Source organism: Mauremys mutica, chromosome 13 (genome assembly GCF_020497125.1).
Source record: "Mauremys mutica isolate MM-2020 ecotype Southern chromosome 13, ASM2049712v1, whole genome shotgun sequence".
NCBI classification, from domain to species: Eukaryota; Metazoa; Chordata; order Testudines; family Geoemydidae; genus Mauremys; species Mauremys mutica.
This window is the reverse complement of record NC_059084.1, coordinates 47,205,485-47,277,097: the sequence shown is the minus strand read 5'-3', so window position 1 is coordinate 47,277,097 and position 71,613 is coordinate 47,205,485. Positions and strand designations below refer to the sequence as shown.

The window sequence follows — 71,613 nt, the reverse complement described above, 5'->3', positions numbered from 1 at the left end:
GAATATGAACAACCAGCACACTAATAGCTTTTAAATGCCTCCAGCTGCCACCCAGTTTCTCTGGACACCATTTACCTTTCCGCTGCTACCGGAAGCTTTGCGAAGCTACTGAGAAATGTGACATTTGTTACGTTACATTTATTATAGTAACAGGCAGAGAAAGATTCATGGCAACACAGTTACACAAAAATGACTGAGGACTCCTGTGTCTGTCTGTCTGCCTGTGTGTGTGTGAGTCTCATTCTGTCCAGCAGAGGGCAGCGGGTTTCCTCTCACACCCTCCACCCCCAAAGCAGTTCTTCAATAGGAAGCGCCTAAAGATGCGGCATTTCCCCCGTGTGGCCACGCACCAGTTCCCCCCGCAGCTCCGCTCCCACGTGTTGCTGTGAGAGTGGAGGGGGTGGTGGGAGGCTGATACAATCAGTCCTGTTCACATTGGCAGCTCATGAAATACAGCGTGATCAGCCCCTGTGTTCATAGCCCTTAGCCCGGAATGCAGAGCGGGGCTGGAGCCAGGAGTTCAGGCAGAGATGGCGGGTGCCCAGTTTGCATCCGAAGAAGTGGGTATTCACCCACGAAAGCTCATGCTGCAAAACGTCTGTTAGTCTATAAGGTGCCACAGGACTCTTTGCTGCTTTTACAGAACCAGACTAACACGGCTCCCCTCTGACAGTTTACAGGGGTTGTTTAAAAACGGCACAAAACATAGACAGAAGCCCATGGAGTGATGGGAGAGAAAAAACTCTGAGCCCGTACCCATGGTGCACTGTGATCCATTCCCCATTCCCGCAGTTCCCAGCAGCAGCAGGGGGTGAGTTGCAGTAGGATAGTTACCCATGATGCACTGCGATCCATTCCCCATTCCCACAGTTCCAGCAGCAGCAGCAGGGGGTCAGTTGCACAGTGGGATAGCCAGGGGCGGCTCTACAAATTTGGCCGCCCCAAGCAGTCATGCCCGGGAGGCGCCCCCGAGCCGCGGGAGCATGACTGCGGAGGGTCCGCTGGTCGCGCGGCTTGGCTGGACCTCCCGCAGCTGCGGGCGGTTCGCTGGTCCGGCGGCTCCGCTGGAGCTGCCGCAGGCATGCCTGCGGGAGGTCCAGCCGAGCCGCAGGACCAGCGAACCGTCCGCAGTCATGCCTGCGGGAGGTCCACTGGAGCCGCGGGACGAGCGCCCCCTCCGCAGTCATGCCTGCGGCAGGTCCGGTCGTCCCGAGGCTCCGGTGGACCTCCCGCAGGCATGACTGCGGCAGGTCCGCCGGCCCAGCCTGCCGCCCCCCCGGGAAAGGGCCGCCCCACGCGGGTGCTTGCCCCGCTGGGCTCTGGAGCCGGCCCTGGGGATAGCTACGCATGGTGCACTGCTCTCTCTGTCAGTGCTAGAGAACCAACACTATACAACATAAACACTAACCCAGGAACCCATCCTTGCAACAAAGCCCGATGTCAGCTCTGTCCAAATATCTATTCAAGTGACACCATCATAGGACCTAATCACATCAGCCACATCATCAGGGGCTCGTTCACCTGCACATCTACCAACATGATGAATGCCATCATGTGCCAGCAATGCCCCTCTGCCATGTACATTGGCCAAACCGGACAGTCTCTGTGCAAAAGAATAAATGGATACAAATCTGACATCAGGAATCATAACATTCAAAAACCAGTGGGAGAAAACTTCAACCTCTCTAACCACTCAGTGACAGACTTGAAGGTGGCAATTTTGCAACAAAAAAAATTCAAAAACAGACTCCAAAGAGAGACTGCTGAACTCGAATTAATATGCAAACTAGATACAATTAACTCAGGCCTAAACAGAGACTGGGAATGGTTGGGTCATTACACTAATTGAATCTATTTCCCTATGTTAAGTTCTCCTCACACCTTCTATAGATCATCTTAATTATCACTTCAAAAGTTTTTTTTCTCCTGCTGATGATAGCTCATCTCAATTGATTAGACTCTTCCTGTTGGTATGCATACTTCCACCTTTTCATGTTCTCTGTATGTATAAATATCTCCTGTCTGTGTGTTCCATTTTATGCATCCGAAGAACTGAGCTGTAGCTCATGAAAGCTCATGCTGAAATAAATGTGTTAGTCTCTAAGGTGCCACAAGTACTCCTGTTCTTTTTTTAGAGAACCAACTGTGGACCTGCTCTGCCGACATAGGGAGCGGTGTGTGATCATCAGCATAACTAGCCTCAACTTAACTCTGTAGTCAGGGGCGGCTCTACAAATTTGGCCGCCCCAAGCAGTCATGCCCGGGAGGCGCCCCCAAACCGCGGGAGCAGCAGACCTCCCGCAGGCATGACTGCGGAGGGTCCGCTGGTCGCGCGGCTTCGCTGGACCTCCCGCAGCTGCGGGCGGTTCGCAGGTCCGGCGGCTCCGGTTGAGCTGCCGCAGTCATGCCTGCGGGAGGTCCACTGGAGCTGCCGGCCGAGCGTCCCCTCCGCAGGTCCGCCGGCTCAGCCTGCCGCCCCCCCGGGAAAGGGCTGCCCCACGTGGGGGCTTGCCCCGCTGGGCTCTGGAGCCGGCCCTGTCTGTAGTGTAGACATGGCTTTAGGGAAAGCAGATTCAACACAGAGGTTCCGGCCTCTCTGGTGCTGTAATTTACCATTTCCATTGTTGCCTGCAGGGAACAAGACACTGGCCCTGTCTCACTTGAGATGGTGGCGCCTACAGATAAATCTGTTCCATCCCCCTCTGTTGTGCATCTCCCTTCAGGGCTGCTGCAGCCCCAGCTCTCAGGCTGAGACACCCCAGAAGAGGCATCGTCTCTCCATGCCCAGTTCCTCCCCTTTCGATAAAGCTGTTTGTCAGTCTCTGCTGCCTGAAACCAGCCTCTCCCTCCCACTGCAGCTGTGACTTCTTCCCCTCAGATGTTCCCAGGAGCTCCATTTCTATTGGCAGAGTCTGTATGTACCTTGTACTGATTCTGTTTCCCCAGCACAGTCTGCAGTAGCCACGGTTCCAATGGAGAGAAACCCACTGACTGCCCCGGCCTGTGGGTCACACCCTAAGGGATGAAGGGGGCTGTGTCTCTCCTACCCACCAGACATCCCAGCCTAGCTAGAGGTCTCCCCAGTAGTTTATAGTCTCTGGGTGAAATCTGCATGGAAATGCCTTGCCTAGGGGGTTCTCCTGAGTCCAGGTTCCGGTAACCAATCTTCCTACCCTCAGCCAGCCATCACTAGTCCATGTGCTGAGCTGAGCGCCCGGTCTCTCCTGGTGTATAGGGGCACGTGTCCCTGAGGGGACATCGCCATGTACCGAGCGCCTGCCCCAGGGGATTCCTATTTCAATACAAACTCTGGGAGCCTCAGTCTCTCCCCAGACACAGAACTGCCCAGTCCTGCCCGCTGGGGAATTCCTCTCATTGCATGAAAACGAGACTGGAATCTCTGTTGCTTTTTCTTTGCCCATTCTACGCCCTCATCTGTGAGTGTCTATGGGGCAGTGGGGGGATCCGGGACAGATCCGTAGATTTCTTTGGTTGCTAATTCTCTCTTTGCTCTGCTTTGCTTTTCCCAGGTGCAGCCAGTCCAGTCCAGCCCGGGACCAGCGAAGGCAGAGAGACCCTCACAGTGACCTGCGCTGTCTAGGGGTTCTCCATCACGACTCCGCAGTACGAGCTGGACTGGATCCGGCAGCGTGCTGGAGTGGGTGGCTTATGTGGTTGCAGGTAGTGATGTGAGCACAGGCTGTGCCCCGTCTTTCCAACGCTAAACCACCAACCGGGGAGACACTTCCAAGAACCAGCTCTCCCCTGGCTCAGCTCACTGACAGCTGAAGACACCACCACCTATTCCTGAGCCAGGCAGACATGGACAGTGACACGGAGCAGAGCGGGACTGGTGCAAACGGCAAGTGTCTGATAAACTGCAAAGTGAGGCCAGAGTAACAAGGGTACTTTGAGCCCCCACCCTCCACCCTGCCCAGCAACACACAGTGGCTAGAACAGGACAAACATCCCCAGAAATATTGTTAAAACTGCCCCCAGAAGTCCCCAGTTTCTCAGTGCCCAATTGACCTGTCAGCTGCCCCAGGAATCCTGGCCAGCTACTGCCAGAATACAGTGAGATGTTTGAATTTCATAGACTCTAGCAAGAGACAGGGAACAATTCATGGATGTACAGAGTTGGGTGCAGACAGGGACCAGGGGAGGTGTCGATCTGTTTGCCTGTGAGTGTCTCTGCGTGTTTGTGTAGACTAAGAGGTCTATTTCCAGCACAACCCCCCAACACACACATCCCCCCAATCCTCCTTCCCTCCATTAGGGGACAGCAGTCTCTCTCTCTCTCTCTCTCTCTCTCTCTCTCTCTCTCACACACACACACACACACACACACACACACACACACACACACACACACGGCTTTTCTATACGGCAAGCACTTAACACGGAGCTGCTGCATTTCTCTCCAGGGTTTGGTCCAGATTCTCCCCCTGTCCCAGCCATCGCAGCCCCTGTTCTCACAAAGCCCAGACCCTGCAGCATCTCTCCCTGCCCAGTCCCCTCCCACTCTCAGCGCAGGAAAACCCAGGAGAAATCCACATATTCTTGTGCCTCAATCTCCCCCCAGAACCCAAACTGCTCATTCTTGGCTGGAGGTTTCCTGCCAGTCTCCAACCCGACCAGGAACTCTCTGTGGCTATTCCTTCCCCTGGAGCCCCAAACATCCCCCAGGCCTCATCCCAACCCTCAGTGTGCCCACCCTCACACACAGGTACATAAGTACATAAGAAGGGCCAGACTGGGTCAGACCAAAGGTCCATCCAGCCCAGTGTCCTGTCTATGACAGTGGCCAATGCCAGGTGCCCCAGAAGGAATTAACAGAACAGGGAATCATCAAGTGATCCATCCCCTTTCACTCACTCCCTTCCTCTGGCAGTTGGAAGTTGAGGTGCCCCCAGAGCATGGAGTTGGTCCCTGACCTTATTGGCTAATAGCCCTTGATAGACCTTTCCTCCTCCAATTCTTTTTTTTTAACCTAGTTATACATTTTGCCTTCACAGCATCCTCTGGCAAGGAGTTCCACAGGTTGACTGTGCATTGTGTGTCTGTTGAAAAAGCCCCCACACAACACGTTCCATTTCCCACGCTCCTCATTCCTGTCACTGCAACCCCAGCCCAGAAACTGCATCTTCTACTGGGGCCTGGTTCCCTCCCCTTTCCCCAAAGCTCTTTGTGAGCCCGTGCTCCTAAACCCGGCCTTTCCTCCCCCATTAGATACTCCTAAGAGAGTCTCAGCATCGGGACATCCATTCTCTGTATTGTCGGTGCAGTTTGCAGTATCCTCTGCTGCGATGTTCATTTTACAATCCCAGCCAGAAATGGGGGGGTGGGGTCTGATTTTCCCATTCCCCACACTGCGCTCCAGCCTCCCGGGAAGTTTATCCCCACTTGGAGATACCCACATGCCAGTCCCTGTGTGGGGGAGATGCTCACAATTCCCTTGTGTCCTGTGGTGTCATTCCCATGTTTCCTGGGGGGAGTGGGGCGGTGGTGAAGGAACTTTTAAATGTGAGCAGAGGGGAAAGAATCTGAGCCCTCCCTGCCTAAACAAACCCTCTGTTATCACCTTGATTGGAGCTCAAAACAATCCCCAACTTTATACTCGCAGACACACACTGCCAAGACACCACGGTGATGGGCGCTAGTCTCAGACCCCGGACAGAGGGAACCAGGGCAGTGATTAGGAGGCGCTCGCTAATGCTCTGCTCATGTCCCGGCCTGTCACACAGCTAATGGGGGGAGACTGGCCAATGGGCACTGGAAATCACACCTTGTTCCAGCTCCTTTTCAAGAGGGGTGGGGGAGGTTGCGGTGTTTTATGCAAATCTCAGGCCCCCGTTCCCCGTTTAAAGAGCAGCTCCTGGGTTCTCACCGGGACCCTCCTGCTCAGGGTCTGACCTGCATCTTCACTGGTTTGTGTTTCACTTGAAGACCAACATGAAATCTTTACTCCTCCTCGTGCTGTCTCTGGCCGCTGGCCCATGTGAGTGTCCAGGGGAGATTTGGGAGACGGGATCGATGCCTTGAAGCAGAATTGGGGCCTTAACGCTCTGTTTTCCTTTCCCCAGGTGTCCTCTGCCAGGTGCAGCTGGTCCAGTCTGGCCCGGGAGCGGTGAAGCCCGGGGAGACCCTCACCCTGAGCTGCGCTGTCTCCGGGGTCTCCATCACTACCAGCGGTTATGCTTGGCACTGGGTCCGGCAGCCCCCCGGCGAAGGCTTGGAGTGGCTCGGGTATATAAACTCTGCTGGGAGCACAGGCTACACCCCGTCTCTCCAGAGCCGCCTGAACTTCTCCAGAGACACGGCTAAAAACACGCTCTCCATGCAGCTGCGCTCGCTGACAGCTGCGGACACCGCCACCTATTACTGCGCCAGGGACACACAGTGACACGGAGCAGAGCGGGACTGGGACAAAAACAGGAAGCGGCTGATAAAGAGGAAAGTGAGGCCAGAGTGACAGGGGGAATATGAGCCCCCACCCCCCACCCTGCCCAGAAACACACAGTGGCTAGAACAGGACAAACATCCCCAGAGATATTATCCAAACTGCCCCCAGAGCTGCCCAGTCTCTCAGCGCCCAATTGACCTGTCAGCTCAGCTGCCCCAGGAATCAGGTCCAGCTACTGCCAAAATACAAAAAACCCACGAATTTATTTGAGCAAAAGCTTTCGGCATGCAGCCGATGAAGTGGGCTGTAGCCCACGAAAGCTTATGCTCTGTCACAGACTCACAGATGGTGCCCACTCTTGGCCCCGTGCAGTCCATGGGGGGTGCCCCTTTCAGTGAGACAGACCTTCTCGGGGGTCCGCTCTCTCTCGGGGTCAGGCCCCTCCACCTCCTGGAGCCACACCTCTCTGAGCCTTAACATGTCTGTCTCTCACCATGGGCCCCCTCAAGAAGTCCACACGCTCTGGGCCCCATGGGCCTCCTCACCCACGAAGGGGTTGATGCAACCCTATTCCCTAGCCCAGAGTGACTCTCAGCCAGCATAAACAGGAGAGTTTATTGAGAGTTGAACACAGCACAGGAAACTCTCAGGGCCTCAGGCCTGGCCTCCCTCAGCACCGCACATCCCAGTCTCCCTGCAGCCAGGGGGGCTCTGCCTGCTCCCCCTCTCCAGCCCCGAGCCTCCCTGCTTCCCAGCTGGGCCTCTGATATCCCCGGCCCCAAGCCCCACCTCTGTGCATTGTCTTCTCTCCAGGTAAACAGAGGGCCGCCCAGAGGATTCCGGGGGCCCGGGGTCTTCGGTGGCGGGGAGCCCTTCCGTTCCGGGACCCGCCACCGAAGTGCCCCCGAAGACCAGCGGCGGGACCCCCGCCGCCGAATTACCGCTGAAGCGGGACCCGCCGCCGAAGCGCAGCCCGGTCTTCGGCAGTAATTCGGAGGAGGGGGGCTCCCGCCGCGGGTCTTCGGGGCACTTCGGCGGCGGGTCCCGGAAGGGAAGGGCCCCCCGCCGCCGAATTACCGCTGAAGACCGAGCTGCACTTCGGCGGCGGGTCCCGCTCCGTCTTCGGCGGTAATTCGCCGGCGGGGGGTCCTGCCGCCCCGGAGAGGAAGGACCCGTCGCCGGTGAAGACCAGGAGCGAAGAAGCTTCTGTGCCTGGCCCCGCAAGAGTTTGCTGGGCCCCCCGGAGCGAGTAAGGGACCCCGCTCCAGGGGCCTCGAAAAACTCTGGTGGGGGCCCCCGGGGGGCTCGGGGCCTGGGGCAAATTGCCCCTCTTGCCCCCCCTCTGGGCGGCCCTGGGTAAACAGGGTCGTAAACAGGAAGGCCTGGGTCTCCTCTCCACTCAGCCCTCCTCTGGCTGGAACCGGCTGGTCAGGTCACCGGGGTCCTCTCTCTGCAGCCCATTGTCCTCCCACTGGCCAGAACCGGCTGTGTCTCCAGGGCACCAGGTCACCAGTCGCTGGGGTCTCCATCCTCCAGGCCATCGGCCGGGGTCCCAAGTTCCCTCTCTGGTCCTCTGTAACAACAAACTCCCTCTCCCGTCACCTTGTTAAACCAGTAACACCCGGAGACACTGAGTCTCCCTCCCTCTGCATGCAACCCACTGGAAAACACAAAAAAAATAAGAAACCTCCCCACTTCGTCACATGCTCACATAAATTTGTTCCTCTCTAAGGTGCCACAAGTTCCCCTGTTCTTTTTGCTGATACAGACTAACACGGCTGATGGTCTGAAACCTGCCAAAATACAGTGAGTTGTTTGTATTTCAGTGGCTCTAGGAACAGGCAGGGACTGATTCAGGGATGTACAGAGTTGGGTGCAGACAGGGACCAGTGGAGGTGTCCATCTGTTTGCCTGTGAGGGCCTCTGCATGTTTGAGTGCACAAAGGTCTTTTCCCAGCACAAACCTGACCGCCAACACACACACACACACACACACACACACACACCCCTTTTCCATAGGGAACGTACCTGACCATCAGCTGCTGCATTTCTATCCAGGGCTTGGTACAGACTCTCCCCCCTGTCCCAGCCATTGCAGCCCCTGTTCTGACAAAGCCCAGACCCTGCAGCGTCTCCCCATACCCAGACCCCCTCCCACTCTCAGCACAGCACAAGGAAGCCCAGCGGAAATCCACAGATTCTGGTGCCTCAGTCTCTGCCCAGCACCCAAACTGCTGCTTCTTCGCTGGACGTTTCCCTGCCTGCCTCCAACTCCCCCCAGGAACTCCCTGTCCTTTTCCTTCCCCTGGGGCCCCAAACGTCACCAGGGTCTCATCCCACCCTGCCAGGAGCAGTGTGCCCACCCCACACACTTTTACATAAGAACAGCCAGACTGGGTCAGACCAAAGGTCCATCTAGCCCGGTGTCCAGGTTGTCACAGAGTCCCCGGGAGATGCTCTGGAACTGCTCCCTACAAAGCCAGTCAGGACCCTGGTGAAGTCTCCTCTCTGTGAGTAACACAGAGGTTTATTCAATGACAGGAACAGGGTCTAATACAGAGCTTGTAGGTACAGAGAACGGGACCCCTCAGCCGGCTCCATTCTGGGGGGCAGTGAGCCAGACCCCCACGTCTGCACTTCACTCCTCATCCCCAGCCAGCTTCAAAATTAAACTCTCCAGACCCTCCTCCCCATGCCTTTGTCCCTTTCCTGGGCCAGGGGGTCACCTGACCTCTTTGTTCTCTAACACCTTCAGCTGGCACCTTTGTAGAGGAGGGGCCCAGGTCATTAGTTGCCAGGAGACAGGGTGTCTCTAAGGTGCCACAAGTGCTCCTGTTCTTTTTGCAGATACAGACTAACACGGCTGCTGCTCTGAAACAACAGAAACAGGGCTTCTTTCTTCAATTTGCAACTCTGAATAAGACACAATTGTTCAATTATTGCTCCAACATCTGGCAGTGTTGCTGACCAGTCTTATCTTAGCAAAGGCAAGGTGATCTTTTGGTTATTCTGCTTTCTCTTGGCTAATCACTATTTGCTAGGCCTCTGGTCTCTTGACCAAACGCTGGACTTTGGCCCTGGAAAAGAGCTGGCACAATCCATATACCAAGTTCTTAGCTAAGCTGCACATGGATTTTAACCCTTTATCTCTCCACACCTGCACCACTTTCCCCGTTGGATATATCTGCAATGTCAGTTATTAACTAATCCAGATCACACAGAGGAATCACCTTCCCCTTTGCTCATCCCCCCTGACTGCTTCTGTGGACTGTTTATGCTTCTCAGAGATGCCCACTGCATTTCTTAGTAGCCCCTGTTAGAGGATGGGATTCACTGAGCCAGTTAACTTCTTTCCTAAGACATATTACACTGAGTGGAAAGTGTGTCATAAATTTCAGTGACCTCCGCATCCCAGCCCAGGCATGATGGAGATCTGTTTCTGTCCACTCCACCAGCCAATACTCCCTACCTACACGGCTCCCTGTTGCCTTATACCCTCTGGGTGCAACCCGCATGCAAATCTCTCCCCACAGGATTGCTAGTTAAATACAAACCCCTGATTACAGCAGCCTCAGTCTCTCCCCAGACACAGAACTGCCCGGTCCTGCCTGCTGGGGAGTTTCCCTCCTTGCATGAAAACGAGAATGAAATCTCTGTTGCTTTTCCTTTCCCTGTTCTCTGCCCCCATCGGTGAGTGTCAGTCTATGGGGCAGTGGGGGGAATTGGTGACAGATCTATGGAATCTCTGTGGCTAATGCCTTTCTTGCTTTCTTTCCCCTTTCCCAGGTGTCCTCTCCCAGGTGCAGCTGGTCCAGTCCGGACCGGGAATGGCGAAGCCCGGAGAGACCCTCGCACTGACCTGTGCTGTCTCCGGGTTCTCCATCACTACTCGGTATTACTACTGGAACTGGATCCGGCAGCCCCCGGGAAAAGGGCTGGAGTGGATGGGGTACGTGTACCCGTATAGTAGCGGGAGCACAAGCTACGCCCCGTCTCTCCAAGGCCGAATCACCATCTCTGCAGACACCGCCAAGAACCAGTTCTCCCTGCAGCTCCGCTCGCTGACAGCTGCAGACACCGGCACCTATTACTGCGCCAGGAGAGACACAGTGACACAGAGCAGAGCCGGGACTGGCACAAAAAGGGGAAGCGGTTTCTAAATAGCCTAATGAGGCCGGAGTTACAGGGACAGTGGAGCCCTGCAGAGAAAGAGACACACACGGCGAACTCACTATGAAAAACATACAGCCAAGTCGTTGGGATTTTTTTTATACTCTGCAGAATTTACCCAGTTTCTCCGGACATGCCTCGCCCTTGAGCTGCCACAGAAATCCTGGGAAACCCACTGATAAAACTCAGGTGTTTCCTTCCTTCCGAATGGCCATGGGAGCGGGCAGGGAAAGCATCCCGGAATTAAGAGCTACAAAATAATCGCACCGCGTGTCTGTGTCGCAGTGCGTGTTAGGTGTGCAGCGGGAAGGTCGCGGGCTTTGCCCTCGGCAGAGAGTGGCGGGCGGCACCACACTCACAGAACAAGTCTGATTTTCTCCAGTAGGGGGCAGCAGTCCGACACACCCACACAGAGAGCGAGCGCAAATCCCATTCTCTCCGGTAGGGGGCAGCAGTCCGACCCACGGGCGCGGCTGCTCGGTAGGAAAAGCGCCGGACCAGGAGGTGCCGGTTTCCTCCCCAGCCTGGGCTGCAGCCGCTGCCCTGTGTCCCGCCAGCACCGCCCTTGCTGTGACACAGCCCGGAAGCTGCTTCCCTCCCCGTCCATACAGCTGTTTGTCGGTCTCTGCGGGGAAACCAGCCTCCCTCCCCTGCAGCAGCGGCTCCTTCCTCATCTGACCCTCCCGGGAGAGCCCCCCGCCTCAGGACATCTCCGGCGCGTGGTCTGTGCCGATGGCAGGCGGCCGGCACGTTTTGGAGCAGGGAGAGACACGCCTTGATTTCAAGGGGCTTTCACCTCAGACATGGGGGAGGGGGGGCAGTGTCTGACTCTCCCATCCACCGCACAGCGCCCCTGCGTAGCGGTCCCTCCCCCGGGTAGTTTATCCCAACTGGGTGGGACCCGCATGCAAATCCCTGCCCGGGGGGGGGGGCTGTTAGATACCAACCCCTGGTTCTAGGAGCCCCAGTCCCTCCCCAGGCACAGAACTGCCCCGTCCTGCCCGCCGGGGAGGTTCCCTCACTGCATGAAAACGAGAATGAAATTTCTGCGGCTTTTCCTTTCCCTGCTCTCCTCCCCCAGGAGCGAGCGTCTCTGGGGCAGCGGGGAAACACACACACACACACACACACACACACACACACACACACACACACACACACTCTCTCTCTCTCTCTCTCTCTCTCTCTCTCTCTCTCTCTCTCTCTCTCTCGGCTGGTCAATTCTCTCCTTGCTCTATTTTTCTTTTTCCAGGTGTCCTGTGTCAGGTGCAGCTGGTCCAGTGCGGGGAGACCCTCACGCTGACCTGCGCTGGCTCCGGGGAATCCATCACTGACAGCACTTACTGCTGGGACCTGGTCCGGCACCCCCCCCCCCCCCGCTCCCCCGGAAAGGGCTGGAGTGGAGGGGACGCATGTATCCGTATAGCAGCAGCAGCAGCGCACACTGCTCCCCGTCTCTCCAGGGCCGAGTCACCGTCGCTGCAGACACCGCCAAGAACCAGGTCTCCCTGCAGCGCCGCTCGCTGACAGCCGCAGACACCGCCGCGTGTTACTGCGCCCGGAGAGCCCCACAGCAGGGACCGGTACACGAAGGGGGAGCGGTTTCCATGCAGGGCGTTTACTGTCTCACAACTTGCACTGTCTGGAGGCTTGGACGGGTCGGATTTTTACTGGTAAATGCCAGTAAAGGTGAATGTCAGTAAACACACCCACAGCCCCGGCCCCTGCCCCCCAAGACAAATTTCCATCCATCATCACAGACATTTACAAATGTTCAAAGTAAAGAAAAGCTTAAAACTCAGAATTTTGTGCAACTAGGTAACACTTCAAAATGTTTTCAACTAAACCTCCACATTGGCTGTCCCAAGAATGATTTTTAAGAACCCAAATTCTGCCAACTCGAATTATCTCCCATTTCAGGTGGCTACAGGCCAGTAATTTCCACAGGCTCCAGGATGTTACTTCCAGCCCAAACACACGTCACAGACAGTCCTTCCGTCAGCTCACCGTGGGTGGAGCCGCTCCGGCTGCTAACCCAAGGGGTGGGTCCCAAAGGGACACGTGGGGCAGGAATTATCAAAGAGCTCGAAGCACCAACAATCTGGGGGAGACACTCACAAAAACGGAGGCACCGGAAGTTATATTTATCCTCCTGGCACAAAATCCCGCCGTCCTGGGCATTGCAGCAACCCAGAGCGAGCTGTGCAGGGGCCGAACTGGTGATTCCTGGGTGCTGGTATATGGTAGGTGTTAAGTGAAAGGGATTAAGGGTACAGTTCAGGTCAGGTTAAAGAACAATGACGGATTGGGGTTAGCGGATAAATATATCTTTATGGTTCTGGAGAGGGCTCGGGATCCTAATTCAAATCAGAGCAGGGAGTAGAGCTGGAGATAGAGAACGGAGCTAGCATTAGGGGTACGATTAGAAAAAAATGTAGGGTTAGGTTATGGTTATGGTTAAGATTAGGGGAAGGGTATAATCAAAATAAAAGGATGGTTTTGGACAGCAGAGTTAAAGTTATTCTTATCTTGATAGGAGGAAAGTCAACAATATGGAATCAAAACAAGTAGAACTCGAATGCAATTAGGACTAGATTCGTAACGTAATTTAATTGCCAATCTCGCACTGAAATGAATGGGGAGGTAGGAGCTTCAACGCCTTTACAAACCCTCTGGCCCATTCAAACTAAGTTAGAAACAACCTCGCCCATGTTCCCATGTCACCCAACACCTCCCCCAGCTATACAGGATGTTCCCTGGTACCCACAGGGACACACCAACAGGAATTCTCTCCAGCTTGATGACGTTGGGGTGAACTGAGGCCATTTTTTGACACTTTCTATGAGTCAACCGGTTCAAAGGCCTCCTCGGAGCGCGAACCGACAGGTAACTCAGGGGTTTATGAAGAAACTTCCCCTCTGAGCGGGATATTCCACCATATCCCACTAGGGGGCAGCCTGGCACCATCCCCTGAAGCATCTGTCACTGGCCGCGGCCAAAGACAGCTGGGCTCTGGGTCAGCTCAGCCCCTGCAATTCCAGTGTCTCCTTTCGTGCTGGGAGGGGAAATACCCAGCGAGCCGGGGGAGGGGGAGATGGGCTCCCACCCTGACCCTGCTTTATATCCCGGGGCGCTGTGGCTCCCTCCCATGCCAGGTTTCACTGCACGAGAGAAGCCTTTGGGGCCAGCTCCGAACCCCCTGCCAGTGAAGGCAGCGATGGTCTCTGGGTGAGGCCCTCGGAGCGCTGCCCTGTCTCACCCACACTCCCCGGGGGAACGTGCAGAGAGGGAGAGAGCTGGATTCTGCCTCTCGCCGCGTCAGATACAGGCACATCTCCATCCAATCAGAGCCCGTCCTGCTCCCTTCATCTCCATCCCCCTAATTGAAACCCGCATGCAAACCCCTGCCCCGGGGGGTTCCTGGTGAAATACAAACCCCTGGTTTTAGGAGCCTCAGTCTCTCCCCAGACACAGAACTGCCCGGTCCTGCCCGCTGGCGAGTTTCCCAGGAGCGGTGAAGCCCGGAGAGACCCTCACGCTGACCTGCGCTGTCTCGGGTTCTCCATCGCTGACCGCAGTTACGGCTGGCGCTGGCACCGGCAGCCCCCGGGGCAGGGCTGGAGCGGGTGCGATATGTGTATGAACCCCCTATGTTAGTGTATAGCAATGGGGGACAACCTCTGCCCCATCTCTCCCGGGCCGAGTCGCCATCTCTGCGGAGTCCTCCAAAAACCAGGTCTCCCTGCAGCTCCGCTCCCTGACAGCCGCAGATACCGCCACGTGTTACTGCGCCCAGAGACACACACAGTGACACAGAGCACAGCGGGGACTGGTAGAAAAGGGGATGCGGTTTCCATGCAGACATGCAGGGCATTTAATGCCTCACAACATCCATTAGTATTCTCCCTTTGTTCGCCAGGGACCCATCACACCTCTCTGGAGTGCCTTCTGTCTGTGACAGTCAGTAGAGTTTCCCCTGAGTGTTAGCTAGTTAAGCAGCTTATAATGGCTGGCAACCATTAGGGGAAATTGGACACCTCAGGGACACAGTAGCTTGAACTTTTGCACTGTCTTCCCTTATCTGTCTTGAGGCAGATGAAACTAGTCCTGAACTGGTTTTTGCTGAGCAGATTGCAGGAGTGCAGGGTTTGCTAACCACCAATCAAATACTAACACGACCGAAGCCTGTGTGTGAATCTGTATAAAAATTCTTATTTTTTGTATGAAATTAGAGTTTTTGTATCTTGGTGCAAAGTTCTCCTTTCTTCTGCAGAATAAAGCAACCTTTCCTTATCCCTGTCTGGCTGCCATTGGCTCTCAGCTAGGTGGACCCGACATTTCGGTAACATGTCTGTCTGTCTGTCTGTCTTTCTATCCCCATACACCCCATCTATCTATCTATCCCCGTACACCCCCTCTCTATCAGTGTCACTCAGGGCAGGGACGTGTATCACACTCATCTCTACAGGGCCACCCAGAGGATTCCGGGGGTCTGGGGTCTTAGGCGGCAGGGGGCCCTTCTGTTCCGGGACCCAACGCTGAAGTGCCCCGAAGACCTGTGACGGGGGCCCCCGCCTCTGAATTACCACCGAAGTGGGATCCACCGCGGAAGTGCAGCCAGGTCTTCAGCGGTAATTCGGTGGCGGCCCCGCTGTGGGTCCTCGGGGCACTTCCGCGGCGGGTCCCGGAACGGAAGGGCCCCCTGTTGCCGAATTACCGCTGAAGACCGGGCTGAACTTCGGTGGCGGGTCCTGCTTCGGCGGTAATTCGCCGGCAGGCGGGGCTGAAGGATCCTGGGCTGGCCAAGGCCGGGAGCAGAAGAAGCTCCGGTGGCCCAGGACCCGCGAGAGTTTTCTGGGGCCCCCGAAACGAGTGAAGGACCCGGCTCCAGGGGCCTCAAAAAACTCTCATGGGGGCCTCTGTGGGCCCAGAGACTGGGGCAAATTGCCATGCTTCCCCCCCCCCCCCGGGTGGCCCTGCATCTCTATGGGTTCTTTCTTTGCTATCTAGAATTGTCAATGCCTAACTGTCAATCAGCAATGGCTGGGATGTTGTTAGTGTCTGTGGTTCCAAGAAATTCCTGTGATATTGCGGCTGAGCTGTTTCAAGGAGAGGAATAAGAGGATCGGAGAGACTCATGTGGGTCTGTCCCTGGGGAGTGAGATGAATGGTGTTTTCATTGCTGGGAAAATAATACCTATAAAACCGAAGAGAGAGACAGAAAAAGGCAGAGACTACTCCTTTTGCTGGAAAACAATGCACATTCCCAGCTGGAAAGGCAATATGCAGTGTAAGAGACGGGGAACATCTGTGAATATATTCGTAAGTAGGTAGATTAAGGGGTTATGGAGAACTTGGAGCACAGATCCCCTAGGCACCTTTTGAAAACTCACCCTTTTATTTCCAAGGACAAGAAAGTGAGTTTCTGGAGAGTTTTGGCCTCCTCTTTTCCATAGCAACACTTTGGTAAGAGGGTTTGCGTGACTCTGAAGGGGCTCAGAGATGTTTAAGTGCAGAGTTAGAGATGGCTGATTGGGGGCAGGGAGTCAGGGGTGTATGTGAGAAATCACTTGGAGAATAAACCTCAAACCAGCCTGACAATCACTACTCCAACCTCTGAACTGACACATCAGGTTTCAGGCTCACCTGAGTCTCTATGAAGATTTTAGCCTGGATTTATAATTCCGCTTGGGCTAGATGGACCTTTGGTATGACCCAGTATAGCCATTCTTATGTTCTTATGAAGCTCTTGTTCACACAATTTGCACAGGCAGCCTCTGGAATTCATTGCCAGGGGATGCTGTGAAGGCCAAAACTCTAAAGGAAGTTAAAAAAAGAAATGGATAAGTTCATGGAGGACAGGTCTCTCAATGGCTAATAGACAAGGTGGGCAGCGATGCGACCCCATGCTCTGGGTGCTCTTAAAACTCTGACTGCAAGAAACTGGGACTGGACAAGGGGGGATGGATCACTCGGTGGTTGCCTGCTCTGTTCATTCCCTTTGAAGCACCTGGCACTGGTCACTGTCCGCAGACAGGATACTGGGCTAGATGGACCTTTGGTCTGACCCAGTGTGGCCGTTCTTATGTTCTCATGAGGAGAATCTCGCACTGATCTGTGATGTGTCTGATTCCTCCAGGTCTACAGTCCTTAGTGGGTGTTTCCATTGGCCAGGGATCCAGCAGGGCAAGAGTGGGTGGGACAGGCTGCCAAAAACAGACACCCACAACTCTGGAGGATAGAGTTAGGATTAGGACTAGGGCTAGAAATACATGCAGGGTTACGGTTTGGGGAAGGATATAATGAAAACATAAAATGGTGGTTTTGGACAGCTGAAGTAAAGTGATTCTTTACCTTGATAGGAAGAAAATCGACAATATAGATCAAAATAAGTGGAACTGCAATGCACTTAGGACGAGATTTTTAATATTATTTAATTATCTAACTCCCAAAAAAGGGGGCAGACGATTCTATGCAGTGCAATGAGACCAGTTTTAGGTGGAGTATTGGATCCTGGCTGTGACACACGCATTCACATGGACACAAAGTCATGCACAGCGATCCCCCTTCGCACGCACAGACAGAGCGAGAGAGAGAGGCAGTAAATCGAATATGAGCACCAGATACCCAAAATAAAAATCTTCTCTCTCTCTCTCTGTCTCTCTCTCTCTCTCTCTCTCTCTGTCTTTCTGACACACACACACACACACAGACACACACTCCCTTGTAGACTCACCCAAAGTGAATCGAATATGAACACAATACATACAAAGTTGTATTAAACGAAGCAGACTCCGTGATTTCTTTCTACCGGGTGCCCTATCCAGAGCAACGACTGTCTAATGTCCCACAATACACTGCCCCAAGGTTCTGTTGTAATACACAAATTCAGTGAAAATGTCAGTTGGCATAATCCAACATACCACAGGAATTATGTGAAACAGAAATAAGTTAATATAAGGGCACAGCAGACATGGAAAGATGAACAGTTTAGTGACCTCTCCATCCCAGCCCAGACGTGCTGCAGACGTGTTTCTGTTGACTCCACCAGACAATCCTCCTTACCTAGGCGGCTCCCTGTCGCTTTATATGCGCTGGGTGCAACCCGCATGCAAATCCCTCCCCGGGGGTTGCTGTTTAAATACAAACCCCTGATTCTAGGAGCTTCAGTCTCTCCCCAGACACAGAACTGCCCGGTCCAGCCCGCTGGGGAGTTTCCCTCACTGCATGAAAACGAGAATGAAATCTCTGTGGCTTTTCCTTTCCCTAGTCTCCGTCCCCACCTGTAAGTGTTTATGGGGAGCAGGGGAATTAGGGGCAGAACCCTAGATTTGTTCGGTGCTAATACTTTCCTCACTTTGTTTCCTTTCCCCAGGTGTCCTCTCTCAGGTGCAGCTGGTCCAGTCGGGCCTGGGAACGGTGAAGCCCGGAGAGACCCTCGCACTGACCTGCACTGTCTCCGGGGTCTCCATCACTGACAGCAGCTACAGCTGGCACTGGATCCGGCAGCCCCCCGCGTTAGGGCTGGAGTGGATGGGTTACGTGTACCCGTCTAATAGCGGGCAGACAAGCTACGCCTCGTCTCTCCAAGGCCGAATCACCATCTCTGGAGACACCGCCAAGAACCAGTTCTCCCTGCAGCTCCGCTCGCTGACAGCTGCAGACACCAGCACCTATTACTGCGCCAGAGACACAGTGACACAGAGCAGAGCAGGGACTGGTACAAAAAGGGGAAGCTGGTTCTAAGCAGCCGAGTGAGGCCAGAGAAGCAGGGAGAGCTGAGCCCCTCAGACATAAACACACACACAGTTGACCAAATATGAACAACCAGCACACTAACAGGTAGCTTTTAAAATGCCTCCAGCTGCCACCCAGTTTCTCTGGACACCATTTACCTTTCCGCTGCTACAGGAAGCTTTGCAAATCTACTGAGAATTGTGACATTTGTTACATTACATAGAATCACAGAATCTCAGGGTTGGAAGGGACCTCAGGAGGTATCTAGTCCCACCCCCTGCTCAAAGTAACAGGCAGAGAAAGATTCATGGCAACACAGTTACACAAAAATTACTGAGGACTCCTGTGTCTGTCTGCCTATGTGTGTGGGAGAGTCTCATTCTGTCCAGCAGAGGGCAGCGGGTTTCCTCTCACCCCCTTCACCCCCAAAGCGGTTCTTCAATAGGAAGCACCTAAAGATGCTGCATTTCCCCCATGTGGCCAGGCACCAGTTCCCCCCGCAGCTCCGCTCCCACGTGTTGCTGTGCCAGGGACAGAGAGTGGAGGGGGTGGGAGGAGGCTGATACAATCAGTCCTGTTCACATTCGCAGCTCATGAAATACAGCGTGATCAGCCCCTGTGTTCATAGCCCTTATCCCCGGACTGCAGAGCTGGGCTGCAGCCAGGATTTCAGGCAGAGATGGCGGGTGCCCAGTTTACAGGGGCTGCTGAAAAAAGGGCACCAAATGTAGTGGGAAGCCCACGGAATGATGGACAGAAAAAAACTGCATCATGGGACAGTGAGCCCGCGCCCATGATGCACTGCGACCCATTCCCCATTCCCACAGCTCCTAGCAGCAGGACACACCAAGTTGCATGCTGGGATAGCTACCCAGGGCAGGGTCGGCTCTAGGAATTGCACCGCCCCAAGCACAGCGGCACGCCGCGGGGGGCGCTCTGGCAGTCGCTGGTCCCATGGCTCTGGGGGACCTCCCGCAGGCGTGCCTGCCGATGCTCCACCGAAGCCGCGGGACCAGCGGACCCTCCGAAGGTACGTCTGTGGGAGGTCCACCGGAGCCACCTGCCGACCTCCCAGCAACAGGCAGAGCGCCCCCTGCAGCATGCCACCCCAAGCACGTGCTTGGCGCTCTGGGATCTGGAGCCGGCCCTGACCCAGGGTGCACTGCTCTCTCTGTCGATGCTCCAGCACCGACCATGGCCGTGCTCCGCCTATGCAGGGAGTGTTGTGTGAACATGCACAAGCGATGCAACTATTCCCGTTTGTGATCGGGACTGAACTCGGTAGTGTCGACACGGCCATGGGGGAAGCGGATTCTACACAGACAGTCAGGCTCTCGGGTGCTGGAATTTACCATTCCCATTGTAGGGAACAAGAGTGACACACACACACTGGGCCACGTCTCACTCGAGTTGGTGGCACCTACAAACTAAGCTGTTCCGTCCCCCTCTGTTGTGCATCTCCCTTCAGGGCTGCTGCAGCCCCCACTCCCAGGCTGAGACACCCCAGAAGAGGCATCGTCTCTCCATGCCCAGTTCCCAGGGCCGGCTCCAGACCCCAGCGCGCCAAGCAGGCGCGTGGGGCGGCCCTTTCCCTGGGGGGCTGCATTTGGCTCCGGTGGACCTTCCGCAGGCATGCCTGCGGGAGGTCCACCGGAGCCCGGGAGGAGCGGACCTGCCGTAGTCATGCCTGCGGCAGGTCCGCTTGTCCCGCGGCTCCGGTTGAGCTCCCGCAGGCATGCCTGCGGCAGCTCAAGCGGAGCCGCGGGACCAGGGCACCTGCCGCGGGACCGGGGCAGGGCGGCGCAGCGCGCCGCGCTGCTTGGGGCGGCCTATTTTATAGAGCCGCCCCTGCCAGTTTCTCCCCTTTCGATAAAGCTGTTTGTCAGTCTCTGGTGCCTGAAACCAGCCTCTCCCTCCCACTGCAGCTGTGACTCCTTCCCCTCAGATGTTCCCAGGAGCTTCGTTCCTATTGGCAGAGTCTGAACACGCCTTGTACTGATTCCGTTTCCCCAGCCAGGGCCGCCCAGAGGATTCCGGGGGCCCGGAGTCTTCGGCGGCGGGGGGCCCTTCCGTTCCGGGACCCGCCACCGAAGTGCCCCGAAGACCCGCGGCGGAGGCCCCCCCCGCCGCCGAATTACCGCCGAGCCGGACCCGCCGCCGAAGGGCAGCCCGGGCGTCGGCGGTAATTCAGCAGAGGGGGGCCCCCGCCGCAGGTCTTTGGGGCACTTCGGCGGCGGGTCCCGGAACGGCGGGGGCCCCCCCCCCCCCCCGCCGAATTACCGCCAAAGACCGGGCTGAACTTCGGCGGCGGGTCCCGCTCAGTCTTCGGCGGTAATTCGCCAGCGGGGGGTCCTTCCGCCCCGGAGCGGAAGGACCCCCCGCCGGCAAAGACCGGGAGCAGAAGAAGCTCCTGCACCCGGCCCCGCAAGAGTTTTCCAGGCCCCCCCGGAGCGAGTGAAGGACCCGCTCCAGGGGCCCCGAAAAACTCTGGTGGGGGCCCCTGTGGGACTCGGGGCCTGGGGCAAGTTGCCCCTCTTGCCCCCCCCTCTGGGCGGCCCTGCCCCAGCACAGTCTGCAGTAGCCACGGTTCCAATGGAGAGAAACCCACTGACTGCCCCGGCCTGTGGGTCACACCCTAAGGGATGAAGGGGGCTGTGAATCTCTTACCCACCAGACAGCGCTGCCTAGCTAGAGATCTCCCAGGTAGCTTATACTCACTGGGTGAAACCCGCATGCAAATAAATGCCTGGCCCAGGGGGTTCTCCTGGGCATCAGCGTTAGCGAGTGTCCTCCAGACCCTCCTTCCTACCCTCACACGGGCATCACTTGTCAATACACGGGTGCTGAGCTGAGCACCTGGTCTCTCTGGGCTGTAAAGGAGATACCTGTCCCCAGGGGACATCACCATGTACTGAGCGCTCACCCCCTGGCATCTCTTACACCCACCCCGGGAACCCGCATGCAAATCCCTGCCTGCAGGGTTCCTGTTTAAATACCAGCCCCAGGTCCTGGGTGCCTCAGTCTCCCCCCAGACACTGAACTGCCCGGTCCTGCCTGCTGGGGAGTTTCCCTCCTTGCATGAAAACCAGAATGAAATCGCTGCTGCTTTTCCTGTCCCTGCTCTCTGCCCCCACCCGTAAGTGTCTATGTGGGAGCAGGGGAATCCGGGACAGACCCTTAGGTTTATTCTGCGATTAATTGATTCCTTGCTCTGTTTTTCTTTCCCCAGGTGTCCTCTGCCAGGTGCAGCTGGTCCAGTCCGGCCCGGGAGCGGTGAAGCCCGGGGAGACCCTCACCCTGACCTGCGCTGTCTCCGGGTTCTCCATCACTGAGAGCGGCTACGTCTGGGACTGGGTCCGGCAGCCCCCCGGGAAAGGGCTGGAGTGGATGGGGTACGTGTACATGTATAGTGGCGGGGGTACAAACTACGCCGCGTCTCTCCAAGGCCGAATCACCATCTCTGGAGACAGCGCCAAGAACCAGTTCTCCCTGCAGCTCCGCTCGCTGACAGCTGCGGACACCGGCACCTATTACTGCGCCAGACACACAGTGACACAGAGCAGAGCGGGACTGGCACAAAAAGAGGAAGCAGTTTCTAAGCAGCCAAATGAGGCCAGAGAAGGGGGATACCTGTGCCCCTCAGAGATAAAGACACGCACTAGATTGAACACTGATGAGCTCCCAAAATCCTAATAACCGGTTCCCTACCGGGTCCTCGCTGCCACTTTGGTGGTGGTGGGTCTCCACTCGCTCCAGGTTTTCAGCGGCATTTCAGCGGCGGGTCCTTCATCCGGAGCTAGTGAAGGACCCGCTGCCAAAGTGCTGCCAAAGACCCAGTAGGGAACCACGTGGTGAGTACAAGCTCCACGTGCCTGTCTCGCCTGCAACATCTGACTCCAACCCATGTCCTGCCCCTGACTGCCCCGCTCAGAACCCACAACCCATCAACCCTCCCCTGCTCCCTGTCCCCTACCACCTCCTCCCAAGACCCCCCACCCTAACTCCCCCTCAGGACCCCAATCCCTACCCAACTCACCCCACTCCCTGTCCCCTGATTGCCCCGACCCCATCCACCACCCCGAGAGACCCCCGGAACTTCCACACCTACCTAACCCCCCCCCCGTTCCCCGTCCCCTGACCACCACCCCAAAACCTTCGCCCCCTCCAACCGCTCCCTGCCCCTTATCCCACCCCCCTTCCCATCCCCAGCCTGGCCCCCTTACCATGCTGCTCCGGGCAGCATGTATGAATGCCACGTGGCCCACTGGAGCTCACAGCCCCCCCACCCCTTACCTTGCTGCTCAAAGCTGCCCAGACCGCTGGCGCCAGCAGCCCAGACCGCTGCATCTCTGCAAGGGGGGAGGGGCCGGGGGAGCCTTCCCAGATGAGAGCTCAGGCAGGCCGGGCAGGATCCGGCCCATAGACCGGAGTTTGCCCACCCGCTGGCCCCTTTAACAATCGGTTCTATACCGGCTTCTAAATTTAACAACCGGTTCTTGCGAACCGGTGCAAACCGGCTCCAGCTCACCGCTGAGACTGAATATGAACAACCTGCTTACTAATAGAGATCAGTTTAAAATGCCTCCAGCTGCCAGCCAGTTTCTCTGGACACCATTTACCTTTCCGCTGCTGGAGGAATCTTTGCAAACTTACTGGGGAATGTGTCATTTGTGTACTCAGGGTTGGAATGAATGAGTGAATGTTTCCCTGACAGCGAGCTGGGAGCGGGAAAGAGACCAGGGGTGTGTTTATATAAATACAGTTTACTCCTGCTTTGCTTAGATTTGCCCGATATTCAGCTGATGGAGTGGTGGTTTGCTCATTGTAATCAGCTTGGCTGGTGTTGGGTCACAAATGATGTTAGTGCTGAATGTAAGGGTGGTGAAATATGGTTACTAATGTTTGTAATTACTGTGGGCATACAGAAAAGAAGGACTGTGCTGAATCTGTCCCAAAGGAGGGAACTGTGCTGAAACTGTCCCTCACTGAAAATAACCTTGGTAAAACAAGGACTCAAATGTCCCAACCCTGTGAAAGTAAGGGGGGGGGGGCGGTAGATTTCTATTTCTATTTCTCCAGTCATGGGGGCTGTACAGTCTGAGCCAGGGTCCTCTGTAAGACTATTTCAACCTGTTTTTCCCCACTGGTCAAAGAATAGAGCTAACTGGTTTCATTAGCAGCTGCTTTTGTTGCGTTAAATGGCTCCCTGAAAGTTGAAATCAGTGGTGGGCAGATTGTGTTTCTGCCCAGAGCTGAAATCACTAAGGGACTGATGAGCAGGGGGGAGGGATAGCTCAGTGGGTTGAACATTGGCTTGCTAAACCCAGGGTTGTGAGTTCAATCCTTGAGGGGGCCACTTAGGGATCTGGAGCAAAAATTGGTCCTGCTAGTGAAGGCAGGGGCTGGACTCAATGACCTTTTGAGGTCCCTTCCAGTTCTAGGAGATTGGTATATCTCCAATTATTACCTTATTATTGGGTAGCTGGTGATAAGTGGCCAGCAGGGAGGCAGTGGAGATGTGTGTGAGCAGCCAGCAGGGTGGTGGCAGAGAGGTGTGATAAGCAGCCAGCAGAGCAGCAGTGGACAGGCGTGGTGAGCGAATAAGTTGCCTCTTACCAGGGTGGGAGGTGAACTCTGCAGCTGCACCTCTGAACTCTGGGTCTGCACTGACCCAGGACAGTAACTGTGAGTGGGGAGCACAGAAGGGTCGGGCATGTGAAGGGGACTTTTGGGTTGCTGGACCTAAGACCCTGGGGGAAAAGGACAGTGCCCAATTTACTTGGGGTGGGTCTTTTGCTCATGGTTTATGTTTATGAGCCTGTTTGTGTTTTCCCAAATTAATGCCGAGTTACTTCCCCCACTTCAGTAAAAGTTTCTTTTCTGCATTCACACTCTGTGCTTGCGAGAGGGGAAGTATTGCCTCTTAGAGGTGCCCGGGGTGGTGTCTATATTTCCCAGGTTACTGGGTGGGGGCTCGAGCTGGTTCTGTATTGGATCGATGGGAAGGAACCCCTAGATATTGAACCCGGCCCTGGCTGCTGCAGGGTTACATTTGTGACATTAAAATTATTATAGAAACAGGCACCTAACGGTTCCTGGCAATACAGTAACACAACGATCACTTGGGACGCCTGTGTCAGTCTCCTGGCCTAGGTCTGTGTGAGACTCATTCCGTCCAGTAGGGGGCAGCAGTTTCCCTCTCACACACCCACAAGCAGTTTTTCTATCCAAAAGCACCTAAAACTTGGTGCTGCATTTCCCCAGTGTGTGGTGACAAAGCAGGTCTCCCCGCAGCTCCGCTCCCACGTGTTACTGTGCTAGTGACAGAGAGTAAAGCAGGGGTAGGGGGAGGCTAATACAATAATCCCTGTTCACATTCGCAGCTCATGAAATACAGCGTGATCAGCCCCTGTGTTCATAGCCCTTATCCCCAGACTGCAGAGGGGGGCTGGAGCCAGGATTTCAGGCAGAGATGGCGGGTGCCCAGTTTACAGGGGTTGTTGAAAAAAATGCAGTGCGAAGCCCTCGGAATGATGGACAGAAAAAATGCACCATGGGAATGTGAGCCGACACCCATGATGCACTGCAGTCTGCAATCCATTCCCACAACTCTTAGCGGCAAAAAGTGGCAGAGCTGCATGGTGGGATAGCTACCCAGGGTGCACTGCTCTCTGTCGATGCTCCAGCACCAACTGTGGCCGAGCTCCGCCCACACGGGGAGCGTCGTGTGAACATACACAGGTTTATGATCATCGACATCACTTGCTTCAACTTAACTCTGTAGTGGGGAAAATGGATTCTATATGGACAGTCAGGCCTCTCTGGTGCTGGAATTTACCATTCGCATTGTAGGGAACAAGAGTGACACACACTCACTGACCGTGTCTCACTCAAGATGGTGGCGCCTACAGACAAAACTGTTCCATCCCCTCTATTGTGCGTCTCCCTTCAGGGCTGCTGCAGCCCCAGCTCTCAGGCTGAGACACCCCAGAAGAGGCATCGTCTCTCCATGCCCAGTGTTAGCCAAATAGGGCTCGTTTCCCCCTGGAGCTTACCTAATTACCCCAAGGAGGCACGGAGAACAGAGAGACGAGTACCACTCCCTTCATGGATCGGTCAGCTGAGCGGGTGCTCTCATCGGCTAGTGCCAGAGGAGAGAGACACACTTCATGGCCCAGCGGCCTGCTTTTATAACCAGTAACAAACAACTTAGTTCACATCCTTTTACATCATTTTGCTGACCCATTGAACCTGTAAATGCATTCATAAGGGCCAATTAAAGCTTAATTGGATACACAGGGTACATATATCAATTTAAAGAAGGAAGCAAGATACATCTATTAAAAATACATTTATCATATTGAAGGGGTAACAAGGTACAGTTGTTGACCCTTTGTTCTATGCATCTGGAAGCATATATGGGAACGCAGCTGGATGCAGCTGGATGTACTTAAGAGCCAAACAAGCTGATAAGCAAAAGCTGACACAGGTTGTTACGCGTCCCTGATTGTCCTATCTAGTTCATTAAGCCTACTCAACTTCCCAAACTTTCCAACACCCAGTTCCTCCCCTTTCGATAAAGCTGTTTGTCAGTCTCTGGTGCCTGAAACCAGCCTCTCCCTCCCACTGCAGCTGTGACTCCTTCCCCCTCAGATGTTCCCAGGAGCTTCGTCTGTACGTGCCTTGTATTTATTCCGTTTGCCCAGCACAATCTGCAGTAGCCACGGCTGCAATGGAGAGAAACCCACTGACTTCCCCGGGCTGTAGGTCACACCCTACGAGATGAAGGGGGCTGTGAATCTCCTACCCAGCAGACAGCCCAGCCTAGCTAGAGGTATCCTGGGTAGTTTATACTCACTGCGTGAAACCCGCATGCAAATTCCTGCCCCAGGAGGTTCCTGTTTAAATACAACCCCCTGGTTCTAGGAGCCTCAATCTCTCCCCCCAGAAAAAAACAGGAGTCCTTGTGGCACCTTAGAGACTAACTAAATTTATTTGAGTCTCTAATGTAAAGGTAATAATTGGAGATATACCAATCTCCTAGAACTGGAAGGACTCATGTTCTTTTTGTGGATACACACATGAGGATAACACGGCTGCTACTCTGAAACCAGTCTCTCCCCAGGCACAGAACTGCCCAGTCCTGCCCTTGCAGAGTTTCCCTCATTGCATGAAAACGAGAATGAAATCTTGGTTACTTTTTCTTTCCCCGTTCTCTGCCCTCAGCTGTGAGTGTCTAAGGGACACGTGTGGGAATTAGGGACAGATCCATGGATTCGTTCCATGGGTAATTCCCTCTTTGCTCTGCTTTGCTTTCCCCAGGTGCCCACTCTCAGGTGCAGCTGGTCCAATCCAGCCCAGGGACGGTGAAGCCCAGAGAGACCCTCCCACTGACCTGCGCACATGCGCTGTCTCGGGTGTATCCATCACTGATAGAGGCTACGGCTGGGACTGGGACTCGCAGGCTTTTGGGAAAGGCGCACACACACACACACGCACACACACACACACACACACACACACACACACACACACGACGTCTCCTTCCCTCTGCTACGGAGCAGGAATCACCCACCCCTCTATTCTGCACGAAAAGGGGCTACGTTTCTCCAGGGTCCATCTCACTCCTGTGGCCCGGCCCTCACTGGCCTGGTTCTCACAAGGCCCAGAAATTGCCTCTTCTCTCCTCGCCCTGTTCCCTCCCCTTTCACCAGGGCTGTGCCACTCGCTGGTGCCTAAAACCAGCCTTTCCCTCCCTGCAGCAGCGGCTGCTTCCCCGTCCCACGTTCCCAGGAGAGTCTCTGTGCTGACACCGGCTGTGCCTGGATTCTGGTTTTTATTTTCTTTGCCCAGCACATTCTGTAGCAGCCCCTGCTCCAGTGGAGGGAAGGCCCCTGGTTTCACTGGGCTTTGGATCACACCCGGAGACATGAAGGGGGGTGTGACTCTGTCCTCGACCAGACAGCCCTGCCTGGCTAGGGGTCTCCCTGCTACTTCGCCCCATTGGGCAAAAGCAGCAGATAATTCCCTGTCCCAGCCCACGGCCCTGTCCGTGGCACCATCTTCGCTCCCCTCCCAGCCACCTCCTGCTATCACATGTGTGCTGAGCCGAGTGCATGGGCTCTCTGTGGTGTAAAGGGGACATTGCCACGTGCTGAGCGCTCACTCCCTGGCATCTCATATACCCCGCTGGGGAACCCGCATGCAAATCCCTGCCCTGGGGGTTCCTGTATAAATACCAACCCCCGGTTCTAGGAGCCCCAGTCCCTCCCCAGACACACAACTGCCCCGTCCTGTCCGCTGGGGAGTTTCCCTCATTGCATGAAAAGGAGAATGAAATCTCTGTGGCTTTTCCTTTCCCTGCTCTCTGTCCTCTCTGGTGAGTGTCTATGGAACAGCGGGGGAATTAGGGACAGATCTGTAGATTTGTTAGCTGCTAATTCTCTCTTTGCTCTGCTTTGCTTTCCCCAGGTGTCCACTCCCAGGTGCAGCTGGTCCAGTCCGGCCCGGGAGCGGCGAAGCCCGGAGAGACCCTCACCCTGAGCTGCGCTGTCTCCGGGGTCTCCATCTCTGCTCAGAATACCGTTTGGCACTGGATCCGGCAGCCCCCCGGGAAAGTGCTGGAGTGGATGGGGTATGTGTACCCATATAGCGGGGCTACAGGCTATGCCTCGTCTCTCCAAGGCCGAGCCACCATCTCTGGAGACACCTCCAAGAACCAGGTCTCCCTGCAGCTCCGCTCGCTGACAGCTGCAGATACCGGCATCTATTACTGCGCCAGAGAGCCCCACAGTGACACAGAGCAGAGCAGGACTGGCACAAAAAGGGGAAGCGGATTCTAAGCAGCCGAGTGAGGCCAGAGTTACAGGGACCATTGAGCCCCTCAGAGAGCGAGAGAGAGAGAGAGAGAGAGAGACGTGCAGTAGAAAGACTGTGAAACACACACATACAAACATCTATTTCTGAAACTGCCCCCAGAAGCCACCCAGTCCCTCTGCACACGATTTACCTTGGAGCTGCCACAGGAATCACGTCAAACTCACCGACCAAACAGAGCGATTTGTTTACATTGAAATGCTCATGGGAACAGGCAGGGGAAATGTTGTGGAAATACAGAGTGGAACAAAGTCACTCGGGACCTAGTGTCAGTGTCTGGGTGGGACTGTTTGCCTGGGGCCGTGTCATAAACAGATAGTTAAGGGTTAAGGTCTCTTTTACCTGTAAAGGGTTAACAAGCTCAGTAACCTGACGAACACCTGACCAGAGGACCAATCAAGGGACAAGATAATTTCAAATCTATGGGAGGGAAGTCTTTGTCAGTGTTCCTTGTTGGGTCTTTGTTCTCTCTTTAGCTCTAAGAGAGGCCAGATGCATTTCCAGGCTATCCAAGTTTCCTGAAGTATTTTCTTCTATTCAGTATAGTGAGTATTAGAAAGGCAGATTAGTTTTATAATTAATTTCTACATTTGCAATTGTGAATTTGCTGGAGAAATATCTTTATTTCTGTTTGCTGTTACTTTGATTATTCTGAGAAAGGAGGGGGGGAAGCCTCTCCAGGTTTATAAGCTAGACCCTGTATATTTTTCATCCTGGTGTTACAGAGCTAGTGTACTTTCTTTCTTTCTTTTAATAAAATCCTTTGCTTTTTAGAAACTGATTGATTTCTTCCCTTGTTTGGATTTTCAGGGGAAGGGGAGGCGGGAAAAGTGAATCCCTCTTTGTTTTGATTCAAGGAGTTTGAATCAAGGTATCTCTCCCAACGACTAGGGGATGGGGAGGAAGCTGGGGGAATGGTTTAATTCCCTTTGTGTTGTGATTCAAGGAGTTTGGATCTGTGTTCCCAGGGAAAGTTTTGGGGGAACAGGGAGCGTACTAGACACTGGAATCTCTAGTTGGTGGCAGCTTTACCAGATCTAAACTAGGATTTTAGTTTAGAGGAGTCCGTGCAGGTCCCCATCTTGTGGACGCTAAAGTTCAAAGTGGGGAATAAACCTATGACAGGCCGTGTGAGTCAGTGTGCTTGGTTTGTGTACGCTGAGACAGCCCTTTCAAGAACACCTCACAAATAGGATCAAGTAACTTTCAAGTCTTCCAGTAGGGGGCAGCATCACACACACACACACACACCCCTACCTACCTGCTAGGGCTTCCCTGCACCAGACCGAAGGCAGAAGGCCAGAGTCCATAGTGCAGGCAATGCCATGTTTCTTGGGGTTACCAAGCAAGCATAATCCACAGCTCTGAACCCCAGCGGAGCTGTTCCCTGTCCCCCTCCACTTTCTTAGCAGGCTTATTTCTACCTGCAGTGCACACCCCTGCTCCCACCCCTTGCAATTTATGGTCATGTTCCTTCTGGGGGGTCCTGAGTCTGGGGGCTTTCACACCACCTCTTTTGTACCCCCTGGGAGGGGTAGGGAGTGAGGTTGTGTTTCCACCGGGGTCACTGTTTCTTTTGCTTTTAATGTTTCTTATACCTGCCCCCCATTCCCCCTCGCCCCTCCCGACTGGTTGCTCGACCTTTGCTTGGGAGAGGAGTTGGCAGCCTTCAGTGTATGCTCGGATATTAAACCCCCACCGTACCCAGCAACACTGTAACGCTTCCTTATCTTTTCTCATTGCGCGATAAGCCCCACCTGGCCGTGGGCAGACCCAACACACCATGTCTTTGGTCTTTGTCCTCACCGTAAGGATGGAAGAATATCAAAAGTCAATCGGGCCAACAAAACCCAGTGTTCTGTGTCAGGCTAATAAACAGGCCCAAATACTATATTACCATCCCTAACACCTACCTCTTCTCCATCCAACCACTCTCCAGTCAGAGACTGAGTTTTGTCCCCTGCGTGTGGTTGAGACGCTCCCTGGTGCCCCTGTCACCACAGCCTTTGTCCTGACAAAGCCCAGGAGCTGCATCTTCTCGCCAGGCCCAGTTCTTTGAAGCTGTTTCTTGTTCCCTGGTGCCTCAGTCAGGCCTTTCTCTCCCTGCAGCTGCTGCGCCTTCCCCGTCCGACATGCCCAGGAGAGTCTCACTCGTCTGGGCATCTCCTCTCTGTTGTTCATATTTCTCAGCTATGCCCAGGGCTTTCTGCAGCAGGTCCTGCTGGAAGGTCCCGCAAACCCCAGTTGGGTGCCCGATCCAAAGCCCATTGATTCCCTACAAAAGACTCCTGTGGCCCTCCACATGATTTGGGTTACACCCTAAGACAGGGATCACCAACCTTTGGCACGCGGCTCGCCAGGGTAAGCACCCTGGTGGGCCTGGCGGGTTTGTTTACCTGCCACGTTGGGAGGTTCGGCCGATCAGGGCTCCCACTGGCCGCGATTCGCTTCTCCAGGCCAATGGGGGTGGCAGGAAGGGGCGCGGGATGTGCTGGCCGCCGCTTCCTGCAGCCCCCATTGGCCTGGAGCGGTGAACCACGGCCAGTGGGAGCCCTGATCGGCTGAACCTGCTGTGACAGGTAAGCAAACCGGCCTGGCCAGCAAGGGTGCTTACCCTGGCGAGCCGCGTGCCAAAGGTTGCCGATCCTTGCCTAGGACATGAAGGGGGTGTGTGACTCCCTCATCCACGAGCTAGCGCTGCCTAGCTAGAGATCTCCCTTTCACTTAACACCCTCTGTCTGAAACCCGCATGCAAATCCCTGCCCCGGGGGTTCCTGTTAAATACCAACCCCTGGATCTAGGAGCCTCAGTCTCTCCCCAGACACAGAACTGCCTGGTCCTGCCTGCTGGGGAATTTCCCTCATTGCATGAAAACGAGAATGGAATCTCTGTTGCTTTTCCTGTCCCTGCTGTCAACCCTCACCGGTGAGTGTCTCTGGGGCGTGGTCTGTGTGTGTGTCCGGGGGAGGAGGGGGGATTACGGGCAGCTCCGTAGATGCGTTCGGTGGCTAATTCTGTGCTCACTTTCTTTCCCTTTCCCCAGGTGTCCTGTCCCAGGTGCAGCTGGTCCAGTCAGGCCCGGGAGTGGTGAAACCAGGACAGACCTTCACCCTGACCTGCGCTGTCTCAGGTGTATCCATCACTGACAGCAGGTACAGCTGGGACTGGTTCCGGCAGCCTCCTGGAGCAGGGCTGGAGTGGGTGGGAGGGATTTATCCACATGGCGGGAGCACAGCCTATACCCCGTCCCTCCAAAGCCGAGCCACCGTCTCTGCAGACACCGCCAAGAACCAGGTCTCCCTGCAGCTCCGCTTGCTGACAGCTGCAGACACCGCCAGCTATTACTGCGCCAGAGTCACAGTGACACAGAGCAGAGCAGGGACTGGCACAAAAATGGGAAGCGGATTCTGAACAGTTGAACCCCCGGAGACAGAGACACACAGTGGAGAGAACACGACAAACAGATATTTCTAAACGTGCCTCCAGCAGCCACCTAGTTTCTCGGGTTCCCTTGGAGCTGCCTCAGGAATCACGTCAACCTCACCAACAACCCACAGTCAGATCCTTGTCCCAGCGCGTTCTCCTGAGTCCCGTTCTAGTGCCCCGTCCTCTAGCCCCGGGGTGGCCAACCTGCGGGGCCGGAGTCGCATGCGGCTCTTCGGAGGTTAATATGCGGCTCCTTGTCTACGCACCGACTCCGGGGCTGGAGCGACAGGCACCAACTTTCCAATGTGCCCGGGGGGAGGGGGAGCTCACTGCTCAACCCCTGGCTCTGCCATGGGCCCTGCCCCCGTTCCACCCATCCCCATCCCCTCCCCTGAGCCTGCCCAGCCCTCGCTCCCCCCACCCCAGAGCCTCCTGCACACCACGAAACAGCTGATCGGGAGGTGCGGGGAGTGGGGGGGCACTGATTGGGGGGGCTGCCGGTGGGCGGGAGGCGCTGGGAGCAGAGGGGGGAGCTCATGTGGGGGCTGCTGGCGTGTTACTGCAGCTCTTTGGCAACGTACATTGGTAAATTCTGGCTCCTTCTCAGGCTCAGGTTGGCCACCCTTGGTATAGACCCTCCCCACAGCCACCTCCCTGCATAGATTTAAAGGACGGGAAGCAGTGAAGTCCTGCCCCTGCCCCGTGCAAAGATACACAGGGACCAGGACTCCTGCCATGCACGAGGGCAGTGGTTCTCAACCAGGGGTACGGGTACTCCTGGGGGTACGCAGAGGTCTTCCAGGGGAACATCCGCTCATCCAGAGACTTGCCTCATTTTACCACAGGCTACATCACGTCAGTACCAACTTCACTTCCAACCGCCGTGCTGCGTAGTTCTTTGGTGGATGTCTCCTTCCGGCATTGCTGCCATGACAGCCTCTGTTCAGGCAAAGCCCAGACGTTGCATCTCCTCTTCCTGCCCCATCCCCTCCCTTTCCAGTTCTCTGATACCACAAAGGAAGCGTCTCTCCCTGCAGCTCTGGCTCCTTCCGCATCGGGCATTCCCAGGAGAGCATCGCTCCACTCCATGGCTCCTGGGCTCTGCCTCACACCCTAGGACGACAGGGGTGACTGGCTCTCCTACCCATCGGACAGCGCTGCCTAGCTAGACCTCTCCCTGTTAGAGTATCTCCACTGGGTGAAACCAACAGACAAATCCTGGTCCCAGTGAGTTCCCCTGAGTCCCAGTCCAGGGCCCTGTCCTCTGGACCCTCCAACCCACCCACCCACAGCCACCTCCTCCCACATGTGCTGAGTGCACAGTCTCTCTGGGGTGTAAAGGGGACACCTGTCCTCAAGGCAGGGGTGAAAGTAACTTACAGGACTTTCCAGTACTGCCAGAGTCCTGAGGGGGCGTGGCCTCATCTGGAAGAGGCGGGGCCTCTCAAGATTTAAAGGCCCTGGGGCACCGGCTGTGGCTGGGAGCCCCAGGGCCTTTAAATCAACCTGAGGCTCCCAGCTGCAGAGGTGGCTGGGAGCCCCTAGGGCTCAGGGGCAAATTAAAGGGCCCAGGGCTCCGGGCACCGCGGAGCTCCGGGCCCTTTAAATCCCCACCGCAGCTCCAGCTGGGATTTAAAGGGCCCAGAGCTCCTGCAGCTGCGGGGAACCCCGAGCCTTGCCGAGCTGGGGCTGGGATTTAAAGGGCCTGGAGCTCCTGCCGCTGCGGGGAGCTCTGAACCCTTTAAATCCCGGCCCCAGCCTGGCCACTGGAGCTGCGGGCGGGATTTACAGGGCTCTGGGCTCCCCACCGGGAAGCCAGGGCGGTCTGGTATGGTGTACTGGCTCTTGCCGCTAAGCCAGTAGGGTCCAGAATGGCTTACTTTCACCTCTGCCTCAAGGGGATATCGCCATGTACTGAGCGCTCACCCCTGTCATCTCTTCTACCCGCTCTGGGGAACCCGCATGCAAATCCCTGCCCCGGTTAAATTCCTGTGCAACCCCTTTGGGGTTTAGAGAGCATGGCCTCTTTTCCCTAGTCGGGAGGGGGAGAGTGAGAGTGAGAAAAAAGGAGAGAAACTCCAGATGTGGCTCTGGAGGTGGGAGGGGGAGAGAGAGGCAGCAGCCCGCAGCCCTCGCAAAGGAGGCAGAGAGAACCTGCCTGGAGCCTGGGAAGGGCAGGGCAGCCGATCAGGGACAGCCCAGGACAGGAGCCAGGAGGAGCCCTGTGCCGGGGGGAATCGCCCGAGAAGGACAGGCCGGAGCTGGACCCAGTATCACGGCTGCCCAGAGCTGCGTGGGGCTGGGAGCGCTGGGGCTGGTGACTCTGCACTGGGAACAAGGAGGGAGGCTGTAGCCAGTTCAGTGGGGAGGGGGTCGCTCTGGGGGGCTTTGCAGCGAGCGGCAGGAGAGGCACCGGAGGGGTTTGCTGGGGAGAGTTCACTGGCACCGAAGACGACCAGGAGCCCCCAAGACTCACCACTGGCCTGGAACTTTGCTCAGGCCTCCTGAACTCTGTGTGCAGACACATTGCTCGGTACCTGCCCTGTCAGACTGTGCCACCACTGGGCCCGTGGGGCCTTGGCTGGGATGCAGCCCTGTTTTACTGCTCCCCCTATATTTCCCCTTGTTGTATTTCTCCTCTCCTCCCTCTGTAAATAAATATCTCCCTTTGTTATCTCCACTGCACTTTTCCTGTGGGTGGGTGTGCTCACTCTGGGGGGGTTGGAACAGGTGCCCCTGGGGTGGAAGGGATTTCTCCTGCTGCGTTCCTGCGCGTGCCTTCTCTTGGCCAGAGCTGCCTGCAGAGCAGACTCCATCTTGGCCACGAGGGCGCTAAAGTTACACCTGGTTAAACACAACCCCCTGTTCTAGGAGCCTCTGTCTCTCCCCAGACACAGAACTGCCCAGTCCTGCTCCCTGGAGAGTTTCCCTCGTGGCATGAAAACGAGAATGAAATCTCTGCGGCTTTTCCTTTCCCTGCTCCCTGCCCTCCCTGTGAGTCTCTCTGGGACAGTGCGGGAACTAGGGACACACACACACACACACACACACACACACTCTCTCTCTCTCTCTCTCTCTCTCTGGCTAATTCCTTCCTTGCTTCGTTTTGCTTTTCCCAGGTGTCCTCTCCCAAGTGCAGCTGGTTCAGTCCGGCCTGGGGGCGGTGAAGCCCGGAGAGACCCTCACCCTGACCTGCGCTGTCTCCAGGTTCTCCATCACTAGTGCCGGTTATGGTTGGGCCTGGTTCTGGCAGCCTCCTAGCAAAGGGCTGCAGAGGCTGGCATGGGTTAATCCCATCAACGGGGGGCACAGGCTACGCCCCCTCTCTCCAAAGCCGCCTGAGCTTCTCCAGAGACACGGCTAAAAACACGCTCTCCCTGCAGCTCCGCTCGCTGACAGCTGCGGGCACCGCCACCTATTACTGCGCCAGAGATACGCAGTGGCAGGGGCTGGTTCAAAAACTGAGGCGGCTTCTAAGCAGCCTGGCGAGGCGAGTTTAGCAGGGATCACTGAGCCCCCAGACAGAGACACACAGCGAGCTGAGTAGGAAAAACACGCACAGCCCCAGCTCTTTTCAAGATGCATCCAGCGGCTGCCCGGTTCTCCACGCACAATTCACCTTCGAGGCCTCGAGCAGAACTTAGCCGGGAAATACAATTCTCTGCTTGCGGCCAAATGGTTCTAGGCACAGACATGGGGACACAGCGGGAAATACCGCGTTACACCAAGCAGCAAAGGCAGCTTGGGGTGATGGGGGCAGGGTCTTGTACACTGTACTGAGGTCTCCCTACAGAAGAGGTGATTAATGATCCATATTTCTATAGTAACACACACCCCAAAACTCACCGTCTCCCTGAGGGGGTGGCAGTCAGTCCCTCTGGCTGGCTCAGAGAGCACCTGCTCCGCTGTACTCAGCACCCTAACACACTGAGCCGCCCATCTCCCTCTAAGGTGCCACAGGACTTTTGCTGCTTTTACAGATCCAGACTAACATGGCTACCCCTCTGATACATCTCCCCCTAGTGTCTCTCTGTCTGGGTCCCTACTAGGGCGACCAGATGTCCCAGTACTATCGGGACAATCCCGATTTTAGGGGACTTGTCCCGTGTCCCGACCTTACATCGGTCAGGACGCCCTTTGTCCCGATATCGGGGACCGCCCGGACCGCAGCACGGTGCTGCTGCTCACCGCTTCCTGGGGCAGCTCCCGGTGCCCGCCCGCCAGCAGGAGCGCCACGTGCTGCGGGGGGCAGCTTGCAGGTGCCGGGAGCGGGCAGAGAGCCTTCTGCCCCCCCGATCCAACCCGACCCGCGACCCTAGGAGCCAGAGGGACCAACCTGTCGGATGCTTCCCGGAATGGGAGCCGCCCCAGGTGAGCACCTCCGGGACTCCCCACCTCGCCCCCGGCAGGTCCCTCTGTCTCTTAGGGTGTGGGGGCTCTGCAAGCCCCTCTCTATGGCTCCGGCAGCTCCCACTGGTGCTTTTCCTGGCCAATGGGACCCACGGAGCTCGTGCTTGTGGAGGGCGCAGCATGCGGAGTCTGGAGACCCCTCTCGCCACTCTCACCCGAGGAGCCAGAGACCTCCCAGCAGGGCTGGTGAGTGCGGCCAGAGAAGGGGGCAGGGTGTGGTTGAGTGAGTGTCTGGGAGGTGTGGGGGGGAGTGCTGGGCTGTGAGGGTGTGGAGGGTGCTGAGCAGTGGGGGAGGTTTGTGTGTTTTGGGGTGCTAGACAGTGGGGACCGGTTGGGGGTGCTGGGCAGTGGGGGAGAGCTGTGTGTGTCAGGACACTGCGGGTTTGTGTGGGGCACTGTGTAGTTGTGGTGGTGGGGCTGTGGGGAAGGGCACAGGGAGGGATGGAGGGGAAATCTGTGTGTATTGGGAAACTAGTGAGGGGGGGCGGTTCTGTGTGGGGTGCCGGGCAGCTGTGGTAGGGCTGTGGGCAGGGGGCCGCTGGGCGAGGTGTGTGCACAGCACTGTGCATTTGTGGTGGAAGGGTTGTAGGGGGCTCTGGGCACAGTGGCTCCAGGGGGCGCTGGGCAGGGGAGCTGTGGCCCATCCTGGGCCCACCCCCAACAGGAAGGGGCACGCTGGCAGCACAGGGCCAGGTGGTTCCGGACGGGGCTGTGCACCTGTGTCTGTCTGTCCCCAACACACACCCCCAACTTGACCAACGTGTCCTGATATTTCACTCTTGCGATCTGGTCACCCTACATAAGAAGGGCCAGACTGAGTCAGACCAAAGGTCCATCTACCCCAGTGTCCTGTCTTCCAACAGTGGCCAATGCCAGGTGCCCCAGAGGGAATGAACAGAACAGGGAATCATCAAGTGATCCATCCCCTGTCGCCCGTTCCCAGCTTCTGGCTAACAGAGGCTAGGGACACCATCCCTGCCCATCCTGGCTAATAACCATTGATGGACCTGTCCTCCATGAATTTATCTAGCTCCTTTTTCAAGCTTGTTATAGTCTTGGCCTTCACAGCATCCTCTGGCAAGGAGTTCCACAGGTTGACTGTGCGCTGTGTGTCTGTTTAAAAAGGCTCCCAGGGAACATGTTCCATTTCCAACCGTTCCTCATTCCTGTCAGTGTAACCCCAAGCCAAAGACTGCATCTTTTCTCAGGGCCCAGTTCCCTCCCCTTTTCCCAGAGCTGTTTGTCAGTCTGTGCTCCTAAAACCAGCCTTTCCTCCCTGTAACAGTTGCGGACTCACCACCTGGGGCCTCCCACAGGTGACTCTGGGTTGTAGCTCTGTCCAGGGGAGTGTCCCCTCCTGGTGGTGTCCCGTCCGTCGTTCCGCCCTCGGTTGGCCTCTCTGGACCCGTGTTGCTCCCTGCTCAGCGGCATCCTCTTCGAAGCCACTGCCTTCCGGCAGTGCCCCTTAGTCATCTGCACCCCCTTCCGGGGGTCGGTGCCCAGCAGTCCTACACCCCAGCCACTATGTCCAACCACCCTCTGAGTCCAATCCCTCTTGTCAGGGATCTGGCGAAGTATAATGGCCATTCCCTATGGCCATTGGCTGGCTGTACTGCAAGGGGAAGGGGGGGACCCAGGCCCACCCTCTACTCTGGGTCCCGGCCCAGGGACCCTCTGGCGGCAGCCTCACTGTCCTCCTTCTCTCCCCTTCCACTGTCTGTTCCCCTGGGCCACTTCCCCTACAGCTCCTTGCACCCGCTAGGCCCTTCCTTTCCCTTCAGGGCCTGCAGCCTGGCAGGCTCCGGGGTAGAGCTCCCTAACCTCCCCGAGCCAGGCCAGCACTGCGCTGTTCACGGTGCTAGTCTCCACCCTTGGAGACTGACCTTCCCCTCTGGAAGGCCTGGGACAGACTGACTGCTCCCTTCCTGGGCAGCCTTCTTATAGGGCTGAGCCTGGCCCTGATTGGCTGTCTCCAAACTGGGCCCGGACTGGCTCACAATAAGCCCTCCTATAATTGGCTCCCTGTCTGCACAGGCGCCCTGGCCTGCCACAGCCCACACACTCAGGGAGTGGGGCAGTCCGCCCCACTACACTCCCCCATTAGATACTCCTAGCAGAGTCTCAGCATCGGGACATCCATTCTCTTTGTTGTCCGTACCCACCCAAGTTTGCAGCAGCCACTGCTGTGATGTTTATTTTACAATCCCACACAGGAAGTGGGGGGGGGTTTGACTCTCCCCCACACTGCGCTCCAGCCTCCCGGGAAGTTTATCCCCACTCGGAGATACCCACATGCCAGTCCCTGTGTGGGGGAAATGCTCACAATTCCCTTGTGTCCTGTGGTGTCATTTCCAGGTTTCCTGAGGGGGTTAAAGGGACTTTTAAATGTGAGCAGAGGAGGCAAAGACTCTCATCCCTCCTTGCCCAAACAAACCCTCTGTCATCGCCTTGACTGGAGCTCAAAGGAACTCCCACTTATACTCGCAAATGCACAGTTCCAAGATACCATGGTGATGGGTGCCAGTCTCAGACCCCAGACAGAGGGAACCAGGGTTCCCCTACTACAAGCTGAAATCACGAAAAGAGCTAAGCTTACTAAGCTGAGATCACTGAGTGCTGTGTTAACTAGTGGGGGAGCCTGAAGATCTATCACCAAGCAGCTGGCAGAGCGGAGCAGTTTGCAGCGTATTGTAGCAGCCCATGGAACAGTGAGCAGAGTGGAGCGGTTTGCGGGGACGGCTGACGCGGTTCACGGGTCGGCTGGAGGAGCGGTGCAGCTGGTGGATTGGAGCTGGTCATGGTGAAGGCTGCAGCAGAACTCCACGGAGAGGCGGAGCAGTCGGCCCCAGCCCACGTAAGGTGCCCCTTAACACCCTGTGTGTGCCCCCCCCCATTTCCACCCATGCTGGGGGGGGTAAAACTCTGCAGATAAACTTTTGAACTCTGGGGTGGCACTGACCAGAGACAAAGACTTTTGGGTTGTTGGACTTTGGGGTGATTGGACTTAAGACCCTACGGGGGAAAGGACGTTGCCAAACGTACTTGGAGATGGATTGGTGGTTTTTTTTTGCTTATGGTTTGTGTTATAATCCGGTTTGTGGTGTTTCTCCAATGGTGATGCCGCATTGTTTCCCTCCTTTATTAAAAGGATTTTGCTACACTCGGACTCCGTGCTTGTGAGTGGGGAAGTATTGCCTCCTAGAGGCACCCGGGGGGGTGGCATGTAATTGTCCCAGGTCACTGGGTGGGGGCTCGAGCCGGTTTTGCATTGCGTTATTGAAACGGAACCCCTGGATACTGAACCCGGCCCTTGTTGCTGCCAAGAGGGGCAGAAGGGTTACACATGAAATCTTTACTCCTCCTTGTGCTGTCACTGGCCACTGCCCTGTGTGAGTGTCCAGGGGAGATTTGGGAGACAGGTTGGAGGCCTTAGAAGCAGAATCAAGGCCTTAACTCCTTTTCCCAACTGTTGCGTCCCAGGTGCAGCTGGCCCAGGAGTTGTGAAACCCTCCAACTCCTTCACTCTGACCCATGCCATCTCCTGGTTCTCCATCACTATCCCGGCTGGCACTGGGTCCGGCAGCCTCCCGGCAAAGGCCTGGAGTGGCTCGGGTATATAGGTGCTACCGGGGGCACAGGCTACACCCTGTCTCTCCAGAGCCGCCTGAGCTTCTCCAGAGAGACGGCTAAAAATGCGCTCTCCCTGCAGCTGCACTCGCGGACAGCTGTGAACACCGCCACCTATTACTGCGCCAGTGACAGAGCAATGCAGGAACTCATCCAAAAACCAGGGGCGGAGCATATGCAGCCTGACCAGGCAAGTTAGCAGTGTTGTGGAAAAATTACCACACGTTGTGTTTGGCTCAGAACAGCCTGAGGCCCCGTTCTTGCAGGCATGCAGGGGGAGACCACCAGTCTGGCAGCTCCCTCGAGAAAGGGAACACACAAGCTTATAGAGATCAAAACCACATTTAGTTACATTTTCCCTTACTAGGAATACAGCAAAAACAAGCTTTTCCTGTTATTCACAGGTTGTTCTTTTGCGCTTAACGGTTTTCCTAACACTAATTGTTGCAGTTACATTAAGCAAGATTGGCTGTTGCAATTGTGTCTTGTTAGAAATTTTCCTCGCTCCCCGCTCCTACCCACTGACCACATACACAGTTGTCTTGACCAAAGTTCAGGCCTACTTAATTTTGCCTTTACAATCACCTCTTTTGTGCCTTTTTGGCACCACCTTGGCCTAAACTTGCATATTCATTAAATTCTGTATCTCTGATTCTAAATTAAGTGGTGTAGCCTTTGGGGTTTTGGTTGAAGGCAACAACAATGCATGGTCAGTATGAACATGGAAGGTGTCATTATTATTACGTTTTTTGCAACAGCAATAACATAACCCTAGGCTAAACAATAACAATAAAAGCATTAGCATCCCCACTGGAATAATATGATGGTGTTGTTGGACAGCCTTAGTCACAGAACACAATACATCATACTTAGGGCATAAAGTAGACATTCTATAAGCTGTATGAAAAGCATTTTCTTCAATTCGATATCGATTTTGGAGCATATGAATTTGCCCTTGCAATTCAGAGATTTTCTGGACCTCTGGGAGGAGTGAAAGCAAATTTTGGAACAGATCAGGTATAAGGCAGTCCAATTAAAAGGTATCTGAAACTTAAGGGCTGTTTGCAAATGTTTGTCCACAGGCCAATAAATAATATTACTGCCAGCAACAGTGGTGGGATTAAAATGTAAATCTTGCAAAATGGTGGCCTTAACATACACCCAGCTATTATTTGCATGGAAAAGCAGGTGTCCCACTAGGGTAGTTCCTTGTCCCTTACCCTCCCAGCAAACATGGTTGTGAACAGTGACGACTTCTCCTGGCCTCAGTTTGCGTATACACTGGAGCTGTGGGGTTCTAACGGCCAGAGTGTCCATTGGCTCCCTATCCTCACCCAAATATCGGGTGTTATTCCAGGAGCACCGACTATAAATCCGTTAGGCCCACCAGGTATTTTAATTTCCCAAATGTCTCGGTGAATTATCCAATCCCACATGCATCCTCCCCACGGACCCAGCAGGATTCAGAATGTAGGAGTCCACACCCCTTCTATGGGTCCATAAGCTTGGAAGAAGCATTGCGAGTGTCTGCACTTCCACCCAGAAAATCTCCAAGTATGTCTCCAGGGCCATAGATCAGATGATACTCCTGAAGTATCTATAAGGGCAATGGGCCAAGCCTGATGCTCAAGATCACTTTGAATGGCCATCAGCTGGTCATTTAGGAAATCCTGAATTTCTGAACATGCCAGATCCCACTGCAATGCCTTCCCAGCCTCAGTGATATTTAGCACCAGTGTTGTGAGCAGTTTCTGGGTTATTGAACAGAAATAACACGCAATTCACCAACTCCAGCCTGCACCTGAGTTAATTGTGCTCCAGTAATAAGACCCGTGGCCTTTTCCAATTGTCCTCATTTTTCTTCATGTTGTTGGCCTTTATAAATATTTCAAATAGCAGCTGCGCTGTTGGCACCATCCCACAAGTGTCCGGCCACGTCCCTCTTTTCCCTAGAGGAAACCTAGGCCCTTTGCTGCGCTAACCTAAGGGCAGCCCCTCTCGAGCAATTAGGGTATGTGGAGGTGACTTGGAAGCTGGACAAGGGCAGTGTGAATTTTATAGTTCCTAGAGTAGTATTAATCAGGATCCATCGATACTGTTGTGGAAAATTCAATCCACATTGTGTTTTTCAATCAGATCAGTCTGAGGCTCTTTATTGATTACAAGCGCGCAGGGGAGGACCGCTATTGGAAACGGCCTCCCCGAAGCTGGTTACAGACAGGCTTATAAAGCTTAAAACCACAAACTAGTTACACAAAGTTGCATACATTTCCTTGTTGTTTCCTTACTAAAATATTGCAAAATCGATACAGATTGGAGCAAACTTTTCCCCATATTAGGCCTTTCCTGTTATTTACTGTCTGTCCTTTTGCAGTTAAACAGCGACTGTGAGGGATATTGCAAAATTGCTTTTGCTAGGGGACTGTTGGGTATTTTCCACTGTCTCCTCTGTGCCCCTCCTTTGTACATTTAAGCGAGCTGACCTTGGCAGCTTCACATGAGACTTGGGCTGATAAGGTTTGGATGCCACTGGATTTTCCCTTACAATATCCTAACACGTCCCTTTTTGGTCAAGTACTATACCACATCTGTTGGCTATACACTTCTATGTACTTTTGAGAAGCATTGACATTAATAGCACAGGAAGGGGTATATTGCAATGTTGTGCAGGTTAAGTTATTACAGTAGTTACTGGAATTATTTCAATACAGGTAAAATCTCCCATGGCAGAACAAACCCTTTGGGTCTAGGTTTGATTATTTACTAACTGCATCACAAAATAACAATAAGGGCTTCTTTCATCCAGCATACTGCAAATTCCGGGAACAGCCATCAGATCTACCTCTTCATAGAACCCCTCGATTTTAATTTCTGATTCTTGGGGCTTATGTGGAGTGATGTGATATATATTTCCATTTCCAGCAACCCATTTGTTTTCCATTCAATTGTTCATTCATATGCTTTATTTTGGGCTTTGAAAAATAATTTTTCTGAACAAAATTTTAGTAAATTACGAAGACGTGAAGGTCTGGGCCAATGGATTTCGGTAGAATATACCGTATTATCTGTAATTGGGTAAATTTCAGGGATGTTGTCAGAGGTGGCGGGGATGGTGGGGTTAATATTTGTGCCAGCCAGGCCTTTTTTGGTATTCATCCTCTGGAAGCCAATTAGGGAGGGCAGTACATTCTGATGGTACTTGTCCATAAACACAGTTTGCAGCCTCTGGAATAAACCCACCCCACCACTTAACTCCACATTCCCAAGAATATATCCCGCAACTCCCTCCTTGCCAATGTATAATACTTCGTTTCTTCCACCAGGGCCAATTTTCAATGTCCCTTGTTGTTAGGAATTTCTGGACTTTGGGGGCTTCAGCAGCATGAGTGCTCCTTCTTCTCTCTTGGAACGGTCGTGGTTTAGCATCATACTGGGGAGAGGTTGCTAGCACACTACCCAGATCCTGGGCCAGTGATCTCAAGGGATCTTTTCCTTTGATGGTGCTCTTGGGCATCCAAAAGAACATAAAGGTATCGTGGAAGTTTAACAATAACAGCAAGAGCATAGCTACACACATGAACCAAATTGAGGGCATGAGCCATTTTCGCACCATGACTGTTTCTTTTATTCTGTCTGTGGGGTCAGCCATGGCAGCTGGGTGCCAGTGGGCGCTAGGCTCTCCACTGGGCTTTTAAAGGCGTTATTCTGGCCTTGTGTCTCCTGTTGTCCCTTTTCCAGCGGGCCGAAGCTTCAGCTGGCTGTAAAGGCAGCGTACAGGAGATGAAGGTGGCTCCGATTGCCCACGGACTGATGGATCGGGGTGCTGAGGTCTATTTTTGTTTCCTGAGGTTATATCTAGGTTCCTTTTCAGGGCCTGGAGAGAGGTCACTGTTGCTATCGCCCTGGCTGGTTCCTAGAGCGGGGTCTGCCAGATGGAATTCTTTAGGGTCTGGGTTCGGAGGCGGCGTTGTCTGTTTGCAGTGGGAGGTGTGGATCCAGCTGATGAGTCCCTTGCATTTGACCACTGTGTGGGTGGTCAACAGGACCTGGTAGAGACGTTCGCAGTGAGACTGCAGGGAAGTCTTTCTCTGGTGTACCTTAATGTAGACCCAATCTCCAGGCTGCAGCGGGTGGCACGGCGTGTCAGCTGGTTCAGGCAGAGCACTTTGTACCTGTGAGTGAACAGACCTAACGCACCACGTTAGTGTCTTGCAATATGCCAGGGTTTCTCAAACAGGGGTCGCCGCTTATGCAGGAAAAGCCCTTGGCGGGCCAGTGTATTTACCTGCCCCGTCCGCAGGTGCGGCTGATCACGGCTCCCACTGGCCACGGATCGCTGCCCCGGGCTAATGGGAGCTGCTGGAAGCGATGCGGGTTGAGGGACTTACTGGCCACCGCTTCCAGCAGCTCCCATTAGCCCACAGCAGTGATCCACGGCCAGTGGGAGCTGCGATCAGCCAGACCTGCGGACGGGGCAGGTAAACACACCGGCCCGACCCGCCAGGGGCTTTCCCTACACAAGCAACAACCCCTCTTTGAGAAACCCTGCTTTTGAGGATCTGGGAGAACAGGGTGGGAGACTTGGTGTAACCTTGAGGTAACCTGGTTCAAGGATATTGAAGCCCTTGGTAGGTAAAGGCAAACAGATACTGGCTATCTTTATGAATAGGGATCGAGAAGACTGAGCAGAGGTCAACAACTGTGAAATAGATGGAGGAAGGAGAAATGCAAGAAAGGAAAGTCGCAGGATTAGAAACAATGGGGAAAGTAGGGAGAACGGCAGCATTAACAGCCAAACTTGTTTGCCAGGCTTCTTTACAGGTAAAGTGGGGGAGTTACACACACTGACCACAGGAATAATGACTCCTTGCTCCATTAAGGAGGCGATTACTGGTCGAATTCCTTCCTCGGCGTGTTTTGAGAGTGGATACTGCTGCATCCTGGGAAGGGGTTTTGCTGGGTTTAGACAAATTTTAACCAGTTGGGTAGACCCAATGAACCCAACCTGGTTGGCATGATCAGCCCACAAGGAGGACAGACCTTAGCCAGCAATTCCTGTTGCAACAAGGAAGGGCTGGGGTCGGTCTCCTCCTTTTCATCATCCACCTGTAAGACTGCCAGGACCTCATCCTGACTAGGACCAGGCACGTCTAAATACACACCTCCTGGGGTACAATAGATGGTACAATTTAATTTAGAGCAAGCCTTTTTCCAAAGTTAACCGGTGAGCAAGGACTGAGGAGGAAGGCATGATGGTCAGACAGAGGGCCAATAGAAACAGACAGTGGTGAAGAAATGGGGTGGGGAATAGCAGTATTGCCCACCCCTACTGCATTCATGATCTCAGACGTCACAGGGAGGGAGGGGAAGTCGCTAGTGTGGAGAGTAGAGCGCAAAGTGCCGATATCTAGCAGGCAGGAGGTAGGGGTTCCATTAATCGCACAGGTTACATATGGTCCAGTCTAGTCCGAAGGAATAAGCAGAGCGATGATGTTACCAGGCTCCTGGCTATCCTAATGGCTACGAGGGAGTAAGGGAGCTGGGGAAGGGGATGACGGTGGAAAGACAGGGTTAGTGGATCATTTCAGCTGGTAGGGACAGTCATTTTTCCAGTGGCCCTTTTGCTTGCAATAGTGACATGTGCTGTTATTTTGGTTTTGGGAAGGTGGGCAGAAGAAGGGATTACGATTCGGCCTCCCCCTTTTCCCCCACAATGGGTGATTGTCGCAAGGTTCCTGCATATTTTGGGCCTGGAAGGTCATTAATTTAGTTTCTTCGTCATCCTTTTTCTTTTCTAGTAGGCCATGATCATGTTGGGCAGCTGCTAAAATTTCATTTAGATTTTTTCCTTCCCAGTCTACAAGGCCAATTTTTAATTGGTCTCCTGATCGTGGGTTGAGGCCCTGAACAAAAGCAGCCACCATGGCTGGTCGGGCATGGTGTTTGGCATAGTCTATGCCGGAATGCCTTTCAAAAACTTGCTTAAGGTGTTGCATACAATCAGTGGGGTTTTCTCCTTTACAGGTGCTAATCTTAGTCCAGTCTGCCTTCTTTTGGCAAACTGCGAGGACCGCATCCAGCAGTCTGTCTCTTATCACATCGATTCTGGTCTGATTGTGGCCTGGGTCACACGTGGGCCACCAGGCTTCCTCATAAAGGTTTTTCATTGTTTCCCTGGGCAAGACTCCTCTTACAAGTTGGTTTAAATCCACCCAGGTGGGGTTATAACAGTTTATGACAGTTCTTAATTCTTCTTGGAATTTAACAGGATCTTCTCTTAGTTTTGGAAACTTTTCAGTTAAATGATACAAATCCGTGGGAGACCAAGGTGCGTGCAAAGACCCCAAGGTTTCCTGACCCAAAGAGCCTATGCCCAGGAGTTGGTGCAAGGGGAGCATTGCCTCACCATGGGGAGGCAAGGTTTGATGGGTGGATCTAAGGGGTTTTTTTTCCCTCTAGTATTCCTCGCCAGCCCAGTTGAATCTAAATCTGTTATTAAGCCTTCTAACTGATCATACAGACAATGAGCTGTATGTTCTAGGGCAGTGACTGGGCTTTTTGAGGACTTTACACGTGAAACAGAAGGTGACAGCGAGGTTTCTACTTGGGGTAGGAGTTCCTGAGGGGGGAGCTCCTGACCAGTTCCAGCCTGTCCGGGCTGTCCTTCGCCGCCCTGCGCTGTTCCAGCCTGACTGGATGGTCCTTCACCACCCTGCGCAGGGGGTGCAGGGGCAACCAATTGTCTGGACTCTAAATATAGATCCTCGGGTGGGGCTGAGGGGGTACCTCGAAGAGGCCTTGAAGGGTAGAGAAGTGTCTGCTGGCCTGCAGGAGTTTGGGGAGGAGCCAATTTCTCCCTTGCCTCTTTTAATTGTGTTTTAAGTTTCTCCTGGGAGTCCTTGAGACTCCTCATCTGAGATTCACGATGCTGTTTCTGTTTCTCCATATCAATCAAAATGTGCATCAAACTGACCTTCCCCGACTTTATTGGCCAGAAGTGCGTCTCTGAAGTGCACAATCTTGTCAAGGTCAAAACTTCCCTCTAGGGGAAACTGTAATTTTGAATTCTCTTTGGTATACCCATTCCATTTGTTCAGAAACTTGCAAGTGAAGGACTGTAATTCATGTACACGGAGTAGCAGGTGTGCCTTTCAGCGAGGCGATGGTCCCTTTGGACCCATCAGCTCCCATTTCTCCCAGTTCTTGGCAAGGCAGAGATCACCTTGGACCCTCCGGCCCCCAGTATCCGGATCACTTTCACTCGGGTCACTCACACAGGGAAAGCTTATTTAGGACGTCCATGACTCTCCTGCAGCCCCCTTCAGCTAAGAGCGTCGGCTAGTCTCAGAGAGAACAGCGCTGTTTACTCTGGTGCTTCAGGTGAGGTGATCAGCGCAGTCAGTGGCTCATGAACCACCTTCAGGTGGGAACAGAGATGGGAGGAAAGAGGTCACAGGAAAGGACCGTCCGAGGACAGAAAAGCCTAGGGTCACACAGTCCTAGACCCAAGCAGGGCCCTTGCCAGTCAAGCCATGCAGAACGAGACTGCCTCGGTCAGGGCCCCCCTTTTGGCGGTCACAGGGCTTGCATTAGAGACCTCTCTGGTTACGAGCTGGTGGGCTTCGCAGAGAGCTCTGGGCATCTTCCTGTGACCCTCACTCACACAGCCACACCCAAACAGAGTCCTACCCAGCCACCCATGTGCCTCTTCCCGCTGCAAAAGGTCCAGATCCACCGTGCAACTCACTCAAAACCAGAGACTACCAGCCATCCTCACCCAGAACCCAAATAGAGGTTTAAAAGGTCTCCAACCTTTCAGATGGTGCCCGGGTCCAGTGAGGATCGGTCCACGGTCCTCCGGTCCGGTGGTTTGCTGTGGATCCAAGTCATGGCACCAAGAATTGCTGTGGAAAAATTACCACGTGTGGTGTTTGGATCAGAACAGCCTGAGGCTCCTTTATTACAAGCGTGCAGGGAGAGCCAGCCAGCCTAGCTGCCCACCCCCACCCCCGGAAAGGAAATACTGAAGCTTATATAGCTCGAAACCACAATCCATTACTCCCAATCTCAGGTGGCAATGTTCACAGCCGTCTGCAAGCGCAGCTGCAGGGAAAGTGTGTTTTTAGCCGTGTCTTGGAGAAGCTCAGGCGGCTCTGGAGAGATGGGATGTCGCCTGTGCCCCCAACAGAGTTTATATACCCGAGCCACTCCAGGCATTCGCTGGGAGGCTGCCAGACCCAGTGCCAGCATGGTTGGCATGATCAGCCCACTAGGAGGGAGGGACCTTAGCCAGCAGCTCCTGTTGCAACGAGGAAGGGCTGGGGGTCGGTCTCCTCCTTTGGAACTGCCAGGACCTCACTGTGAGCAGCACCAGGCACGTTCAGATACATGCCATCTGCGGTACAGTAGATTGTACAATTTAATTTACACAGCACGTCTCTTCCCAAAAGATCAACCTCTTACTGCTCCAGTGACACAGAGCAATGCAGGGGGTGGAGCATATGCAGGCTGGTGAGGCAAGTTTAGCAGAGATCGCTCATCCCCAGGGAAAGAGAGACACACAGTGAGCTGAATAGGAAAGTGCGCATCCAGTGCGCATTGCAAGATGCATCCAGCGGCTGCCCGGTTCTCCATGCACAATTCACCTTCAAGGTCTCGAGCGGAACTTAGCTGGAAAATACAGTTCTTTGCTTGTAGCCAAATGGTTCTAGGCACTGACACGGGAACACACAGGGAAATGCAGCAAGCAGCAAAGGCAGCTTGGGGTGATGGGGTCAGGGTCTTGCACACGGCACAGAGGTCTCCCTGCAGAAGAGGTGATTAACGATCCACATTTCTATAGTAACACCCCCCCCAAAACTCACCGCCTCCCTGAGGGGGCGGCAGTCAGTCCCTCTGGCAGGCTCAGAGAGCACCTGCTCCGCTGTACTCAGCACCCTAACACACTGAGCGGCCCATCTCCCCCTAGTCTCTCTTCCTGTCTGAGTCCCTGCAGTCACAGCCCTTGTTCTGACCAAGCCCGGGGCTGCCCCATCCCCTCCCCATTCATTGAAGGGATATGTTGGGTTTTGCTACCTAAAACCACCCTTTTCCTGCAGCTCCCTCTCCTTCCGATCTCACATTCCTAGGAGCATCTCATCTGCCATGGCCTTTCCCAGGCACTGTTTATATTTATTTTATTTAACCAGCATATTTGGCAATAGCCACTTCTGTGTTGGCGAGTCACCCATTGACAGAGACAGTCACTTGCTCAGACACAAAGCGATGTAGGACTCTCCTACCGACTTGTCTCCCTGGGAGTTTATCCTGCCTGGGTGACACCCACATGCCAATATTTAGCCTATGGAGTTCTCAGTCCCAGTCCAGGACCTGGGACCCTACTTCCTAGCCTCATAGCCACCTCCAGTCATTACATGTGCGCTGAGCTGAGCGCAGGGTCTCTCTGGGGTGTAAAGGGGACACCTGTCCCCGAGGGACATCGCCATGTGCTGAGCGCTCACCCCCTGGCATCTCATATACCCGCCCTGGGGAACCCGCATGCAAATCCCTGCCCGGGGGGGTCCTGTATAAATACCAACCCCTGGTTCTAGGAGCCCCAGTCCCTCCCCAGACACAGAACTGCCCTGTCCTGCCCTCTGGGGAATATCCCTCATTGCATGAGAAGGAGAATGGAATCTCTGCTGCTTTTCCTGTCCCTGCTCTCAACCCTCACCGGTGAGTGTCTCTGGGGCGTGGTCTGTGTGTGTGTCCGGGGGAAGAGGGTGAATTATGGGCGGCTCCATAGATGCGTTTGGTGGCTAATTCTGTGCTCGTTTTCTTTCCCTTTGCCCAGGAGTCCTGTCCCAGGTGGAGCTGGTCCAGTCGGGCCCAGGAGTGGTGAAACCAGGACAGACCCTCACCCTGACCTGCGCTGTCTCAGGTGCATCCATCACTGACAGCAGGTACAGCTGGAACTGGATCCGGCAGCCTCCTGGAGCAGGGCTGGAGTGGGTGGCAGGGATTTATCCACATGGTGGGAACACAAACTACGCCCCGTCCCTCCAAAGCCGAGCCACCGTCTCTGCAGACCCTGCCAAGAACCAGGTCTCCCTGCAGCTCCGCTCGCTGACAGCCGCAGACACCGCCAGCTATTACTGTGCCAGAGTCACAGTGACACAGAGCAGAGCGGGACTGGCACAAAAAGAGGAAGCGGTTTCTAAACAGCCGAGTGAGGCCGGAGTTACCGGGACAGTTGAACCCCCGGAGACAGAGACACGCAGTGGAGAGAACACGACAAACAGATACTTCTAAACATGCCTCCAGCAGCCACCTAGTTTCTCGGGTTCCCTTGGAGCTGCCTCAGGAATCACGTCAACCTCACCAACAACCCACAGTCAGATCCCGGTCCCAGCGCGTTCTCCTGAGTCCCGTTCTAGTGCCCCATCCTGTAGCCCAGGGGTGGCCAACCTGGGGGGCCGGAGTCGCATGCGGCTCTTCGGAGGTTAATATGCGGCTCCTTGTCTAGGCACTGACTCCGGGGCTGGAGCGACAGGCACCAACTTTCCAATGTGCCAGCAGGGGGGCTCACTGCTCAACCTCTGGCTCTGCCATGGGCCCTGCCCCCGCTCCACCCATCCCCATCCCCTCCCCTGAGCCTGCCCAGCCCTCGCTCCCCCCACCCCCAGAGCCTCCTGCACACCACGAAACAGCTGATCGGGAGGTGCGGGGAGTGAGGGGGGGCACTGACCGAGGGGGCTGCCGGTGGGTGGGAGGCGCTGGGAGCAGAGCGGGGAGCTCATGTGGGGCTGCTGGCGTGTTACTGCGGCTCTTTGGCAACGTACATTGGTAAATTCTGGCTCCTTCTCAGGCTCAGGTTGGCCACCCTTGGTATAGACCAGGGGTGGGCAAACTTTTTGGGGCGAGGGCCACATCTGGGTGAGGAAATTGTATGCAGGGCCGGGGCAGGGGGGGTGGAGTGCGGGATGTGGAGGAAGGGGCTCAGGACAAGGGATTGGGGCAGAGAAGGGGTGCAGAGTGTAAGAGGGGGCTCAGGGAAGGGGGTTGGGGTACAGGAGGGGTGCGGAGTGCAGGATGGGGCTCAGGGCAGGGAGTTGGGGTGCACGGGGTGCAGGGTGCAGCAGGGAGCTCAGGGCAGGTGGTTGGAATGCACAGGAGTGCAGAAAGGGGCTCAGGGCAGGGAGTTGGGTGCAGGAGGGGTGCGAGGTACAGGCAGAGGGCTTAGGGCAGGAAGTTGGGGGGCGGGAGGCAGAAGGGGTTTGAGCTCCAGCCCGGTGCCGCTTACCTAAAGTGGCTCCGGGGTGGCAGTGGCGCACACCAGGGCCAGGGCAGGCTCCCTGCATGCCTGCCCTGTCCCCACGCCACTCCAGGAAGTGCTGCGGCCCCTGGGGGGGGGGAGAGGGCTCTGTGTGCGCACATGGAGCCCTTTGCCTCCCGGCCCGGGGGCTGCTTCTGAGAGCAGCGCCGGGCCCGCAGCACCACCAGGGGTAATCCCGCGGGCCGGATCCAAAGCCCTGAAGGGCCGGATCCGGCCCGCGGGCCATAGTCTGCCCATCCCTGGTATAGACCCTCCTCACAGCCACCTCCCTGCATAGATTTAAAGGAAGGGAAGCAGTGAAGTCCTGCCCCTGCCCCGTGCAAAGATACACAGGGACCAGGACTCCTGCCATGCACGAGGGCAGCGGCTCTCAACCAGGGGTACGGGTACTCCTGGGGGTACGCAGAGGTCTTCCAGGGGAACATCCGCTCATCCAGAGACTTGCCTCATTTTACCACAGGCTACATCACGTCAGTACCAACTTCACTTGCAACTGCCGTGCTCCGTAGTTCTTTGGTGGATGTCTCGTTCCGGCATTGCTGCCATGACATCCTCTGTTCAGGCAAAGCCCAGACGTTGCATCTCCTCTTCCTGCCCCATCCCCTCCCTTTCCAGTTCTCTGATACCACAAAGGAAGCGTTCTCTCCCTGCAGCTCTGGCTCCTTCTGCATCAGGCATTCCCAGAAGCATCGCTCCACTCCATGGCTCCTGGGCTCTGCCTCACACCCTAGGACAACAGGGGTGACTGGCTCTCCTACCCACCAGACAGCGCTGCCTAGCTAGACTTCTCCCTGTTAGAGTATCTCCACTGGGTGAAACCAACAGCCAAATCCTGGTCCCAGTGAGTTCCCCTGAGTCCCAGTCCAGGGCTCTGTCCTCTGGACCCTCCAACCCACCCACCCACAGCCACCTCAACCCACATGTGCGCTGAGCTGAGCACACGGTCTCTCTGGGGTGTAAAAGGGACACTTGTCCTCAAGGGTATATCGCCATGCACTGAGCGCTCACCCCTGTCATCTCTTATACCCACCCTGGCACTGGATCTGCAGTCCACAAAGGCAGGGGTGGATGGATGGTTATATCCGTATAGTGGAGGTACAAACTATGCCCCTTCTCTCCAAAGCCAAGTCACAATCTTTGGAGACACTTCCAAAAACCAGGTCTGCCTGCAGCTCTGCTCGCTGACAGCTGCAGACACCGGCACCTATTACTGCACCAGAGACACAGTGACACAGAGAAGAGCCAGGAGTGGCACAACAGGGGGAAGCGGGCTTCTCAGGGGCTTTAATGCCTCATGCCTCCCATCATCTCCTAGCTCTGTAGGAATGTGAGACAGGATTTCACTCCAGCTTTCCAGGACATGACCTTAAGCTCTGACACATTTTATACGGAGGCCCCTGGGTGGGTCATTCTCAGTATATGGAACCGCTCTGAGAGGCCCCTTTGGTGAGTGACGGGTATTTCCCATGTACTACCACAAAACTCTTCTTTAAAAGTCATTTAAGTTTGTGGAAGTGCCACACCCAACCACCCAAACCTTAAAGGGAAGTGAATGCACAACTGCGCAGGCACTTGGCTTCCAACTCACTTCCAATTCAGACTTCTTTGAAATTCAATAGTCTGAAAACAAAGAAATGAGAAGCAGGGCAATCCTCCATCCTGGCGCTTCACATCAGCTTACCGCACTAATTACTCTTTGTGGCAGACTCCAAATTCCACAAGGAACACCCTTTCTGTCTCCAACAGACAAAGAAACACAGTGCACACCCCAATTTCATCCAGCTCCTCCAGTAATGCCAATGCTTGGCTAATAATGTCAACCACAGCCAACGAAGTTTCCTCCCACACACACACACACACACACACACACACACACACACGCACACAAACATAAACACATGCGCACATGTACAAACACACAAATACATAGATAAGGAAACACACCCATACGCATAAACACACACACAGCACATGCCGATTTTCCCATTCACCATTTAGAAAACTATCTAGCATTAACTTAAAGATTGCAAGTGACAGAAAATCCACCATGTCCCCAGGAAAATTATTTTCAATGGTTAATTCGCCTCGTTAAAAATTTTCACCTTATGGCTAGTCTCCATTTGTTGTCTAGCTTCATCCTCTAGCCCAGCGGTTCTCAAACTGGGGTCGGTGTTTGTGCAGGGAACGCCCCTGTCGGGCCGGGCTGGTGTGTTTACCTGCCCCGTCCGCAGGTCCGGGCTCCCACTGGCTGCAGATCGCTGCTCCGGGCCAATGGGAGCTTCTGGAAGTGGCGCAGGCTGAGAGACTTACTGGCCACCACTTCCAGCAGCTCCCATTGGCCCGGAGCAGCGATCCGCGCCCAGTGGGAGCCGCGATCGGCCGGACCTGCGGACGGGGCAGGTAAATACACCAGCCCGGCCTGCCAGGGGCTTTCCCTACACAAGCAGCGACCCCTGATTGAGAACCGCTGCTCTAGCCTTTGAATGGTCCTGCCTTTGTCCGCTGGATTATAATACCATCGACAGTCAGAAATCTTTGAAATGGGAAAGAAGAACTGAGCGGAAACAGGAAGGTGAATTTCCCTTAAAGTCACTATTTTAAGGTCAGTATAATTTACGTTTATCAAGCTGAAAGCTCAGAGATGAAACATTTGAGACACTCAGATACCAGAACAGAAGACAATCACCGTGTCTTGCTGAACACACAGATAACTGAGGAGATACCAGATAATCATTATATTGAGGTGTAGGAACGAAGGAGCTACCAGGCCAGTCAGGTCTAGTAATTCATCACCAGCAACAGCTAACACTAGCAGTGTCTGAGAGCGGTGCAAGAGTGGCCCCCAGTGGACGACTGTGGAATGATACCCATGGGGGCTATTTCTTCCTAAAGTTTTCTGGCTTGTGGGCTCAGAAATAGTGAAGAAAGAAAGAAAGAAAGAAAGAAAGAAAGAAAGAAAGAAAGATGGATTCTATCTATAGCTTCAATTCTTTGCATCCGTCTCTAAAAAGTAGAGACGTTGCAGTGCCCAGCTAGAGATGAGGTAAAGGACATTTGGTACGGTTGTGTATCACTGTGTTACTGGGCAGCTGGGGCTCCACAATGACACACCTCATATCAAAAACCTAGGCACACTGGCACTCCTGTGAGAAAAGACAGACTCAGAACAACTTCCTATTAGGCTCAACATTTGATTTAAGAGCATTGGGCCTCAGCTGGTGTCATTCCATGCACTTCCATGAAGCTATATCATTTTAAACCCCAGGGGGACCATTTCATTGATATTATTAAAGCAGTGCCTAGTTATTATTATATTGGTAGCACCCAAAGGTCCCAACCTAGATCTTGGTCCTATAGTATTTGGCACTGTATATAAACATAGGAAGAGATAGTCCCTGCCCCAACATTCATTGCAATCTAAACCTGGGTTTTCAAAGGAGCCTGAAATTTCAGAGCCATCTGGGCTCTTCACTCCACTCTATGTTCCTTTGAAAAATCCAGTCTAACTATGCAAGGGGAATGGAGGCACGAAAGGTGAAGTGATTTGTCCAAGATCAGAAAGGGGTCAATGACAGGTTGGGAATGGAACCCAGGTGTCCCAAATCTAAATCCAGTGCTCTACCCAATCATTCCACTCCTCTCCAAAGAGTCAGAGATTTTAAGCAGACATACCTTCTGAAGTGCTGTCTCACATTGGTCCTAGTGTTCTAAAAGATCTCAGCTGAATTCAAATATAGGAATTGCCTTCTTGTCTCCTACTACTGTTCTGTCTCCAGTCGTGGTGTAAATCTCCTATCTTGGCAAGAGATTTGGTATGGGCATGCATCACTGTGTACGACAGTGGCTACCACGGTGACAAAAGCTATTATAAAAACCTTCTTCTGCTGGCAGCTGTGCAAAGCAGCCCAATTTCAGGTGACTGCTAGGTTAGTATTCCATCAGGCGGAGCCAAAGGCTGATATTTACAAATCCATCTAAAACATTTCGATGCCAGGTTCTCAATGAAATGAACAGGAGCTTCCAATGGGAGTCAGGAACCTAACCTGCTTATGCACTTTTGCAAATCCAACTAGATACCTCTCTGCACCTTTTGGTGCCTAAAACTCTTTGTAAATGTGACCTCTAATCCTGCAGAGGCTTTGAAGAATCTCAGCCTATATTTCTAAGTAGAGTTGGTCCAAAAAAAAGGAAGGGAAAAAAGTTTTCAGAAAAAGTTTTGGGAAAAATGTGTCCCTTTTCATCAGATATTTCAGATCTGTTTTTCTAAGTTTTGTTTTCTTCTTTCCTCTGAAGAGAATGCATCAGCCTTGTGTCCTGCCTTCTGAGAGTCAATAAAATACACCTCTCTACCGGTATCAGGAGAGATCATGCTGTCCACACTCTGACTAGCCCCTAACCCCATGAGTAGTGAGTTAGGGCTTTAGAATCTAGTCCAAGGAAAATAACTTGCCAACTGTCTTTGTTGTGTTCACTTCAGAATTCTCTTATTCCCCTACTAATCTTCTTCCATGGAAACGAGAAATAAAGCTTCTCTCTCCTACTGAGATTTCCCTGTTCTGGACAAGAAATTTCTCCAATGACATCTTGAAAATTGTTAGACCAGAATGTCACTCTTTATCCATACCAGTACTTCCCAGTTTACTCAACCACTCCAGAACTGGGTAGGACACATTCTAGCCTGGATTGATTCTCATTAAGAATATCAGAACTGTGTTTTCCCAGTTTTGGAGATATTAAGGCCAGAAAATATAAATTAGATCACCCAGTCTGACCTCCTCTATAAACATGGGCCATAAAATTTCAGCCAGTTATTTCTGTGTTGAGGCCAATTACATGTGTTTCACTAAAGCATATTTTCTAGAAAGGCATTCAGGATTGATCCAAAGACTTCAAGAGACAGAGAGTCCATCACTTCTCTTGATAGTTTGTTTCAGTGGTTAATAAACCTGACTTTAAAAAACCCAGTGCCTTAGTTCCAGCTTGAATTTGTCAGGGTTTAACTTCAAGCCATTGGTTCTTCTTCTGCCTTTCTGTGTTAGATTAAAGAGCCCTTAATACCTGGTATCCTTTTTTATAAGGTAAACATATTCGGCTCCTTAACAGACTCCTTTTTGTCCTGAGAACAACAAACAGGAGGTGGGGAGGGAGAAATGCAGCATTTTTCTATTTCAAATGGATTAAATCTACCTGTTTCTTCATGTTTCTCGCTTTTTATATCCTCTGTCCGTCACTGTAGAATGTTAAGGCTCATTGTGAATATCCAAATGAAAAGAAAATGATACAAGTTTGAAGAAATTCTCCATTCACCTCTCCGACACCTGCAGCTCTTCACAACTAGATGGCTGAACAATCCAAAACTGTATTGGCCAAGTTAGATGAGATAGAAGAGATTTTTGTATGGCTCTGTACCATTGTGTGCTATGGAGTAGCAACTATCACAGTGAAAAGTCCTCTGTCAAAAACTTGATAATTTTAGAAGCTATGCTACAGAGCCCAACAGAGGGCACACTCCTACATTTTCAAATTCATTGCCATTGGATGGCAGAGGATTTTGTCTGACCGGATATCGCGGGGATGGGTGGATGGCTACCACCGTGACAACTCCTCCCATAAAAACCCTAGATCTGGTTAGTAGCAGCCCAAAGAATTCAGGCAAGGAAAATTCTCATAGACTTTCCATCACAGCAAAAAAAAAGTGGGGGGGAAGCTCCCAGGGGAGGGAATAAATGTTCAAGTGTGTAACAACAAGCTGTGCTTCTTCCACACTGGGATTTTCCAAGGGGAATCAGGCACAAACTTTGGGAGTTAGGTGCTGAACCTGATCACCTAGCTGCATCTTTAGCCTCCTCCTTTCCTTTGTGGATCTTGCCCCTCGAAATTCCCAGCCCATATGGCTAGCGAGACCACTACATATTACTTTAGAGAGGACTGAGGCTGAAACTCACCCCTATCATTATGGGCCCTAAGACTTAGAATGCTAAGCTACCCAGCCATGAACTTTAGCTCTGTGAAATTCCTTAAATTCTTTTGAAAATCCCACCCAGACTCAAGGTAACTTGGGCACCTTCCCTGTGAGTTCCCATCCCGTCAAAGGTTTGGGTTCTTTTAAGTTTCACCTTAACTCTGGATTTCTTGTGGGAGTTTCAATGGTGTTTTTCTTTTCAGAATATTTACATATAAGTCAGTTTCCCCCATCCACATCCCCCCTTCGGTCTTTCTCTCTCTGTCTCTCTCTCTCTCCCCCCCCCCCCACAACCCCAACGCCTGGGTCTTATATCAACACCCTTTGCTGCAATATCTACTTCTCATTGGGAATATCCACCAGAAAAGAAAACAATCTGATCTTGGGGACATTACTAATTGACTCCTCTCCCACATGCAATTCTTTGGAACTTAGTAGAAGAGCTCTGCAAAAAGGCATTGACTGGGTTGAATGGTTCCGCTTTTTGTGGAGGAGGTTTTTGTACAGTTCTGTATCACTGTGCTGGGTGGGGTATACCTCCCACAGTGACAAAACCCCGAACAAAAACCCGTGTCCAGGAGCAACGATGCAAAGAAATCTCTCTAGCAGGGGTCCTGTCATCACAGAGTCTGGGCATCTGACAAACATGAATAAATTTAGACTCTCAGCACACCTGTGAAGTACGGACAGAAAGACACAGAGGAGAACAATGACCCCCCCCATTTCACGGGGAGATGCATTTACATATCTATCTAAGCCACTTACATGGCCCTACTACCATAGTACCTACGTACCTCATAATCTTTAATGTTTTGATCCACATTATCCCCCTGTGAGACAGCTGGAGACCCAAGGAAGAGATACTAAGTGCCAAATATGTGAAGGAATTGGATGCCTATCTCTTTAGAAACCTAAACACCTTTAAAGGTCTAACGGTAGGTGAACTTGCCCAAGGTCAGATATGCAGTCTGTGTCAGGACAGGGAATCAGACTGGGATCTCCCAAAGTCCCAGGATCGGGTCATAAGCACTGGACCATCCTTTCTGCAGATGGAGAAGTGGAGTCATAGAAAGATCGAGGATCAAATCTCAAAGCTCAGTGAATCTTCTCTGATGGATGGAATCTATCTATTTCCCCATCTTTCGGCCACCCTTCGCTGCAGAATGTAAGGCTCGCCGTGAATGTCCGACAAAGAATAAAATGATTTGAGCTTGAAGAAATTCTCCATTCACCTTTCTGACATATGCGGCTCTTCACAATTAGAGGGATGAATGACCTCAAGCTGTATTTTCCACATGGATTCACTGATAAGACCAAAAAGATTTTTGTATGGCTCTGTAACACTGTGTCCTACTGGGCAGTGGATACCACAGTGAATAGTCCTCTATCAAAAACACAGTCATTTCAGCAGCGATGTGGAGCTCAACAAAGGGCATGCTCCAAAAATATTTGGTCACACTAACATTCATTGCTATTGGCTGGCCAAGGATTTTGTACAGCTGAGTAGCACGGTGCTAGATGGGATAGCTACCACAGTGACAAATCGCCTAGCAAAAACCTAGACCCTGTTAGAAACTGCATGAAAATACCGGGCAAGGAGAGTTCTCACACATGTTTCTATCACCGCAATAATTGCTCCCAAGTGAGAAAATAAATATGGAAGCATACGCCTCTGACTTCTTCTGAAATATCTCTATCCCCAGGATTTTTTGAGGGGACCTATGAGAATCAGGTACTAACCCTAAATCAATGGGATTTGGGCACCCAACATGCTTAGGTGCCTTTATAATTCCCATTGCACCAGTAGGCATCTACAAAACTTTTGTCAATCTGGCCTGAGGGATTAAGGACCTGAGCCAAAATCCATTGAAATCCAGGGGAGTGTTTCTATTAGCTCCAGCTGGCTGGAGGTCAGGTCCTAGAGACTTACCTACACTGGTGCAAGAAGTGTGTAATAGAGCCATGACTTCAACCCAGCTCACCTGGCTCCCACTCCAGTGCAGAGGCAAGGAAGCTGCCTTTGAAACATTTTCCCATCACACCAACATCCATTCCCCTGAGACAGGGGGATTTTGTATGACTGTGTATCACAGTGATACTGGGGGAGTAGCTACCACAGTGAAAAATCCCCTGTCAAAAACCTGAAGCACATTAGCGATGGTGATGAGAAGTCAGATGACATGGAATCTGCTCAGATCTTCACACCAGTTCACACGCGGGGGACAGGGATTTCATACTGCTCTGTAGCACAGTGCTAGGTGGAGCGGTAGCTCCCACAGTGACACATCTCCTGTCAAAAACCTAGACACTCTCGCGACTCTGAAAACACAGTACATAATTCTGGACTCAGAGCCTTAAACTTCCCCAGCTTTGATCTCTTGACCGTGCCTCACAGAGTCCTGGAAACAGCTGTGTGGTAGATCTAGTCATCAGGTTAGAAGGTCCTGTCCTGGAGCCATTAGCTCATTTACTTTACACACAAGTTCTGCCGTTCAATGCACAGTAAAACCTCATCTTAGAGCCACAAGAATGATTCAAGGATTAGAAAACTTGCCTTACAGTGAAAGACTCAAGGAGCTTAATTTATTTAGCTTAACGAAGAGGCGGTGAAGGGTGACTTGATCACCATCTATAAGTATCTACACAGTGAACAGAAACATCCCTACCGACAGTGGCCAATGCCAGGTGCCCCAGAGGGAATGAACAGAACAGGGAATCATCAAGTGATCCATCCCCAGTCGCCCATTCCCAGCTTCTGGCAAACAGAGGCTAGAGACACCATCCCTGCCCAGCCTGGCTAATAGTCATTGATGGACGTGTGCTCCGTGAATTTATGAAGGATCTGGCACTGGTCACTGAGCGGGCCAGAAGTCTGATCCTGGACCCTTTATGCAAATACCCTCTACAGGCTCCCTATTCAAATACCCGCCCCTCCATTATCTCCCTCCTTCCATTCCCCCCCCCCCCCGCTACCCCACAGGCTCCATGGGCAACTCTGAGTCTCAGGGTCTCTGCAGCACCACAAAATCTTTGCTGTTGCTGGCACCGAAAAGGCTGATAACCCAGAAGCAAACGTGTCACCTCTGGCTGGGATGTGGCTCTCACACAAGGTGGGTGCTTCTGGGGGAGAGCGCTGCGCTATGCCTGGGGTTCTTCCTTTTTATAATCCTCATTCTCTCTCTTTTCAAGTGGTCTGTCCCAAATCCAACCGGTCCCATCTACTCCTGGAGCAGTGAAGTTTGGAGACACTCAACTGGGCTAAGATAGCAAACCCCACTGGCACTCACCAGGGGCCCTCCCAAGAACCAGCTACAGACACCACCACATAATACTACCCGGGAGAAGGGAGTAGCCACCACAGATCCCACAGCAAAGTTCTGGATGTCCTAGCCCTCACCTCAGTAAGCCAGACCCAGGGCTGAGAAAGACATTTTTCTGGCTCACCAATATTCATTCCGAAGAGTCAGATATTGAGAATTTCAAAGCCTCCCAAGGGAGTCAGAGACACAGTCCTCACTGAAGGAGAAGACAACAATTTTCAATGGGATTTAGCCTCAAAACTACTTGCAAATACCTTAAATCCTCTGAAAGTCTGAAATCCTTTGAACACCCTACAGTCAACTGACTTGACTTCTATACACAGTTCCTTCTCTGTGTCCCTCTTCCCCTAAAATCTATTTACTTGTCTCTCTGTTCTTAGACTCAGATACCACTGTGAAGGGCGTGGTAAAAAGACCTGAAGAGGTTAGAGTAGACAACTCTAGACTCAAACAGAATACAACAGATTATACTAGCGTATGTTAGAACAAACTAGAATATACTAGAGTAGACTATAATTCAGTAGAACCTTGATTTTACAAAAATCAGTCTTACAAACGATCAGTTATATGAGCTATTTTTTCTAATGTGTGTGTGTGCGGTGAAAGAAGTTGATGGCAAACAAGTCGACATCCCTTCGCATTCAGATGCCTTCAATTCACTGGAAATCGCTTCACAGTGGTTTGAAGAAGAAGAAAGCACTGCCGTGCACCATACTACAACTGATGCACCGTATCTACCGTCACTTTGAGATGTTCGGTTTTAGGAAGTTCTCGGTCCCTAATTAGTTTTAAAAAATAGGGATTCTACTGTAGGCTGGACTAGAGTAGATTAGGCTACAATAAAATAGACTATATTAAAGCAACTATAATAGATTAGAGTAGAATATAATATCCTATACTAAGGTCAACCATAATAGACTAGGCTAGAATAAATAGACAAGACTAGAATACACTGGACAAGACTACAATAGAATAGTATTTGAGATCCTTCCTGAATGTCTAGAAAGATCCTAGCATGGTTTGGCTGCTACCTTAGAGTAATAATATTCATCACGCTGAACCTCATCATTAACAACGCAAAATAGGGTGGATACTTCAGAGATGCTGTTAAGAGTTTCCACCTTTTTTAACATTTGCCCAAGCTGCTAAGACCTATGGAAGAATCTTGGCCGTAGATGATTTTGTGTGGGAGTGTATCACAGTGTAATTACTACGGGAGCTACCACAGTGACGCACTTCATGTCAAAAACCACACAGGGCCATAGAGGTGCTAATGCAAATGCAACAGAAAACCATGGAACCAAGGAAAACCATGTTAAACGGCATATCTATTTAGGGATATCTGGTTTCAGAAGGGGACCTAAGAGACTCTTCATGACACCTGGATGTTAAAACCTGGCTGGAAAGTAGGAGTGGGAGTTTCCGAGGAAAAAACACCTTCATGCTTCTTTGGAAATACCAGCCCAGAGAACAGAATACCATGACTCAACCAGGATTTGAATTCACACCTTTGAACTCTAGATCTTTGAGATCCAATCTTTGGCTATAGCCAGGGTAAGAGGAAGAATATAAGAATGTCATCCATTTCAGGTCAGATTTTGACATGACTAAATCTATCCAAACTTTTCTTAAAAAAAAAAAAGATTAGAGAAAGAAAAATAGACCGGGATTTTCAAAGTTCTTAAAGGAGTTAGGTGCTCAACTCCCATGGGAAATTGGGTGCCTAAATACCTTAGGCTCTTTTAAAAATCCCAGCTGATAAAGATTAGGGGTGTGACTTTCAAAAATTGCTACATGACTGTGCAGCACAAGTTTCCTAGAAACTCAGCGTGACTTACAATCCTAAGCAACTTTTGCAAATACTCCCTGGGGCTGTTTATATTACAGAGAAGTTGAATCAGAATGGACTTCAGAGGGCTGCAAACCAATAAACTCTAGAGAAAAGGTAGATGAAACACTTCTGTTCATACTGCCTCAAAGCACGAACAAGGGGATTTTCAAATCCAACTGAAATTCAGCAATTTTAAAACTGATGAAACAAGGTGCCTTCTACACATTTGACCCATGGAACTCTGTCACAGAGTATCAGTGAGGACAAGAGCTCATCAGGATTCGATAAGAGAAGGGATATTTGTAACGATAAGGAGAACACACCGAATTACAAGAGTAAGTATGGAGGGAGAAAGGATTTTGCAGAGGACATAAACCCGTCTCTGTCAGGGCATGAGCCAACTTCTAACTGATGCAAGCCCATGTCAAGGTTATCCCAAAGTGCCCACTAGAGGGCAGTTCTTGCACCTCCCTCTGCATTGTCTGGAACTGGCCACAAGACAGGAGGTTGTGTGACAACAGAGTTTCTCAAACTGGAGATCCCAGCCCAAAAGGAAATCACAAGACTCTTGTAGGGGGGGTTGCAAGAGCAGTGGCTGCTGGCCGGGCACCCAGCTCTGAAGGCAGTACTGCTGCCAGCAGCAATGCAGAAGTAAGGGTGGCACGGCATGGGGGGAGTTGTCACTTTTGCGGGGGAGGTTCATCACAGCCTGAAATATTTTTAAAGGGGTACTAGATGGACCACTGGTCTGACCCATTCTAGCAATTCCTGTGTGTAAACATTCTAGTCTAGTCTAGTCTCCTTTCCAGTGTTTTATTCTATTCCACTCCACTTTCCTCTATTCTATTCTAGTTTTAAACATCCCATCACCCTATATTCCTAATTCAATATTTTTTAAAGGGATTAGCAGTTTGTCTCCTGTCTATTATCCTGTTTGCAGGACTGGAAGGATGAGTGATCCTAATAATTATCTGATTGCAGTTATTGGAAGAGATGAGGAAGATTTTGCAGGGCTGTGTATCACTGTGCATACTACTATAGCGGGAGCTACTATCACAGTGATATACCCCCTAACAAATACCACGTCTGTATTCATATCAGATAAAAGACACATACTTTCCATCGTGGGAACAGTAGGATGAGCGTTTGAAAGCTGCTCAAGGAATCTTGACGTACAATTCCCGTTAGACGTGATCACCTCCTACGTACCAGTGGGAACGGACATTTGGTATTGGCACACATCACCGTGCTAGGTGGTAGCTGGAGTTATCACAATGACAAACACCATATCAAAAACCTCCGTATGGTCGCAGCTATGCCAGCAAGTCAGACCTAGAAAAACGGCATTTTGGAAACATTTTGATCAGAAGCAACTTCATTTTTTTTTAAATATACTTTCTCCATTGAGTACAAAATTTATCTCTTCTGAAATGCTCTTGTCAAATAAAATATAAGTGGATCCCTGGAAAACATAGAAACTGGGGAAGATAAATCATAGATGCAAACAATTCCAGAAAACTATGAGGAGTGAGGGGTATTTATTGAGCTCAATGAGTTAGGTGCCTAACCGGCTTAGGTCTTTTTGTGAATTCTACTAGGCAGCTCTTTACATCTTTGGGTGCCGAAAGACCTTGGCAATCTGACCCCTAGTTTCCTGAGTTTGAAACAAAAACAAAAAGTGACTTTGTTTTAAAAAAAAAACTAATTGATGTTTGCAAAAAGAACAGGAGTACTTGTAGCACCTTAGAGACTGACAAATTTATTTCAGCATGTTCCTTACCTGTTGGGCCACGTAGTACACTAATTACTCTCAAGCTCATTAGCTTGGGCAAATGTTCCCATTCACTGGACGTTTTGGTATAGGCATGAATCACTGTGCTGCAGCTACTGTAGTAGTAGATGGTGACATTATAATGACAATACCACAGTGAGAGATACCCTGACAATAACCTGGCAACTCCCTGACAACGTGCTGGCAACTCCGCAAAAAGCACGGATGAACTCAGACTTTTCTAAAGGCCGCCAGCTCCCGCGAAAGAAAAGCCCGGCCCAAGGTACTAATCGGCACAAGGAAAAGCATCGGAATCTGAACTCTGGTCTTCAGATGGTATAAACTAGCACTGAATTTAACAGAGCTCAGCAATCACCCCTCACTATTTGCATTACTGCACTGTGCTAGGCTGAGACGACCTGCGCCTGCCCATAGTGCAGGGGTGGGGGGAGGCGAGTCAGGGCAGCCCATTTCAGCCGTGATACCGAGCATGGCCGTGTGAGCATGCTCAGTACAAGCCAAGCAGCAAATCAGGGGGTGGGGAGGGAGACGGACACGTGACCCACCTGCCCTGATGCTAGGTGCTGTACAAACACACAGCAAGACACGATCCCTGTCCTGACATGCCTGCAGTTTAATGAGACAAGACAGACCAGAGGGGGGAGGGGAAAGAGAAGTGAAGTGATTTGCTCAAGGTCACATGGAAGATCAGTTGCAGAGCTGGACTAGGCTACAGACCAGTAAGAACATAAGAGCAGCCAGACTGGGTCAGACCAAGGGACCATCCAGCCCAGTGTCCCATCTCCCGCCAGTGGCCAAAGCGAGGTGCCCCGGAGGGAATGGACAGAACAGGGAATCATCCAGTGATCCAGACCAGTGCTCTGCCCACTAGCCCAGCTGTGGTGTAGATGCCAAGGTCTTGCTTATGCCTCCGGGTATCAGAGTCTGGCCCTGGGGGGCAGTAGACTATTGTGGGGCTGTCTTCGTATCCTGCTCCTCTTGGAATTAATCTCCTCGGCCAGAGCATGAATTCTGAGTAAAATCATAAAGAACCAGGACCAAAAAATGCCCCAAAAAAACCCAGGCTCAAGGATACTATTAAAGCTCAACATCTCTTAGGACAACTTGCCCAGGCTGTAGACGAGGCGCTGATGAGATTTGGTGCGGGGTTGTATCACTGTGAGGTTATAGCAACTGGGGTTTCCACAGTAACTAACTCCATAGCAGAAACCTCCCTGGAGTGACAGTTATGCACCGAGAATCCTAGCTCGCTATTTCGTCCACTTATCCTGTTCATACTTAGCCATTGACCTCCTGCTCCAGCCACGAACATGGGATCTGTTCCTGAGCTGCTAGGGACAGCCTGAACATTTTCACCTTCTCTGGAGAGAAAGGCTGGTCCAGTGATCAGGGCTGGACCTTGGGAGACCAGGAATCCCCTTTCCTGCTTATTCACAGATACCCTCAGTGACCTCAGACATGTCATTTAATCTCAGTGACTCAGTTCCCAGGCTACAAAATGGGGATAATACACGGCCCTACCTCACTGGGGTACAGGGCGTGGGAGACGCTCAGATACTGTGGTGGGGGTGGGGAGGTCAGCTACACACATAAGGTATCATTATAGATACAAGCAGACTCAAGTGAACCTCACTTCCAGCAGCTTCAGTGGAAGAAGATAACTATGAATGACTCCCCGGTCTCTTCCTCCACAGATATAACCCATGTAGTGGATATTTTAAGGTTTTCCTCTTAAGGTCACTGTGGCAAAAATGCACTTTAATTGGTAATGGGATTGTTCAACAAACCAATTATATTGTCTCTGTATCCCTAGTCACATCCATCCATCTTCACACATATATCCATATATCTATCCATCCCTATGCACCCACCTATCTATCCATCCGTCCACACATATAGATAAAGACACAGTTATGATATATCATCTCACACACTTCTATTGATCTATCTTCTTTTCATACTCCCACCCCCATCTATCCATCCACCTGGAGTAGATACCTTATCTATCTAGCCATTCTTCCACAATATATCTCTGTTTATCTGTCCTCAGAAACATCGATCAATCCATCCCCATACACACCATTCTACCTGTCCCCACCCACCACCACATTTCACTCTCTCTCCTTTCGAGGATGATAAATTTTACAATATCATTTAGCTGTTACCCTCGAATGCATTTTCTTAATGAGTCTGTGTCCCCACCCCCACTGCCCACTCTAGCTGTCTCCCAACAGCTTCTCGTTACCCACCGAGGTTTGTGTAGAGGCGTGTAACACTGTGACTACCCTGGGGTACCACTGTGACTAATGCTGTTACACAAATCTCACTGTCCTTACTCCCCATCAAACCTCTCACCCAAGCAGGTGGAGTTAAAAACCCACAGATCTGGTTCACTGTGGGGAAGATGGAGCCATTAGAGGAGAAAGATGATGAGATTGCTACAGATACTGAAAGAATAATGCTTCAAGCAAAACCTACAGGTAAGCGAGCTCTGAGCTGAGATCATTCTATGCTAGAATCCAGTGGAAGTTTCTAGATGCAGGTTAATGGCACAACCACTTTGTATTTGATCATTATATTGCAATCAAGTTATACATGGCACACCCTGCATTATCTATCCATCCATCCATCCCCATACACACCCCTCTGTCTATCCATCCATCCATCCCCATACACACCCCTCTGTTTATCCATCCAGCCATCCCCATACACACCCCTCTGACTATCCATCCAGCCATCCATCCCCATACACACCCCTCTGTTTATCCATCCATCCATCCATCCCCATACACACCCCTCAATTCATCCATCCATACGTCCATCCCCATACTCACCCCTCTGTCTATCCAGCCAGCCAGCCACATACTCACCCCTCTGTCTATTCATCTATCCATCCATTCCCATACAAACCCCTCTGTCTATCCATCCATCCATCCATCCCCATACACACCCCTGAATTCATCCATCCATACGTCCATATACTCACCCCTCTATCTATCCATCCATCTGTGCTCATCCACCACCACATCTCTCTCTTTCTTATCGATCCATTCAAGGATGATAAATATTAAAATAACATTTAGCTGTTACCCTTGCACCCATTTTCTCAATGAGTTTCTGTGTCTCCTCCCCCACTCTAGCCGTCTCTCAACAGTTTCCAGCTACCCCGCAGAGGTTTGTGTAGAGGCGTGTAACACTGTGACAACCTGGATCCCACTGTGACTAAGGCCATTACAAAAATCTCACTGTCTTTAGTGTCTGTCAAGCCTCTCACCCAAGCAGGTGGAGTTAAAGCCCGAAAGATCTGGTTTGCCTGGGGAAGATGGAGCCATTAGAGGAGGAAGATGATGAGATTGCTACAGATACTGAAAGAATAATACTTTGAGCAAAACCTACAGGTAAGTGAGCTCTGAGCTGAGATCATTCTAGAATCCAGTGGATCTTTTTAGATGCACCTTAATGGCACAACCACTTTGTATTTTATCATTATATTGCAATCAAGTTGTACATGGCAAACCCTGCATTATCTATCCATCCATCCTCATACACACACCCCTGTCCATCCATCCCTCCATCCCTCTGCCTCTGTATGAACCTACCTCTCTTTGAATTTTGTAAAGAACACTTCAAATGCCTCGCAAAGCCAACGGAAGGTTGAAACGTCTCTGTCCCTTTCGCCACAGTTCTTACTTTCCCCCAGGGTGCAGGTTTGTGGTATGAAACTGAAGCAGACGTTCTGGTCTGGGTCTGTACCATTGTGGGAACTACGGGGGCACAGTGATTTACATCCATTCAAATACCAGTGGGGGGAGGGATACCTTAACTAATTAGGTTGCTGCTGGCATTTGGAATCAGAGGTCTGACATCCCAAAGCTTCTGCCAAAGGATTGAGAATCTTCAGTGTTATTGGAAATCTTGCACTGACCCATCCCACCCAATCTCATTTCTTTCCACAGTCACTGGTACAGATAGGACACTGATTCTCCTTCAAGATCACTCAACTAATAAAAAAATATGCACATGTTCTCATTAGCATCCTCTGCAGCAAAAATAAACAGTGACATTTTCAAAGCTGTCTAGGGATTGCAACACCCAGCTCCCATGGGAACATAGTTCATTATTCATGTTGTAAAGATTTTTCCTTGCGGGTAGAGTTTCTCTTTCCAGAGGCCACATTATTATTATATTTCCACCAACCAAACCATTTCAAAGTCTGGTTCTGAAAAATCCATGACAATGCACCTTTCCTTGCTGGTATAATTTCTGTTTAGAGAAGGCTAATTGGGAGCTATTTCAAGGAACCAGAGGCATTTAGAAGACCAACTTCAGTTGAATTTCAGTGGGATTTAGGTATCTAAGGTTCTTTACCTACTTTTGGAAACCCCAGACCACCAGGAGTGTGCTTCATCTGAGCTACAAAAACATGGGGGAGCAACTTCTGGCAAAGTTATAGTTGGAGTCAACAACTAAGGCTGAGGTTTCCCATCAGTCTCTTACAACAATCCCCACTTAAGCCCTCCCACTGTTGGAGGGAACGCCACCTTGTGAAGTACTTAATGTAACAGGGACTGACTGGGAATGGGGCATGGATTCTGGTTATTCCGCTTATTTCGGGCTCTTTTGCTAATGTTGACTCTAGTACCTTATTCCTCAAGTGGGGGAGGAGGAAGGGAGTATAGAGAGAGACAGCTTTATGGGAGGATGGCTGGAGAGAAAGACAGACAAGGCTTTGTGGAGACAGACAGATCTGCCTTGTAAGGGTTGTAGACACAGACCTCAGGTGTCTATTAACACAATCCAGAAAGGCTCTCACCTAACACCCTACCTACTTCTGACATATGTTTTCAGCATGCTTATAAAGCTCCTTTGAATATCCCAGCCGTGTTCAGAGTAAAACCACCACTGCAGCTAGTCCAGTGTATGAACAACTGGAACAAGCCCTGGGTGGCCACTACAGGGTAGTTACATGTCATTTGCTGCCTCTTACACTGCTGGGAAAATCTACAGTCACAGCCACACAGAGGAGAGCAAAGCGACAGAACCACCCACAGCAGGGAGCCACCAGATCCATGAAGAGAGGCCACAGTTGCCCTCTGGGATTCACTCTAGATGCCCACATAGCTGGGTATACAGACCTGAAATCCACGAGCCACAGGCAGCAGCCGCTGGCGTCGGCTCCCAGCCAAAATGGCTTTAAATCCAAAATGTTGGTCCCCAGTGAGCAAGTCCACAGAGAGAAGCCGTTTGTAAAATAACCTAGTGTGAAAAATTCTGCTGGTATCTCCTCCGTCCATTAAATCTATCAATCTATCTGTATCTAGCCATCCATCCATCCCCATCCACCCCCTGCATCTGTCTACCTATCCCCATCCACCCCCTCTATCTAACCTCATCTACCCTCTCTATCTATCTATCTCCATCCATCCCCTCAATCTATCTATCCCCATCCACTCTCTCTCTCTCTCTCTCTCCCCATCCACCCCCTCTATCTATCTACCTACCTACCTATCTATCTATCCATCCCCGTACACCCCATGTATCTGTCTATCCATCCCATACACAAAGCCTCTCAATCTATCTCTATCAATCTACCCCCATACACTCACCCCTGTCACTCACTCATTATCTAGCCTTCCCCAAAGGCACGCCGCTCTCACTGTCCATCCAGCCACACACTGCTCTGTCTCACTGTGCTTTGAGGAGCTCGGCTTCTGGAGTTATTGAGCACCATGCAGTCAGTTAAGCATCGCAAATGCCATTTCCGGGCAGCAAGCAGAGCTGGAACCGGTGTCTCTGTTTCTTGGTGTGTAAATTCTCTAAGAGAGGAAGTCTGTTCCCCTTCTGTTTCCCCCAGCGTGCGAAGGACGCGACAAGTGGATTTGTGGCTGGGGGTAAATTTCCAGAAAGCAGCCCAGAGAGAAATGACAAAGGGTTTGAAGAATATGTTCCACCCTTACTCCATCTTTTGCAAAAGGAGGTGAATTCACACCAAGCCCTTAGGGGTTTCAAAGGAGCCCTCTGGCAATTATGCAGCCATATCCCATGGACTTTCTGTGGGAGGTGAACCCCTCGCACCCTTCGGCACGTGTGCAAACCCCATCCTAAGGGTGACATCTTGGCCCCTTAGAAGTGAATGGGAATCTTGCCATTGACTTCCGGGGGACCCGGATTTCCCCCTGTGTGTGTGTTGTGTGTATTATGGCAAACCCTACAGAGCAGGGCCCCGTTGTGCTGGGCACAGCAGAGACGCTCAGTGAGAGACAGTCCCCGCCCCACAGAGCTTACGGACACAGGGCAGGATGGGGGGCAGCTGTAAGACCAGAAAGATCACCTGTCGTATGCAGTGGTCAGATGGGAGACCTGGCCTGAGCCGAGTAATTAACACACGAAAGGAGGCCTCATATTTTGGAAGATAGAATTAAGGAGTAAAATGAATCATCAGGTTGAAAACAGCAAATTTGTGCTAAATAAGATACATAAATAAGTCAAAAGGCTAAGAAGACAGAATGTCTGAGCCAGCTAAGATAAGAGGGAGAACACCCAGGGAACCATTTCCTATTAACTGGATAACCAAGGACAAAATAACTTAGGAATAATGAGGAAGTCAAAACATGGACAGTGAGTGGACAGTGCATGCTGCACAGGGATTGGCTCCTGCAAAGTAACCGAGGCATCCAAATGTGTGATGCAACATATAGTGAATGCCATGAGATGTGTAACGTGGACAAGGGAGAGGGTTTTGGGGTAACGTTTGAGCTGTGATACACCCAGCAGCTAACCTCCCTGCATTTGAGTTGGATCAACTGTGCATAGCACTGCTGTGTGCCAGACAAAGAAACCCGAGTGACCAAGGCTGAGTTGTTGGGAAGCCGAGTGGAAAGAGGTCTTGGAGGGAATCCCAACACTGAGAAAAGGAGAGATCGAAGGTGGGATTTTTACTGATGGAACAAGGCATCAAAACCCTACAGGCTTTCAAAGATACAAGCCTATGGAACTTTCCCAAGGGCTCAGACGGAGTCTATAGAGATGTCAGGAATTGTACCCCCATCTCTCGAGGCAGTGCTGAGACTACTGCTTATCACGCTGACCAATATTGTCTCAGGGTTTCAGGCCAGAAGGAACCATCCCATCCCATTACATTTCACCTACATATCCCTAGATTAGACATTAGTTAGACCAAAGCATTTCAGTTCTCAGGAGACTCAACTAGGCGTCCCAGGCAAAGACCACCAGAGACCCAACTGCCACGGTGCCCGAGCCTCCTCCAGCGGCAGGAAATTCATGAGGTGAGATATGACCAGGTGATCTAAGCAGGCAAATGATCCCCCACACTGAAGAGGAAGGTGAAAAACCTTGCAGTCCTGTCGGTTTGCATCTATTGTCTTTTGTCTCAGACTTCTGTTTAAGCTTGGCAAAAAATGATTTTTATTTATAATTTCAACGGATGCTTATTTTTAAGCAATGTTCTAGATATTTATTGATTTCAGTGTTCATGGTTGTGCAAAATTATAGGGTTGAAGCACTGTTTTAGTCGTTTCATGACAGTAGATGCTGAGATTCAAAAAGTGAAAGCTTTATCATTGTTCAAACGCAAATGATCAGCATCGCATGTCAATCTATACACAGGAAATACCCTTCAATCAAACTCTACTAAATTCTCAAGCAGCCTTTTTCCTACTTGGCCTGTCTGTACATTTCAATTAGTATCGATGGAGATTTTTTTTGGTTGGTTTTTGTGTGCACAG

At 52.3% G+C, this 71,613-nt stretch overlaps 1 long non-coding RNA gene and 1 gene segment (V, D, J or C); one reads left to right on the top strand and one right to left on the bottom strand.

Annotated features, from left to right (window-relative positions):
- Nucleotides 1-90, top strand: part of LOC123348880 — a 717-nt gene extending 627 nt beyond the window's left edge. Inside the window, exon 2 of the V gene segment in view lies at nucleotides 1-90. This exon is cut by the window's left edge and continues 439 nt beyond it.
- A 41,219-nt stretch (nucleotides 91-41,309) lies between these two features.
- On the bottom strand, nucleotides 41,310-69,613 carry LOC123348884. 2 transcript variants are annotated; one of them, XR_006573274.1, is made up of 4 exons: nucleotides 69,488-69,613; nucleotides 69,004-69,124; nucleotides 47,462-47,553; nucleotides 41,310-43,837 (listed from the first exon to the last, which is right to left on the bottom strand). It is a non-coding gene; the product is annotated as an uncharacterized LOC123348884 (long non-coding RNA). The 2 variants fall into 2 exon arrangements; XR_006573275.1 differs by having other exon boundaries at nucleotides 69,475-69,553.
- Between the last annotated feature and the right edge of the window lie 2,000 nt (nucleotides 69,614-71,613).